Source organism: Mustelus asterias, chromosome 21 (assembly GCF_964213995.1).
Source record: "Mustelus asterias chromosome 21, sMusAst1.hap1.1, whole genome shotgun sequence".
Lineage (NCBI taxonomy): Eukaryota > Metazoa > Chordata > Chondrichthyes > Carcharhiniformes > Triakidae > Mustelus > Mustelus asterias.
Window position 1 is genome coordinate 78,651,936 of NC_135821.1, and position 72,089 is coordinate 78,724,024.

The following is a 72,089-nucleotide window of genomic DNA, read 5'->3' on the forward strand; positions in this document are numbered from 1 at the left end:
CCATACCAGGCAACATCCTGGTAAACCTCCTCTGTACTCTCTCTAAAGCCTCCACGTCCTTCTGGTAGTGTGGCGACCAGAACTGGACGCAGTATTCCAAATGCGGCCGAACCAACCTTCTATACATCTGCAACATCAGACCCCAACTTTTATACTCTATGCCCTGTCCTATAAAGGCAAGCATGCCATATGCCTTCTTCACCACCTTCTCCACCTGTGACGTCACCTTCAAGGATCTGTGGACTTGCACACCCAGGTCCCTCTGCGTATCTACACCCTTTATGGTTCTGCCATTTATCGTATAGCTCCTCCCTTCATTATTTCTACCAAAATGCATCACTTCGCATTTATCAGGATTGAACTCCATCTGCCATTTCTTTGCCCAAATTTCCAGCCTATCTATATCCTTCTGTAGCTTCTGACAATGCTCCTCTAACTGCAAGTCCTGCCAATTTTGTGTCGTCTGCAAACTTACTGATCACCCCAGTTACACCTTCTTCCAGATCGTTTATATAAATCACAAACAGCAGAGGTCCCAATACAGAGCCCTGCGCAACACCACTAGTCACAGGCCTCCAGCTGGAAAAAGACCCTTCCACTACCACCCTCTGTCTTCTGTGACCAAGCCAGTTCTCCACCCATCTAGCCACCTCCCCCTTTATCCCATGAGATCCAACCTTTTTCACCAGCCTACCATGAGGGACTTTGTCAAACGCTTTACTAAAGTCCATATAGACGACATCCACGGCCCTTCCCTCGTCAACCATTCTGGTCACTTCTTCAAAAAACTCCACCAGGTTAGTGAGGCATGACCTCCCTCTCACAAAACCATGCTGACCATCGTTAATGAGTTTATTCCTTTCTAAATGCGCATACATCCTATCTCTAAGAATCTTCTCCAATAACTTCCCCACCACGGACGTCAAGCTCACCGGCCTATAATTACCCGGGTTATCCTTCCTACCCTTCTTAAATAACGGGACCACATTAGCTATCCTCCAATCCTCTGGGACCTCCCCTGCATCCAGTGACGAGACAAAGATTTGCGTCAGAGGCCCAGCGATTTCATCTCTCGTCTCCCTGAGCAGCCTTGGATAGATTCCATCAGGCCCTGGGGATTTGTCAGTCTTTATATTCTCTAACAAACCTAACACTTCCTCCCTTGTAATGGAGATTTTCTCCAACGGTTCAAACACTCCCCTCCGAGACACTCCCAGTCAACACATCCCTCTCCTTTGTGAATACCGACGCAAAGTATTCATTTAGGATCTCCCCTACTTCTTTGGGCTCCAAGCATAATTCCCCACTTTTGTCCCTGAGAGGTCCGATTTTTTCCCTGACAACCCTTTTGTTCCTAACATATGAATAAAATGCCTTGGGATTCTCCTTAATCCTGTCTGCCAAGGACATTTCGTGACCCCTTTTTGCCCTTCTACTTCCCCGTTTGAGTTCTTTCCTACTTTCTTTGTACTCCTCCAGAGCTCCCTCCGTTTTTAGCTGCCTGGACCTAACATACGCCTCTCTTTTCTTTTTGACCAGTCCCTCAATTTCCCTGGTTATCCACGGTTCTCGAATCCTACCCTTCCTATCCTTTTTTACAGGCACATGCCTGTCCTGCAGCCCTAACAACTGTTCCTTAAAAGACTCCCACATGCCAGATGTGGATTTACCCTCAAACAGCCTCTCCCAATCAAGGGCTGCCAATTTCTGTCTAATCCCACTAAAGTTAGCCTTCCCCCAATCCAACACCTTATCCTGTATGGCATGGCTTCATGTTTCTCTCTAGAGATGCCTCCTGACCTGCTGAGTATTTCCAGTATTGTCCATTTCTATTAACTTTTATTCTTTATTGGGTTGATAATTGAGAAGTAACATTAGTGCCTTGCAATGGCCATCACCAACAAGAGACAATCTAACTGCCTGTTGTGTGTGTCTATCTGCATTGTAATAGAAAGGTTCTCAGCAGAACAAGAGTTAAGGTGAGACTGGAGAATAGAGTCACTCACAGTATGATGCATAGAGTCACATGGTAATAAACACACAAACAGTTTGTAAACAACACCATAAGTAAGCAGCCTTCCTGTATGGCAGTAACCAGAGAAATTGCCATTAGTTAAAAGATGCCGGTTCTCATCATTGAGACACTACTGTGCACCATAACACAACATGGTTGGCAACAGTGGCATCTTCTAAAGGATATCACATTGTTGGTGATGACCAATGGCAATAATACCATGGTGATCAGTTGTGGTGATCAACAGATATGAAAGATGACACCTTATGCAGGAACCCGGAACAGAATCCCAAGGAATGAAAACTGAAGTCTAATCAGAGAGATGTGCACCTAAGAAGAAACCTTGGAGAAAAAGTTGAAGATGTTTCACTACAGACTTGGAAGTGAGGAATCCACCAGAGTGGATTTTCACTACAAAATTTGCAAGAACCTGATGGTGCACAAAAATACAAATAAAGCTGTACTTACATTGTAGAATAGATGGCAGTTCCACAGGCTCAGTATAATCACATAATTGTTACAGTGCAGCAGGAAGCCATTCAGCCCATTGTGTCTGCATCAGTTCTCCAAATTAGCATCATGACCTAGTGCCATTAGGCAAATGGAATGTTGGCATTTATTTCAAAAGAACTGGAGAGATTAAATATTTTTAATAAAAAAAAGGGAAAGAGAGATATAGGGAACAGATGGGGAGGTGGATTTGAGACCAGGGAGAGATCAGCCATGATCTAATTGAATGGCGGAGGAGGCTCGAAGGGCTGAACTTGCCTAGGGTGTTGGTGAGAGCACATCTGGAGTATTGTGTCCAGTTTTGGTCTCCTTATTTGAGGAAGGATGTGGTGGCATTGGAGGCAGTTCAGAAGAGGTTCACCAGATTGATTCCGGGGATGAAGGTGTTGATGTATGAGGAGGGATAAAAACGGTTTGGGCTTGTACTCGCTGGAGTTCAGAAGAATGAGGGGGGATCTGATTGAGGTATATAAAATTTAAAAAGGGATTGATAAAGTAAATGTAGAAAAATATTTCTCTTAAGGAGCAATCTAGAACAAGAGGTCACAGGTATAGGTTGCAAGGTGGTGGATTTAAAACTGAGATGAGGACGAACTACTTCTCGCAGAAGGGGTTAAATAATGGAACTCAGTGTCCCATAGTGCAGTCGAGTCTGAATCATTGAATAGTTTCAAGCGGGAGATAGACATATTTTTAATAAAAAAAGGGAAAGATATGGGGAACAGATGGGGAGTTGGATTTGAGACCAGGGAGAGATCAGCCATGATCTGATTGAATGGCAGAGGAGGCTCGAAGGGCTGAACTTGCCTACTTCTGCTCCTAATTCCTATGTTCCTAATCTGTGCCCTGTAATTCTCAATTCTTTTACGAGCAGGAATGTTTTTTTCCCTATCTCCTCTGTCCGGGCTCCTCGTGATTTGGAAAACTTCTGTCAAATCTCCTCTTCGCCTTTACCTCTCCAAGGAGAACCGTTCCAACTTCTCCAATCTATCCTCATGACTGAAGTTCCTCATCTCTGGAACCAATCTTGTAAACCTTCATTGACTTTTAAAAAACATATGCACAGAAGCATTACTTTTTAAAATGCATTTATGGGATCTGGGCATTGTTGACTAGGCCAGCAGTAAAATAGAGAAGCCGGTACACAATCACAAGTTTTTAAAAAAACTATTTAAAAAGGCAGATGGAATAATGGGAACATTTTGCAGAGTAAAGGAAAAGCTACAGAGAAAAAAGGAGAAAGTTGCCTGAACAAAAAAACAAAAGACAGACAGTGCAGAGGAGAAAAGTGAGGAGAAATGTTTTCTCTCAGAGAGTTGCATGACTTTGGAATTCTCTGTCTTAGAATGAGGTGGGGGTGATTGAATATTTTTAAAGTGGATTCTTGTTAGGCAAGAAAATCAATGGTTATCGGGCTAGATGGGAATGTAAGAACTTGACAGAAACAGATCAGCCAAGATCTCATCGAATGATGGAGCAGGCTTGAGGGACCAAATGGCCTACTTCTGATCCTACATCATATGTTCGTGATTGTTATCCCAATACAAAGTTCCTGGTACTTTTGCTTTAATTTTATTCTCTCTGACCATAAATATCTTAATTGTCTTACAACCAGTTTCTCCAAGGACTATGTGACCATTTACTAGTATTTTCTTACCCTCCAGGTCATGTTAATCATTACATGTTATGCTGTTTGGCAAGTAGATGAGCAAGTCTGGGCCTCACTCCTTATTGCACTGTCACTCCATGCATATTAGTTACTTCACACCTTTCCCTATCTGTTGGGTGATTCCCTAAAGTTTCCTTCACCCAGCATGCTTTGTGGTAATCTTCTCAAAAGATCAAAGGGTATCTCTGTCTCAGGATCTTTGCTTATCTCCCCCTTTATGGTCCCAATTCTCAGGCAGTGACCAGATTATCAAATTCAGTTCTGTTAAAAAGTTCATAGGAAAAGACACAAATATCTCTGAGAAAGTTATCACCTTATTCTTCATGAGCCCTGGAGAACCTACAGTTCAATAAAATGTTTTCATAATAGCTTCAAAATAGAAATTAAACAATTCCACTTGATTCCAGGCATTAATGGAGTTTACTTACTTGTTCTTTCCCTTAAGCAACATTTTATATTCTCAACTGTACCTAAGGTTTTTCACTTTAACATTATCCCAAATTCAAATAGCAATGTTGTTGACAGATTTTGTTGCTATTCAGTTACTTTCTTCCAAAACAAACTTTACATATTTTTGAGAAAGACTGCTTTTCCATTAGTTTTTCTTTTGAAAGTTGGAATTTTGTTTATTCCCTTAAATGTTTATTTGAATACTTGAAATAGCAACTCTTGTTGAGTCATTTTATCAATTCCAATTTCAGAAACAATTCATAGAATCATAGAAACCCTACAGTACTGAAAGAGGCCATTCGGCCCATCGAGTCTGCACCGACCACAATCCCACCCAGGCCCCACCCCCATATTCCTACATATTTTACCCGCTAATCCCTCTAATCTACACATCCCACGACACTAAGGGGCAATTTTAGCATGGCCAATCAACCTAATTATGGCTTGTTGCCTTTAAATGGTAATTTTGAAGTCTGGCTATCATTGGTCAGTGCATTTGCATCAGATCCCCCGTTCTCAAGTACTTTGTCTCAAAAGATAAGAAATGGTGAAATCTGTGTTGTCAAAGTCGCTTTGTGGAACACTTCACTCAGTCCACAAGCATGATCCCAACCTTGCTGTTGCTTGCCATTTTAACGCAGCATCTTGCTCTCATGCCCACATGTCCGTCCTTGGCCTGCTGCAATACTCCCAAAGCATTATAATTAATACTTGTCCTCCCAAAGCAATATAATTTATACCTGTGCTCCCAGAGAATTGTAATTAATACCTGTGCTCCCAGAATATTATAATTAATACTGTACCCCAAGAATATTAATACCCGAAAGAATAGAAAGCATTCTTTCTGGTTGTATCACAGCTTGGTATGGCTCCTGCTCTGCCCAAGACCGCAAGGAACTACAAAAGACCCAATCCATCACGCAAGCCAGCCTCCCATCCATTGGCTCTGGCTACACTTCCCGCTGCCTCGCCAAAGCAGCCAGCATAATCAAGGACTCTACACACCCCGGACATTCTCTCTTCCACTTTCTTCGGTCAGGAAAAAGATACAAAAGATGAGGTCACATACCAACCGACTCAAAAACAACTTCTTCCCTGCTGCTGTCAGACTTTTCAATGGACCTACCTCGCATTAAGTTGATCTTTCTCTACACCCTAGCTATGACTGTAACACTACATTCTGCACTCTCTCATTTCCTTCTCTATGAACGGTATGTTTTGTCTGTATAGCGCTCAAGAAACAATACTTTTCACTGTATGTTAATACATGTGACAATAATAAATCAAATCAAAAGAATTATAATTTATACCTGTCCTAGAGCATTCTCACCTGTGCTCCCAGAGAATTACTAAAGAGAATTAAAAAGAGTATTAATACTTGTGCTCCCAGTGTATTGATACCTTTGCTCCCAGAGTATTGATACCTGTGCTCCCAGAGTATTGATACCTGTGCTCTAATACCTGTGCTCCCAGAGTATTGATACCTGTGCTCCCAGAATATTGATACCTGTGCTCTAATACCTGTGCTCCCAGAGTATTGATACCTGTGCTCCCAGAGTATTGATACCTGTGCTCTAATACCTGTGCTCCCAGAGTATTGATACCTGTGCTCTAATACCTGTGCTCCCAGTGTATTGATACCTGTGCTCCCAGAGTATTGATACCTGTGCTCCCAGAGTATTGATACCTGTGCTCCCAGTGTATTGATACCTGTGCTCTAATACCTGTGCTCCCAGAGTATTGATACCTGTGCTCCCAGAGTATTGATACCTGTGCTCCCAGAGTATTGATACCTGTGCTCTAATACCTGTGCTCCCAGAGTATTGATACCTGTGCTCCCAGAATATTGATACCTGTGCTCTAATACCTGTGCTCCCAGAGTATTGATACCTGTGCTCCCAGAGTATTGATACCTGTGCTCTAATACCTGTGCTCCCAGAGTATTGATACCTGTGCTCTAATACCTGTGCTCCCAGTGTATTGATACCTGTGCTCCCAGAGTATTGATACCTGTGCTCCCAGAGTATTGATACCCGTGCTCCCAGAGTATTGATACCTGTGCTCTAATACCTGTGCTCCCAGAGTATTGATACCTGTGCTCCCAGAGTATTGATACCTGTGCTCTAATACCTGTGCTCCCAGAGTATTGATACCTGGGTCGCATTGAGCTTCAGTTCTGCCCGCCAGCTCTAGGGGGCAGTGGTTCTCCGGGTGCCGGGTGAAGTTGCGGCGGCCTCGGGAGCTGCGACCCCGGGTCCCGGGGCTGTTTTGTGGGGGCGCTGGGCGGTGGGAGCAGCCCCTCTGCCGCCTGACGCTGTGATTTTGCCTCATTTTGCTGTTTGAGCTGCGAGCTGGTGCCGATGCGCTGCGGACCGGCTCCCTGTTAAACGGGAAAGGCACGGATCTCTGCACGGTTCCATGGTGTAATGGTTAGCACTCTGGACTCTGAATCCAGCGATCCGAGTTCAAATCTCGGTGGAACCTTAGTTTTTTGGAAATTGTCATTCTCGCTCTGTTGCTGCAATAAACTTTTCAAAGCAAAGTATAAATCACACACTGCAACTTGGCTTCATCTAATTCAGCTCAGCATTAAACATTAGATGTATTGTAAGAGGTTCTTGGTAAGGTCTACACAGAAAAAGCTGACAATTTGATCCCAGTGCCATAGAACCATAGAAAAGTTCCTGCACAGGACCATTCGGTCCATCTTGTCCATGCCAGCCCGAGGACAGCCAGGTTCCCTTTCTAATCCCACCTTCCTGCACCCAGCCCATAGCCCCTGTAGTTTACAGCACTTAAGGTGCCAAAATGGATGATAACCAGAGCATAGGAATTCAAGAGGTCTCACAACACCAAGTTAAAGTCCAACAGGTTTATTTGGTATCACGAGCTTTTGGAGCGCTGCTCAAAGGAGCGCTACTCTTTCTCAGTGCTCCGAAAGCTTGTGATACCAAATAAACCTGTTGGACTTTAACCTGGTGTTGTGAGACTTCTTATTGTGCTTACCCCAGTCCAACGCCAGCATCTTCACATCATGGCAGAGAATATTAGAATCATGCAGTGCGGAAGAGGCCCTTTGGCCCATCGAGTCTGCACTGACACCCGAGAAATAGCTGACCTCAAACCCAATCCCAACTGTCAGCACTTGGCCCATAGCCCTGAATGCTATGATGTGCCAAGTGCTCATCCAGATACTTTTTAAAGAATGCGAGGCATCCCATCTCCACCACCCTCCCAGGCAGCGCATTCCAGATCGTCACCACCCTCCGGGTAAAAAAGTTTTTCCTCACATTCCCTCTAAATCTCCTGCCCCTCACCTTAAACCTGTGCCCCCCGTGACTGACCCTTCAACTAAGGGGAACAGCTGCTCCCTATCCACCTTGTCCATGTCCCTCATAATCTTGTACACCTCGTTCAGGTCGTTCCCTCAGTCTTCCCTGCTCCAACGAAAACAACCCAAGTCTATCCAACCTTTCTTCTTAACGTAAATGCTCCATCCCAGGCAGCATCCTGGTGAATCTGCTTTCCATCCCCTCCAGATTGGTAAAAAATCAAAAGCAACATGAGGAGAAACTTTATGATGTAGTGAGTGGTTGTGAACTGGAACATACGGCCTGAAAGGGTGGTGAAGGCAGGTTCAAATCGGGGCTTTCAAAAAGGAATTGAAATGTGTCAGGAGGAGTAGAATTTGCAGGGCGCTAGGAAAGGGCGGGGGAGTGGGACCGGCTGAATTGCTCTTGCAGAGAGCCAGTACAGATATAACGGGCATGCTTGCCTTCATCGGTCAGGGCATTGAGTTTAAAAATTGGCAAGTCATGTTGCAGCTTTATAGAGCCTTAGTTAGGCCGCACTTGGAATATAGTGTTCAATTCTGGTTGCCACATTACCAGAAGGATGTGGAGGCTTTGGAGAGGGTACAGAAAAGATTTACCAGAATGTTGCCTGGCATTGAGGGCATTAGCTATGAGGAGAGGTTGGAGAAACTTGGTTTGTTCTCACTGGAACGACGGAGGTTGAGGGGCGACCTGATAGAAGTCTATAAGATTATGAGGGGCATGGACAGAGTGAATACTCAGAAGCTTTTTCCAAGGGTGAAAGAGTCAAATACTAGGGAGCATAGGTTTAAGGTGCGAGGGGCAATGTTTAAAGAAGATGTACGAGGCAAGTTTTTTACACAGAGAGTGGTGGATGTCTGTAACTCGCTGCCGGGAGAGGTAGTGGAAGCGGATACGGTAGTGACTTTTAAGGTGTCTTGACAAATACAGGATTAGGATCGGAATAGAGGGATATGGTCACCAGAAAGATAGGGAGTTTTAGTTCAGACGGGCAGCATGGTCGGCGCAGGCTTGGAGGGCTGAAGGGCCTGTTCGTGTGCTGTAGTTTTCTTTGTTCTTTAGAGTGAGGTGACCAGAACTGCACACAGTACCCCTGCTGTGGCCTAATCAACACTCTGTACAACTCCAACATTACCTCCTTGCTCTTATACTCTACCACAACTGATGAAAGCAAGTGTCCCATATGCCTTCTTAACTACCATATTCATGTGCTCTGCCAACTTCAGGGTTCTGTGAATAATTGCCCCAAGATCCATCAATCCTCTGAGCTACTCAGTGTCCTGCCATTCATTAAATACTCCCTCGTCTTGTTTCTTCTTCTAAAGTGCATCACCTCACACGTATCAGGACCAAGACTCCTCCCATCTTATTAGTAACTCCTTTGGATTAATGCATCAGGCCCTTGACAACGACCACGTATTTATGCAGCATCTTCAACCTAATGAAACATTAGGAAATAAAATGCAGCACTGTGCCTTGTGGTGATATGAGGGCAGATGGTGAAAAGCTTGGTCAAAGGGGCAGGTTTGATGGAAGCTTCTCAAAGGAGGAAAGAAAGAGTTTTAAGGAGGGAATTCCGGAGCTTGGGGCTTCAAAAGCTGAAGGTACAGCCATCAATGTTGGAACAATTAAAATCATGGCTTCTCAAGAGAATTAGAGGAGCACAGCTCTCTCAAGTCGACTGGTACACCAACCCCCTCAGCCTGTTACCTTTGTACAATTTCCAATTCCATACCCTCACAGTTCGAAAGGCTGTCCTGTCTGCACCATATCACTGGGTTGATTATCCATCCTTTGTTCTGGCTTGACCAATTCAATATACCACATGCTGCATGAAATCGAATTCTTACTTCTATTTCAGGATTATACTCAAAAATAGTTCCAGACCCCACTTCTCAACAATAAGCCCCTCCTCTATCATTACTACCAGGAGGTGGAGATGCCGGCGTTGGACTGGGGTGGGCACAGTAAGAAGCCTCACTACACCAGGTAAAAGTCCAACAGGTTTATTTGGAATCACGAACTTTTGGAGCGCTGCTCCTTCATCAGGTGACTCACCTGATGAAGGGGTAGCACTCTGAAAGCTCGTGATCCCAAATAAACCTGTTGGACTTTAACCTGGTGTTGTGAGACTTCTTACTATTACTACCAGGAAATCATAGAAATCATAGAAATCATAGAAACCCTACAGTGCAGAAGGAGGCCATTCGGCCCATCGAGTCTGCACCGACCACAATCCCACCCAAGCCCTACCCCCACATATTTACCCGCTAATCCCTCTAACCTAGACATCCCAGGACTCTAAGGGGCAATTTTTTTTTAGTTCAAGGTTTTCGTTTCTAAGCATGATATTACCCATTCATCGGTCTCAGCCTTCTCCCTTTCCAATTTTGATTCCATATAACTTCATCCCAACTCTGACCGGGTTCCCCCCTCCCAGTTTTAAAATTCTTGTTCTAGTATTTAAATCCTGCACTGGCTTGCACCTCACACTTCGCAGCCTGCTCAAGCCCTACAAACCTCCAAGAACTCTTCACTCCACCGACTCTGCCCTCCCCATCATGCCTTCAGCCATCCAGGCTCCCAGCCCCTGGGAATTCCAATCCCGAACCTCTCCATCTCAAACAGAAAGTGCTGGGAAATCTCATCAGGTCTGACAGCATCTGTGGAGGGAGAATAGAGCCAATGTTTCAAATCAATCCTGACTCGAAACATTGACTCTATTCTCTCTCCACAGATACTGTCAGACCTGCTGAGATTTTCCAGCATTTTCTGTTTTCGTTTCAGATTCCAGCATCCAGGCGGCATGGTGGCACAGTGGTTAGCGCTGCTGCCTCACAGTGCCAGGGACCTGGGTTCAATTCCTGGCTTGGGTCACTGTCTGTGCGGAGTTTGCACGTTCTCCCCGTGTCTGTGTGGATTTCTTCTGTGTGCTCTGGTTTCCTTCCACAGTCCAAAGATATGCAGGTCAGGTGAAGTGGCTATGCTAAATTGCCCCTTAGTGTCCCCAAGATGTGTGGATTAGGGGGAAGAGTGGGATAAATATGTGGGGTTGGGAGATGGGGCCTGGCTGACATGCTTTGTTGCAGAGTCAGTGCAGACTTGATGGGCTGAATGGCCTTGTTCTGCACCGTAGGGATTCTACGATCCGCAGTATTTTGCCTTTATCACTCCATCTCTATCCCATCCTCTACAATCCACCTTAAAACTTATGTTTTAACCACATTTCGGGTCATTTACCCTAATATCTTTGACTTGGTGTCAACTTTTATCTCATTATGTTCTTGTGAAGCACCTTGGGATATTTTCCTATGTTGAAGACTCGATATAAATTCCAAGTTGTATAGATGCTGATGTGGGCAAAGATTGCAAGCCAGTTTGTAAAAATACAGCTATTACGATTTAAATGTTTCTGCAGTACATTTAACATGTTTCCCCGAAGAAAAGCCAATAAAATCATAAATGCTGTTGGAACTTCAGTTACTTTGATAGACAGAGAGCTGGGTTTGTTCTCTTTAGAGAAGTGATTTGATCAACATTCAAACGTTCAAAATCAGCAGGGATTTGGAAAGAGCCCCTATTGAGACGCTGCTCCCATTTGAAGACAGGTTGAGAATCAGAAGATAATGATTTGAGGTGATTAGTTATTTTGCCAATAGTAAAATGAGGAAAAGCTTAATGTTCTGATCTGGAATGCAAACTCTGCTGCAGATTCAGACCCGGGGGGAGACAGCTTGCTACATTACAGGGAAAAGGAGGGAAAGTGGGATGAGCAGCGTTGTTCTTGCAGAGATCCAGCACAGATTCAATGGGCTGTAAGGCCTCCTTTGCTGTGACTATTTTATAATAACTCCTCAGCCAATCTTCTGCAATCAAGCTCTTGCTGACAAGTCAGGCACATATTCTTGGATTGCTACTGCCATCTCTAGGCAGTTAAGGGAATTACTTTACATTCACAGACAAATCACCCCCATTTTACTGATGTCACAAACTCTGGAGTTTGTCTCCATACTGAAGGAAACATGTTATCATTGAATAATGAAACACTGCGAAGTCTGAAGACATTGGGCCGAATTTTATTCCCAACTGGGAGTGGGAACAGAAATGGGAGGATGAGGAATTTTGTGCGGCAGGACAGCTTGCTGATCCCCCAGATTGTGGGGGAAGGCAGCATTCCTACCTGTCCACAAGTGGAAAGTCGCCAATGGAGCAGTTTAAAAACGTATTGAGGCCGATTACAAACATGCAAATTGGGAGTAGGTTGTCAAATGTTGATTGGGGTTTTCCCCTTGGCCTCCAGGTCCCTGCAGGTGGTGGGGGATGGTTTGGCTGCACGGTGCTGACTTTCTAACAGCAGACCAAGGGAACAGTGCAGGCTTAGAGGCTCTGTCTGTCTGCCTGGGCTGCCTGATGGTGTGGTTCTCTCCCTCTCCCACCTATAACTGTGGGTTATCCGCAAAGTTCTTCTTTTAATTTGAAAGAGTTTGAGGCACCTCCATTTTGGAATGCCGTCCCCTTCACTTGGCATCCCATTGCCGCTTTCAATCAAGCAATTGGCCCTCCAGTATCAAGCCCAAACATCTTCATTAATTGAATAATGAGCCTCCCGTTTGATCATTGATCAGCTAATTCAGGGTAAATCACCATTAACCGTTCCCTACATTGCGGGCTTCCGACCCCCACCTCCATTTCAGCCTGAAGCAATCATAGAATCCCTACAGTTCAGAAGGAGGCCATTTGGCCCATCAAGTCTGCACACCCACCACAATCCAACCCACGTCCTATCCCCTTAACCCCATGTATTTACTCTGCTAGTCCTCTTGACACTATGGGGCAATTTAGCATGGCTAATCAACCTAACCCGCACATCTGTGGGAGGAAACCGGAGCACTCGGAGGAAACCCATGCAGACACAGGGAGAATGTGCAAACTCCACACAGTCGGTCACCCGAGGCTGGAATTGAACCTGGGTCCCTGGCGCTGTGAGGCAGCAGTGCTAACCACTGTGCCACCCGAAGCCTCCAGGAACGTCCTGCTAATGTCTTCAGCCACTGTCACAAGCTCCACGTCGTAGCTCCAACTCCATCTCACTCGCGAGCAACTGTCTGCTGCAGAACAAGATTGTTTTCTTTAGGTCTTGTAGTTATATCATGCCTCAGGATATCACAGAGTGCTTATAGGCAATGGATTACTCTGAAATGGAGTCATTGACGCAGGTAAATGTGACAAACAATTTGTACGAAGCAAAATGAATGAACAAGACCATTATAAACACATTTTAATAACTTTATTGTACATTTTAAATCAAAACTTTAAAAAAAATTCCAACACCTCAAATAATTAATCAGCACAAAGGCAGAGGCCAAAACTTTGCAGGTTTATGAAGTAATCAAAAAATGGAGTTATATTGTAAATCAGTGGTGTCAAAGAGCTTTTGTAAATAATTCTGAGAACTTTGTTTTAAAGAAATAAACTCAATTTTAATTATGGATTAATAAAAGGATTAAGAAATCTGTCCCACCATCCTCAATGGTTTATTTATTGATACAAATCGATTCTTGTGCATTACTACTGGGAAGGTTTTAACACTGTGATTTTTCCAAACCTATATTTAATATTAAATGCTTCTAAAAGTTTGATAGTGATTAATTTTTTAAAATCACAAATCATTAGCACTAAATATAAATTCTATGCTGACACCACATTGCTGTTATTGAAAAGTCATTCCTATTGCACTGCCAGTGAAATGATTTGGGACTCACTGGAGAGTAACATTCAAATCTCTCAGTCAGATGTTTTTCATTTCATTAAAGTTTCACATCTAATAAGAACACACTCTGTGCATCTTCACCAACAATAGCTGCAACTCAGTCAATCTTCAAGCACGACTGTCAAACACGCTATCGACGATGCCAGTCCTGTCAGCTGAAGGAAATGAAACATTTTCATTCATTTCAAAAAAGTGAAAATTATGTTTAAAAAAATATTAAAACCAGATGGTAAATTCAGAGCTGCCACACTTGTTGTTGATCGATCTGTCGCATGAGAAGCCAACATTTCCAGGAGATGGAACATGCCCCTTCGCTACAGTACACCCATTTATAACCTGCCAAATCACCCATTCTGATTACATTTCACCAAAAAGGAAGTAAACTGCAGAAAATCCAGACTTCCTATTTGCCTTCAGGAATAGCAAGTTCTTTCAAAAAACCTAACGCTGTGCGTATTAATCATAAATAGAAGGGACAGTTCTCCTGATCATGGCACTTATCTTATTTACATACTCTGTGACAGTTCAATAAAAAGATAAAGATTCACTCTCTGCTGTACATCTTTTGAAATATACAGAAAACCATTCAAAACATTTAAATAAAGTTCAAATATCAATTATGACAAAAATTTGAGGTTTTTCATCCTCGTGAATCTGCATTGCTGAGTAGGTGATAGCTTTGACTTCAGTGCCCTGTAAAAGAGAAATGGCTGGGTCAATTTCGCTTGTAATTCCTTGACAAGAGGAATTGTGTCAAGTTAAAATTGAAATGTTCTAGTCTTACCTGCGGATGTTTGGCCAAATCAAACTCTTCTCCCCACCTTTTAGAAAATAGAAAGCACCTTTGGTCAGGTTTCAGGTGAGCCACGAGGCATCAACTTACTCACAAACAACCATCTTATTACCAGCCTCCCATTAGGAAGCATATTTTGAGATGACTTGATTGCTAAAACACTAGTTCAATGGACAAATTTAAATGAATTTCAATTGGCTTAATTTCTAAAACATTATGAATTCCACTGCCCAAAAGGACATACGAGTTAGAATCTAAGCACATGTGCTAATAGTCTGTATGTAATGTTAAATCAATTTTTAATGCTTACACCTATATTAAAACAGAAACAAAAAACACCAATTCGCAAACCACCCATTAGATTTCTTATCCTTTTCTTACAAAATGGTTTCACTGGTGATGCTCAAAGATTAAACAAATGCAAGGAAAATGGCAAAACATTAACTTGCAATACCAAACAGAATAGCCACTGAATAGAGCAAGATCACGCAAACAAACCAGACAACATTTAAATCATTGTGAAAAGGGTTCTCATCCCATCAACATTTTCCAGCAGTGATTGAGATTGCAGTTATGCCCGAAATAATAAATCTGCACCCGTTGCTATACCAATGGGGATAGTTTTTTTAAAAGTGTTTAAAATGGCTCAACTTGGAACATAAACAGTACTAACAATCGGCTGAAACTCCAAATGCTATCTTATCCCAACTTCTTGGCATTTTCCGCAGTCTATATGTCTGCTTCTACATTGTCTCACTGCAGGAACAAGACAGTTCAGTACAGTTCAGTCTTAGACTTCTGTCACAAAGCTGGCCAGTCAGGAACGGAGTTCTTCCATGCAAGGAACAGCATTTGGCTGACACTTTTCCCACTAACCATGGAATCCCTAGAGTGCAGAAGGAGGCAATCGGCCCATCAACCTACACAGACAACAATCCCATTAGGCCCTATCCCTGTAACTCCACGTATTTACCCTGTTAAACCTCCTAAGGGGCAATTTAGCACGGCCAATCAACTTAACCTACACATCTTTGGACTGTGGGAGGAAACTGGAGCGCCCGAAGGAAACCCACGCAGACATGGGGAGAACGTGCAAACTTGACACAGACAGTGACCCAAGGCCAAAACTGAACCCGGGACCCTGGCACTGTGAGGCAGCAGTGCTAACCACTGTGCCACCATGCTGCCCAAAATGAGGCTGCAACAGGGACTTGTCACTTAATAAATCTTAGGTAGATTTACGCTTCCTGCCAGTAAGTAAAAACTTTTAACTGTTAAAATTGTAAGATATAATTTAAATCTGGGACAGGGGAATATAAATGGGGTATTCCAGCGAAGGTGTACAAGGTTTGAGTAACCAGTTGGGCTCAGATATTGCCAATTTCACAAACCTGCCAGCAGCTAAGATTAATGGTCAATATATCGAATTGTTCAAGTTCTACACTGTACGTACCCAATTGACCGAATCTTAAAATTAACTCGATCCAAATAAATCACTTTCATCTCCTAAAAGAGAAAACCAAGAAAGTTAGAATTGCAACTTTAAAATTATTAACAGGAATCAGAACTTCCTAGTAAACTGTAGTAAATTTTACATTTTACAATCATAGATCCCTACAATATGGCCAATCGAGTCTGCACTGACTCTCCGACAGAGCATCCTACCCAGGCCTGGGTTTACCCTGTAACCCCATGTATTTATCCCGCTAATCCCACTAATCTACACCAGAGACACTAAGGGACACTAAGGGCAATTTAGCATGGCCAATCCACCTAACCTACACATTTTTGGACTGTGGGAGGAAACCAGAGCATCTGGAGGAAACCCACGGGTGCAAACTTTGTAGCAACATTTACAAAGCAAACCCCAGCTATTTTGCGGCTGGTTGGATTATCTGATCAGCCAAAATGCTCCCTACTTTTAAAAATAAATTTAGAATTATGAGAGCACTTCTGATGGTTAAGTTGATCAAAGCAGTAGCTAGGTCACGAGGTTCCAATTCCCAGCTGCAACCTATATCGAGTTACCTAATTACAAAGGCAGTACAAGCCAAGTTGGTCAAGTCCTAAAGGACATCACTGCTGGAACTGGGTCTGCGGCAGCAAGTGACGGAAACACGAAGGAAAAACATACTTGACCTCATCCTCACCAACCTGCCAGCCATAGATGCATCTGTCCATGACAGAATGAGTAGGAGTGACCACCACACAGTTCTTGTGGAGACAAAGCCCTGTCTTCACATTGAGGATACCCTCCATCATGTTGTGTGGCACTACCACCATGCTTAATGGGACAGATTTTGAACAGATCCAGGAACTCAAGACTGAGCATCCATGAAGTACTGTGGGCCATCAGCAGCAGCAGAATTGTACTCAACCACAATCTGTAACCTCATGGCCCAACATATTCCCCACTCTACCATTACCGCCAACTGGCTGAATGAAGAGTGCAGAAGGGCATGCCAGGATCAACACCAGCCATACCTAAAAATCATCAACCTGATAAAGCTACAACACAGGACCACTAGTGTCTCAACAGCGAAAGCAAAATACAATAGACAGCCAATGAATCAGGTCTAAGTTCTGCAGTCCTGCCACATCCAGCCACGAATGGTGGTGGACAATTAAACAACTCACTGCAGGAGAAGGCTCTATAAATAACCCCATTCTCAATGATGGAGGAGGCAGCAAAAGATAAGACTAGAGCATTTGCAACAATCTTCAGCCAAAAGTGTTGGGTGGATCCATCTCGAGGTCCCCAGCATCACAGATGTCAGACTTCAGCTAATCCGATTCGCTCCACATATCAAGAAACAGCTGATGGCACTGGATACTGCAAATACTATGAACCCTGACAATAATTCAGCAACAGTACTGAAGACTTGTGCTCCAGAACTTGTCATGCCCTTAGCCAGGCTGCTCCAGTACATCTACAACATCAGCACCTACCTGGCAAGGTGGAAAATTGCCCAGGTATGTCCTGAACAAAAAGCAGGACAAATTCAACCAGACTAATGACTGTCCCATCAATCTATTTTTGATCATCCGTAAAAGGATGGAGGGGGTCATCAATAGTGCTATCAAGTGGCATTGCCTCAGTAACAACCTGCTCAGTATTGCTCAGATTGGGTTCTGCCAGGGTCACTCAGCTCCTGACCTCATTAAAGCTTTGGTTCAAACATGGACAAAAGAGCTGAACTCTAGACATGAGGTTTGAGTGACTGCCCTTGACCGAGTATGGCATCAATGGGCAATAGCAAAACTGGAATCAAGGGGAAAACACTGCTGGTTGGGGTCATATCTGGCACAAAGGAAGATGATTGTGGTTGTTGGAGTCAATCATCTCAGGTCTAGGACATCACTGCAGGAGTTCCTCAGGGGAGTGTCCTGGGCCCAACCATCTTCAGCTGCTTCATCAATGACCTTCCTTCCAATATAAGGTCAGAAGTGGGGATGTTCGCCGGTGATCGCACAATGTTCAACACCATTCATGACTCCTCAAATACTGAAGCAGTCCCAGTTAAATGCAGCAAGATCTGGACAGTATCCAGGCTAAGGCTAACAAATGGCAAATAACATTTGCAACACAAGCACCAGGCAATGACCATCTCTAACGAGAGAATCTAACCATCCCCCATGACATTCAATGGCATTACCATCGCCAAATCTTCCACTATCAACATCCTGCGGTTACCACTGACGAGAAACTGAACTGCACTCGTCTTATAAATACCGTTGCTAATAAGTGCAGGTCAAAGGCTAGAAATCCTGGTGAGTAACTTACCTCCTGACTCTGCAAAGCCTGTTCACCATCTACACGATGCAGTGCATGAACTCACCAAGACTTCTTAAACAGCATCTTCCAAACCCATGGCTGCAATCATCTAGAAAGATAAGGTTAGCAGGCACTTGGGAATACCATCTCTGCAAATTCCCCTCCAAGCCACTCACCACCCTGACTTGGAAATATATCGCCGTTCCTTCAATGTCACTGTGTTAAAATCTTGGAACTCTCTCTGTAGCTCTGTGGGTGTACCAACACCACATGGACTGCAGCAGTTCAAGGAGGCAGCTCATCATCACCGTCACACTCTACTTATTTTAATTATCTAAGTCTTTACTAGGGTTTCTTGCAGTACCCATTGCCTATGTCTCATTTTTTTTAATTCATGGGACATGGGCATTGCTGGCTGGCCAGCATTTATTACCCATTCCTAGTTTCCCTTGGAGGGCTTGCTTGCCTTCATCGGCCAGGGCATTGAATACAAGAGTTGAGAAAACATGTTGCAGCTATATAACACCTTGCTTAGGCCGCATTTGGAGTATTGCGTGCAGTTCTGGTCACCACACTACCAGAAGGACGTGGAAGCTTTGGAGAGAGTGCAAAGAAGCTTCACCAGGATGTTGCCTGGTCTCGAGGGTGTTGGCTATGAGGAGAGGTTGAATAAACTAGGATTGTTTTCACTGGAAAGACGGAGGCTGAGGGGAGACCTGATAGAGGTCTACAAAATTATGAGAGGCACAGACAGGGTGGATAGTCAGAGGCCTTTTCCTAGGGTGGAAGTGTCAATTACAAGGGGGCACAGGTTTAAGGTGAGAGGGGGAAAGTTTAAGGGAGATGTGCAGGGGAAGTCTTTCTTGCAGAGAGTGGTGAGTGCCTGGAACGCGCTGCCAGGGTACAATTTTGTCTTTTAAAAAGCATTTAGGCAGTTACATGGGTAAGATGGGGAGAGAGGTATATGGGTCAAATGCGGACAATTGGGACTAGCTTCAGGGTTTAAAAAAAAGGGCGGCATGAACAAGTTGGGCCAAAGGGCCTGTTTCCATGCTGTAAACCTCTATGACTCTACTTTTCTTTGTTCTTTGAAAGTCAATCACATTGCTGTGACTCTGGAGTCACATGTAGGCCAGACCAAGTTAGGACAGCAGATTTCCTTCCCTAAAGGACACTAGTGACTGTCCCCTGAACAGCAGCTGAGTTTCTGGAATATTGGTCTAGCGATAATACCACTAGGCTATCGTAAATGTAAGAAGTTAAGGGGTCGTTTCAACCTAACCAATTGATGGGATGGGTCATCTATTTCACACCTTGCCTGATTTTACTCTCCATCAAAATCAAAACTGAACAGTGTAAAACTGAATGAATAACCCAATCTGGCCAAATTTCCCACTGGGTTTGGAAGGTTAAAATTAGTCTTGATCATTAACTGCAGGCTCTGATCCTTCAAAGAACAAAGAACAATACAGCACAGGAACAGGCCCTTCGGCCCTCCAAGCCCGCGCCGCTCCCCGGTCCAGGATTGAATCCTGAATCCAGGATCCCCGCCCAATTTTCCAGCCTATCTACATACCAATATCCTATCCACCGAGCTGTCCCTCACAGCTACGATGCTTTGTTCATTACAACCTATTAACTCACCCCCACCCCCCTATTCCAGACCATGTGATCCCCAGGGAGAGGCGAAAACCCAGAGTGAAAAACCCCAGGGCCAATATGGGGAAAAAAAAAATCTGGGAAATTCCTCTCCGACCCCCTGAGGCGATCGAAACGAGTCCAGGAGATCACAATGGCCCTGATCGGAAAATGCTTCCCAACCCTAGTCATTTCCACTTCCATGAACACCATATGAATTCCCTGCCCCCGAAACAGGTTCCCAACTATCCACAGTCTCGCTCTGTACTGGCACCAGCAAGATGATCATAGAATGAAGCCTTGAAACGAGAAACAAGGAACAATTAGCCCGCGCCGCTCCCTGGTCCAAACTAGACCACTCTTTTGTATCCCTCCATTCCCACTCCGGTCATATAGCTGTCTAGATAAGTCTTAAACGTTCCCAGTGTGTCCGCCTCCACCACCTTGCCCGGCAACACATTCCAGGCCCCCACTGGTATCCACATGTGTACCACATGACCTCGAGATGGATCCACCCAACACTTTTGGCTGAAGATTGTTGCAAATGCTCTAGTCTTATCTTTTGCTGCCTCCTCCATCATTGAGAATGGGGTTATTTATAGAGCCTTCTCCTTGGTATCCACATGTGTACTTTCCATTTATTTACACACCCTCTTCAATAGCTGAACTATTGGCAAGTCCAGTTTCCTTGGAAAGCATTTTATATTGGTAATCCTCGTCTTCATCAGGTCCTTCGGAACACAATCCCAGGTAACTTTTATAAACATTAGCTGTGTATAACATATTGGCCAAGCCTACTGGCACCATAACATGTAAAACCCAAGCTCAAAGTGAGATGAAATAATTCCAGACGCCTCTACTGGAGCGCTTTCAGGCAGCTTTAAAACAAGTAGAATGTATAAATTTGCAGAACTGCATTTCTTTCCCAGCGCCCATCACAGACACAGCTCAAATTTTCTCAATCATTCCTACTCGCTGTACAAACAGCGCTTAATGTGATAAATTCTAATGTCAATTCACCCCTCTCTTATTTCCATCTTAAAACAATTTACTGACCCTTGGAATGAAGAACATTTCTGCGCTGAATTGATAGAGCCATTCATTCATGAAATTATAAAGCAGAGACAACATGTCATGCCCTAGAAGAAAATAGACAAAAACAAAAATATGAAATTTAGGTTCAAATTACTATTTGGTATTATATTTCACATTGTACAAACACGTCGTCCAGAACCATGGACAAAGTACTAGAGGATATACTCAACTCTGGTGACCAGCTAGAGTTGGTCGCTTGAAAAGGTCAATGATGCTTCACCTCGAGGCAGGCAAAACAAAATGTAGATAATGGAAATCAGAGTTTCTGTACACAGCTCACACCTGACACATTAACTTGTCTGTTCACTCCACATCACAGATGCTGATTTGACCTGTTGCATGCTTTCAGTATATCTCATTTTTGTTGCAGGTACAAACTCACTCAAAGACTGATATTCAGTTATCAGTTTATAGTGAATATCTGACAGAAAAAAAAACAAATGCCTATTCATTCAAATTGTGTTCTGAGTAACACCATTACTCATGGTTATAGATGTTAATTTGGGTTTATTTATTAAAGTTCCTTGTTGACTACCATTGGGTCTCTACACACCAGATACTTGTGGCAATAAAATCTCAAAAAAATATTGTGTCAGAGCTTTGAAGACATTGCAACGCAAATCAACACCCTCACAATGCTCGAGTTATATAACATACTGAACAGTTTTTGAAATTCAAGTCCCGGGGGTGTTTGAGAGGGGAAGTTTAAGAGATCTGCAAAACCATTAGACTTCCGTTCATTTACCATCAACATCTTTATTTTTTCAGCATGTGTTGACAGATTAGATTAGAATTTCTGCCACCAGGTATGGATAAACATTTGCTGCAGCTGGAGCCTCCATTTTCTTTGGTTAATTGGCACTAGATTGTGAATCCCATTCTTTGCGTGATGTGAACTGCCAGTTGCCAATCTGCAACACTGGCCTTATTCCAGTTAGTGGTGACTCAAACCTGGGTGGAATTATCAGTGAAACCTTAGGGGGAAGTCGTTCCAAGGCTGATTCGAGAATTCATCTCCGGGGGTACAGCTAAACTTACACCTGCTGGAAAACAGGCCTAGATTCTGTTCCAGGAGTTAAGAAGGCTCTTCTGCTTGCAACTGAACACCTCTACCAAATACCCCGCAATTCCAAGAGTAAATTTTAATTGGAATCTCCCCATCAGAGGGGTAGGGTGGCATTTCAACTTCTGCAACTTCAGTGAGATGACTAACTCTGTTGTGCCACTACAGATGCAAGTATCCATCCAGAATATTCCAAATGACTATGTTTAGAACAGGGTACAATGGTGCAGGACCCATCCTACCAAACAATAGTCTTCACAAATGGTCTATTCGAGGCTGGGTCATGGTCAACACCTGCAGGGAGTTCCTCAACGAACTTTAACATTTCTGATGTAAATTCAATGGTTAACAGCCACACCAGTGTTTGCCCTACCCACCCTGATCGCAACTCAAGTAAATGTCAAACTGGTTGCATCATTCTAACCAGGTAGGGATTTGGTTAACAACACACCATGGCAGATTGTGGGAATTAAAGAAAAGTCCCTTGTTGATCTCAGAGCAAACACAATAAAAATATTTATCATTTGGCTTATTATGCCAAATGTTTGCACGGAAAGCTTGGTGTGACTCAATGCATGAGCTCATCCATCAGCTTTTTTCTATTCATTTGTGGGACATGGGCATCGCCGGCTGGCCAGCATTTATTGCCCATCCTTAGCTGCCCTTGAACTCAGTGTCTCGCTTGGCCATTTAAGAGGGCAGTTGAGAGTCAACCACATTGCTGTGGCTCTGGAGTCAGATGTTGGCCAGACCAGGTAAGGACGGCAAATTTCCTTCCCTGAAGGACATTAGTGAACCAGATGGATTTTTCCGACAATCGACAATGGTTTCGTGGTCATCAGTAGATTCTTAATTCCAGATATGTTTTATTGACTTCAAATTCCTCCATCTGCCGTGGCAGGATTCAAACCCAGGTCCCCAGAACATTAGCTGAGTTTCTGGCTTAATAGTTTAGTGATAATACCACTGGGCCATTGCCTCCCCAGTTGCCCAATCATTTTTCTAAGCAATAGAACATCATTATCTTCTCTAGCATTACCAGTTTTCAAACAAATATAATCACTTGCTATCAGATGAAGTAAATACTAGTGGCTAGCCATTACCGGTGCTAAGACATTATTAATAGACAGAACCACACAGGTAGCACACTGGGTGTCCATCAAATAACAAGGATGTTTATGATACCGGACCAGATTTTTCCAATTCCCATCTCTTTCATTCCTGCTAAATGTATCTGTCACTTGTTGGACCCATAAACAGTTGAGCAGAAACCAGGGACTCAAACATACTAGTATGAACCTGGCCCCAGTTTTGTGGATTCATAGAATCCTTCAGTGCAGAAGGAGGCCGCTCGGCCCATTGAGTCCGTGCACTCTCTGATAGAGCATTTTACCCAAGCCCCCACATATTTACCCCACAAATCATCCTAACTTACACATCTTGTGGCACTAAAGGGCAAGTTAGAACAAAGAACAAAGAACAGTACAGCACAGGAAACAGGCCCTTCGGCCCTCCAAGCCTGTGCCGCTCCTTGGTCCAACTAGACCAATCGTTTGTATCCCTCCATTCCCAGGCTGCTCATGTGACTATCCAGGTAAGTCTTAAACGATGTCAGCGTGCCTGCCTCCACCACCCTACTTGGCAGCGCATTCCAGGCCCCCACCACCCTCTGTGTAAAAAACGTCCCTCTGATGTCTGAGTTATACTTCGCCCCTCTCAGCTTGAGCCCGTGACCCCTCGTGATCGTCACCTCCGACCTGGGAAAAAGCTTCCCACTGTTCACCCTATCTATACCCTTCATAATCTTGTATACCTCTATTAGATCTCCCCTCATTCTCCGTCTTTCCAAGGAGAACAACCCCAGTCTACCCAATCTCTCCTCATAGCTAAGACCCTCTATACCAGGCAACATCCTGGTAAACCTTCTCTGCACTCTCTCCAATGCCTCCACGTCCTTCTGGTAGTGCGGCGACCAGAACTGGACGCAGTACTCCAAATGTGGCCTAACCAGCGTTCTATACAGCTGCATCATCAGACTCCAGCTTTTATACTCTATACCCCGTCCTATAAAGGCAAGCATACCATATGCCTTCTTCACCACCTTCTCCACCTGTGTTGCCACCTTCAAGGATTTGTGGACTTGCACACCTAGGTCCCTCTGTGTTTCTATACTCCTGATGACTCTGCCATTTATTGTATAACTCCTCCCTACATTATTTCTTCCAAAATGCATCACTTCGCATTTATCCGGATTAAACTCCATCTGCCACCTCTCCACCCAATTCTCCAGCCTATCTATATCCTGCTGTATTGCCCGACAATGCTCTTCGCTATCCGCAATTCCAGCCATCTTCGTGTCATTAGCTTGGCAAATCATTCCAACCTGCACATCTTTTGACTATGGGAAGAAACCAGAGCACCTGGAGGGAACCCACGCAGACACAGGGAGAACATGCAAACTCCACATAGTCAGCCATGGCCAGAATTGAAGCTGGATAAGCAGAATGTGACCATTAGATAGAGTCATAGAGGTTTACAGCATGGACACAGGCCCTTCGGCCCAACTTGTCTATGCCGCCCTTTTGTTTTAAACTGCTAAGCTAGTCCCAATTGCCCGCATTTGGCCCATATCCCTCTATACCCATCTTATGCATGTAACTGTCTAAACGCTTTTTAAAAGGCAAAATTGTACCTGCCTTTACAACTACCTCTGGCAGCTTGTTCCAGACACTCACCACCCTGTGTGAACAAATTGCCCCTCTGGACACTTTTGTATCTCACCCCTCTCACCTTAAATCTATGCCCTCTAGTTTTAGACTCCCCTACCTTTGGGAAAAGATATTGACTATCTAGCTGATCTGTGCCCCTCATTATTTTATAGACCTCTATAAGATCACCCCTCAGCCTCCTGCACTCCAGAGAAAAGAGTCCCCTTCTATCAAACCTCTCCTTATAACTTAAACTATCAAGTCCTGGCAGCATCCTAGTAAATCTCTTCTGCACTCTTCCTAGTTTAATATCTTTTCTATAATAGGGTGACCAGAACTGTACACAGTATTCCAAGTGCGACCGTACCAACGTCTTCTACAACTTCAACAAGACTCCTGTATTCAATGTTCTGACCAATGAAACCAAGCATGCCGAATGCCTTCTTCACCACTCTGCCCACTTGTGACCCCACTTTCAAGGAGCTATGTACCCCGAGATCACAGTCTGCCTTTCCTCTTAAAAGAATTGTGCCTATTAACTTAATTCCTTTTTAATCAAATATTAAAAACAAAATTGCATTTTTAGCCCAAATTATTGATCGTGCAAGTTCTTTCCAAACTGGAAAGTGCACCGATGTGCTACCATCCACATTTTCTCCCCTCTCCTAAACCTCACTGGCAGACAACCGGACAAGCACACCTTCCTCAAGGTTCATGCTCAACCCTGGGAACTGTGGGAACAGGGCTTGTAGTTGAGATAATGGATGCCCTGTAACCTCCCATCTTTATTCTCCAGAAATTTGATACAAAACAGTACACTGTGAAACCAAAGCAGAGAACCAAGTGCCCTCCAACTCCAGTGTGCTTCGCGAAAGGATAATACATTATCGACAAATTTTATTTACTGAAAATGTATCTAGACATTTAATTGGTCATAACAGTACATTACTATATCACCATGGTTACCTTCAGCCTCTACTTCAATCGTTGTTATGGGTTGCACAGTTTCAATATCAGTCATGTAACCGAACATGGCCATAACAACCTGTTCAAATGCCTCTTCTAACGTATCACCCCATGAATGTAACCTGAAAAAAGGAGAATTTCAGGGTCTCGGAACTGAACAGTAATTGCTTCATAAAAACCAGGCAGATCACCAGTCCTGTTACGCACTGACCATGAACTGTGAGGCTAGTAGCTGTCAATCTTTTTTCAGCTACAAATCACAAACGGTCAGCCAGAAAGCATTTAGATGAAAAATCCATATCATAGACTGGTGATGACAATATACCGCAGAATAAGTAACAAACGTCCATTTTCAGTACATCTTTTAGTTTTGAAGAGTGGCCTGCACTCAAAATGCTGGTTGATATTTTAAGAGCTGCAGAAGCTGTGATGTATTTCTAACATTTGCTGCATTTAGATCAGCTGATTTATCACAGAAGTTAAGACTCGAATTTAAACCAGATCATCTGCAGATTTCTCCCAACACCTTTACGTGAAAACAAGTAACAATCTTTTGCAAAGAATACAAAAACCATATTCCCAGAGTTGTGTCACAATCTGCAACAAGCACCAAGCTATGTATAGGTACGATTAAAATGCAGTGCAAACTAATTTTGTCCACTATGCTTATGTGATGCATTCAAATTCATTTAAAATTGCTCCCACCAGTACCCACACCAGTGAGGTCTGAAAACACTCCAGTGTTGATGTTGTTCAAGGCACTTTCTGCAGACACAGTTCAGGTTTGTGAGGTCACAATCTAACTGTGATGCTTCATACTTTTCAGATTGCAAATGAAAAAGCGCACAACATTTTACATGTCTGATTTTAAATGAAAATCCCAGTGACAATACTGGATCAACTTTGTCCCTTCACTAGGATAATCCTCCAGCAAGATTACATGGTCCAGTAAAGTGGCTAAATTTCAGGGACCCATTGCCATTATTGCAGAGAAATTAATATTTTTCCTGGGAAGGGAATACCGATTTTATATTTTGTTTAAAACAACTTTTGGAATTCCTAGTTCCATAAGGTTCATCATTAGGACTGACAGAATTAAATGTATGTTGATTAAGCAGTAGTAATTTTGACAAGACAGTCTTGCTTGTGAAGTGACGCAATCTAGAAAATATAGATGAATTAAAGCCAATTGAAGATTTTATTGAAACGCAAGGTCTGAAGAGATTCTTCATCAGGAAGGTGATGCAACATCACTGCAATATTGTGTAGTAATCACTGTGGAATCCCGGAGTTGCAATGAATGCCAACATGAATCATACAAATCAGATATTACAGGTTACTTCCTGAATATCAAAGAGTTATATCCCAGATCTGCAATCATTTTTCATTCTAAACAGTTTGTTTAAAAGTAGTTTTTTAAAGAACTTACTGTACATCTGCAGTGTGATCCAAGTCTAAGGAGAAGAAAAATGATTAATATATCTTCAAGATCTGTTATACAATGTACAGAAGTTCATCTGATTCACTAAAGAAAAGGTTGTATTGTGGTCTATAGTCATCCAAATTATCCACAATACCAGAAGCAATATTGTAATTTTGCTCACTTGTTGCCATGAATTATATTCATTCAGGTACTATGACCCAAGGTCCCAAGTAGAGGTGTCGAGGCCAAAGTGCAGTCTTCCTAATCTTAACTAGTTAAGAGCAGGTAACTCAAACTGACTAAGAATCAAATCAGTAACCTGATGAAAAGTCATCAACCTGAAACATTAATTCTTTCACTCTCTCCACAGATGCTGCCTGATCAGCAGAGCATTGCCAGTGTTTTCTGTAACCTTCCTGGCCTGTACATGTCAGTTAAAACAGCGAGCAATCCATTTAGCCAATAAATCTTTGGGTAACATTTGGGCCATAAAATTTAAATTAATTCTCAGGGCAAACAAAATTATTAAACACAATTTATGGGGTTCTACAATAGACAGTTCAAATATGGAGCCCATTCCTTATCAACATCTTGAAGGTTACCTATGACCAGAAACTGAACTGTTCTAGCCATGTAAATACTGTGGCTACAAGAGCAGGTAAGAAGCTCGGAATCCTGTGAGGAGTAACACCTCATGCCTCCCCAAAGCCTGTCCACCATCAACAAGGCACAAGTCAAGAGTATGATAGAATATTCTTCACTTGCCTGGATGAGTGCAGCTCCAACTACTCAAGAAGCTTGACATCATCCAGGACAAAGCAGCCTGCTTCATTGGCACCCCATCTACAAACATTCACTTTCTTCACCACCAACAGACAGTGGCAGCCGTGTGTACCATCTACTAGATGTACTGCAGGAACTCAACAAGGTTCCTTCGGCAGCACCTTCCAAACACACGACCAGTATCATCTAGGAAGACAAGGTCAGCAGACACATGGGAGCACCACCTTCTGGAAGTTCTCTTCTAAATCCCAAACCATCTTGACTTGAAAATAGATCACTGTTCGTTCACTGTCACTGGGTCAAAATCCTGGAATGCCCTCCCTAACAGCACTGTGGGTATACCTGCACCACATGGACTATTGCTGCTCAAGAAAGCAGCTCACCCGCCACTTCCTCATTCTCAAGGCAATTAGGGATGGGCAATAAATGTTGGATGTGATGGCAACACCCATATCCCAAAAGAAAAACAAATAAAAATCAATTTGGTGGGGTCAGGCGGTGAGATAATTTATTGACAGGTCAAAAGAGCTCAATTTCTAGAGACATAATTTTTAAAAAGTGTCATGACTAGAGTCAAATGAGACTAGCTGCTGGCTCGTGTCAGTAACTAGTTGCTGGTCAGTGTAGAGTTTCGGCATTTACACATTATCCTCCAACTGAGGTATCTTACAGCATTAATAAAGACATGTTATTGTGAGCTCAATTATTGAGTCTAAAAACAGAAGATTGCAATCATTGGGTCAACACATGCAAACTCCTTCCTTAGTTATAAATCCCCCTGTTACTGTATCATAGAAATCATAGAAACCCTACAGCACAGAAAGAGGCCATTCAGCCCATCGCATCTGCACCGACCACAATCCCACCCAGGCCCTACCCCCATATCCCTACATATTTTACCCACTAATCCCTCTAATCTACGCATCCCAGGACACTAAGGGGCAATGGCCAATCAACCTAACCCGCACATCTTTGGACTGTGGGAGGAAACCGGAGCACCCGGAGGAAACCCACGCAGACACGAGGAGAATGTGCAAACTCCACACAGATAGTGACCCGAGCCGGGAATCGAACCCAGGTCCCTGGAGCTATTAAACAGCAGTGCTAACCCACTGTGCTACCGTGCCGCCCATGCCGTATCCAGGATACCTAACACACACACACCTTTAATAGTGTGGTGGAGGCAGGTTCAATCGAGGCATTCAAGAGGGCGCTGGATGATTATTTGAACAATAATAATGTGCAGGGAACAGGCAGGGGAATGGCACAAAGTCATGATGCTTATTTGGAGAGCCAGTGCCAACATGATGGGCCAAATGGCCTCCTCTGTACTATTCTGGGAGACGATCCCCCTCCCCCCCGGTTAATCCGCACAGACGGCAGTCCGGGGCGCCGGCAGAGGGTCACCTACATTCATACTTCTTGCTGACGGGCGGGTATTTGGCTTTCACCGCTTTCTGAGCCGCATTCAAATCATATTCCCGATCGTCCATCACTGAGCCCGCAGTGCGCCTGCGCGGGACCGCAGGACCCGCCCCCGCTCCGGCCGCTGATTGGCTGAGCGGACTGTCAATTATCCCGCCGGCCGGCGGTGATTGGTTACGTTACCGCCCCCTCACGGGATTGCGTCACTTCCGCAGTACCGGTTTAAAATGGGGGCGGATGAGTTTCTTCAGGGAGTGTGTGTCCTTCAGGTCAGTGACCAGCGGCTCAGGGCTGGCGGCTCCATTTACACAGGAAAGAGGGTGTCTGTTCTCCCCGTGTCTGCGTGGGTTTCCTCCCACAGTCTGAAAGACATGCTGGTTCGGTGGATTGGCCATGCTAAATTGTCCCTTAGTAACAGGGGGCCTAGTAGGGTAAATGCATGGGGGCGATGGGGCCTGGGGCTTAGGTGGGATTGTGGTCGGGTACAGACTTGATGGGCCGAAAGGCCTCCTTCTGCACTGTAGGGATTTTATGAAATTACAATTTTTACCAACTGAAAGTCTGTCTGAAATCGATTGTTAAACATTGGAAATGTAGTGTGTAAATGTTGGTTTAGAATCTACAGTGTGGGAGGAGGCCATTTGGCTCATTGCGTCTGCACCAGCAATAATCCCACCCAGTTCCTATTCCTGTAACCCCATGTATTTACCCTCCAGATACTGACAGAATATCTTACTGAAGCCCTTTCTTCCCCCCCATCCCCTTAATCCCACACATTTCCCATGGTTAATCCATCCAGCATACATTCCTTTGGACACTAAGGGGCAATTTAGCATGGTCAGTCCACCTAATCTGTACATTTTTGGACTGTGGGAGGAAACCCATGCAGACAAGAGGAGAATGTGCAAACTCCACACAGTCACCTGAGGCCAGAATCAAACATGGGTCCCTGATGCTGTGAGGCAGTAGTGCTAACCACTGCCAATGTTGTAAGGTGGTTACCATGGTAATTACTGAACATTCTTCAGTGATTGGAAATTAAAATCCTGGCACTTTGTGAATTTTATTTTTCAGTTATAGCCTGTTACAGCTGAATGATTGAAGCTGAAGAAATCTTTTTTTTTTCTCGAGGGTTGTGACTTTGTGAAATTTTCTCCTCGGATGGGATAGCTTGATCTTGGTTTCAGATAAAGCTCGGCACAACATCGTGGGCCGAAGGGCCTGTTCTGTGCTGTACTGTTCTATGGAAGCAGGGTCACTAAATATTTTTAGGGCTGATTACCAAGGTGTTGAGTGAGGCCACAAGCAGACCAGCCATAATTACTGAATGGTGGAGCAGCTTGAGGGACTGAATGGCCTACTCCTGCTGTTAGTTTGTATCTCACTCATGCTCTCTAACTTGTTTTGCTTTGGTATCTGAGCACAGGTGGAGTTCAAGCAGCTCCTATCATTTGGAATGCCCTTGGGTAAAACATTCTACAATGGTGTTAGTGTTAATGGTCAAGGAAATAGGTGCAAGATTTAACCCTTCAAACCTGCTCTGTCATTCAAAAAGATCATGGTTGTTCATCTGTCTCAGATGTTGATCTTTTGTAAATATATCGAATGGATAAATCCACAGCTCTTGTGGTAATAAATCCCAAATAACGCTCTGAATTACACACTTTGTTCTGTTCTAAATTACCAACTCTTTGTTCAGAGACTGCAATCGCTATACTCCCAGCACCACCCTGTCAAACCCTTGAAGAATTTTGTTATTTTTATAGGCTTAGTTTATTCAATGTCTCCTCGTATGACAATTCCCCCTCCCCAAGAATCAGTCTAGTGAACTCTTCAATGCACCCCCTCTAAAGCAAGTATTTCCTTTCTTGGGATATTTTCTATTAAAAACGCTCTGTAATTGCAGCCTGTTCCAGCTGACCAAAACTATATACAGTATTCCAGGCATGATCACTAATGCCCTATACAATTGCTTGCTGTACCTGCATGCTAACTTTGTGATTTTGATTACAAGGATACAGAGGTTCCTTCAGTCTAAATACCAACATTTCTCAGTCTCTCTCACCATTGGAAAAAGTGCTACTTTTCTATTTTTTCAACTAAATTGAGATAGCCACATTCTTTGATCTTCAGTGTTCTTGCCCATTCACTTAACCTGTTTCTAAAACAAAATAAAACATCAAGTTGCAAACCATTTCAAGGAGAAATTTAAGCCATAGATTGAAAATCAGGCTTAGACTCTGTCAACATTGAGGTCTGGATCAATGAGGTATTTCTTTCGATACCAATCAAGTAAACGAACTCAAATTAACTTAGGGACAAAGTAAAAGGGGCGGCTCCCCAAAAGGAAGGGGGGAACAGCCCGAACCAAAAACAAAGTCGAAAGGAAACTTAAAACGTCAAACCAAAAGGTGATTATCGGGGTCGGTAATACACCCCAGCCCCTGCGGTCGCGGAAGGCGTCAACCGCGCCCGTGGACACCGCATGCTCCCTCTCCAGAAACACCTGGCCGCGAATGTAGCTGCGGTAGAGGGGCAGACAGTCGGGATGGACGGCCCCGTCGATCGCCCGCTGCCTGGACCTATTGATGGCGTGTCTCGCCAGGCCCAGGAGCAGGTTCACGAGGAGGTCGGCATCCCGACCCGCCCCTCTCCGCACCAGGTGCCCGTAGATCAGGAGCGTGGGACTGAAGTGCAAACAAAACATCAGTAAAAGGTGTTTGAGGAAACCAAAATGGGTGTGCAGCCTAAAACACAGAACGTAGACATGGTCCACGGACTCCACGAGGCCACAGAAAGGGCAGTCTCGGGAGCCCGTGTACCGGAAAAACCTACGGTTGCACGGCACTGCTGCATGCAGCACCCTCCACCCCAGGTCCCCGAGATAATTGGGGGAGATCCCTCCGTAGAGGGACCTCCACTGGGGACCTCCACCGCCCGGCGGCAACAAGGCCCGCCAAGGTGTATCCGGGCGACGGGAATGCCCTCCGTGCCCTTTTCCACCGCGCGGAGGCGTTTCCTGTACGGGCTGCAATACCCCCATCCCAGCAGAGAGTGGTGAGGTCACCCCTTTGCCCCAAGCCCACCCAACCCCCAGGACCCTTGAGGGACCATCCACGGCAGCCTGGCAGCAGCAGCAGAGGGGGAATGGCCACTGGGGCTACTTCCCCTCGAGGCCCAAAGTGTCAGGTTAGGGGGGGTCAGTGCCTGTGGGCAGTGCATTGTTGGTACTGCCAAGATGCATGGCCTGAAGGGAATTAAGAAGGGTGTCTGAGGGGGGGGAGGAACTGAGGGGGTTTGGGGGGGGTCTGAGGAGGGGAGGAACTGAGTGGGGGATCGTATAAATCTCATACTTGTGTGGTGTGGGGGTGGAGAATTCCTCTCATTGCTGAGAAGTTGATGGTGCTTCTTCGACCCTTGGGGTCCCAACACGCCAGCTCCTCGCTTGTGAGGACTGTATGGAAGCCCGCCCGGATCTCGCTGGGGAGGCGGATGAAAAGCGGGTGCTGATTTGATTTGGTTTATTATTGTCACATGTATTAACATATAGTGAAAAGTATTGTTTCTTGTGCGCTATACAGATGAAGTATACTGTTCATAGAGAAGGAAAGGAGAGAGTGCAGAATGTAGTGTTACAGTCATAGCTAGGGTCTAGAGAAAGATCAACTTAGTGCGAGGGAGGTCCATTCAAAAATCTGATGGCAGCAGGGAAGAAGCTGTTCTTAAGGCGGTTGGTACGTGACATTGGACATTTGTATCTTTTTCCTGACAGAAGGAGGTGGAACAGAGAATGTTTGGGGTCCTTGATTATGCTGGCTGCTTTTCCGAGGCAGCGGGAAGTGGGGCTTCAAGCCCGCTTATTATACTTAAAATATTGAATTTGAATATGCATCGGGCGATCAGGGTTGGGTGGGTTAGTTGGGAGCTTCACAGTGGGTTTGGCACCTGACACAAAACCCGTTTTTTGTGCTGTGCCCGATTCTCCGGAGCATCGCGATTTGGAGCTAGCAGGCCCGGAGTATCATAGAACATAGAACATAGAAAGCCACAGCACAAACAGGCCCTTCGGCCCACAAGTTGCGCCGATCACATCCCCACCTCTAGGCCTATCTATAGCCCTCAATCCCATTAAATCCCATGTACTCATCCAGAAGTCTCTTAAAAGACCCCAACGAGTTTGCCTCCACCACCACCGACGTCAGCCGATTCCACTCACCCACCACCCTCTGAGTGAAAAACTTACCCCTGACATCTCCTCTGTACCTACCCCCCAGCACCTTAAACCTGTGTCCTCTCGTAGCAACCATTTCAGCCCTTGGAAATAGCCTCTGGGAGTCTACCCTATCCAGACCTCTCAACATCTTGTAAACCTCTATCAGGTCACCTCTCATCCTTCGTCTCTCCAGGGAGAAGAGACCAAGCTCCCTCAACCTATCCTCATAAGGCATGCCCCCCAATCCAGGCAACATCCTTGTAAATCTCCTCTGCACCCTTTCAATGGCTTCAACATCTTTCCTGTAATGAGGTGACCAGAACTGCGCGCAGTACTCCAAGTGGGGTCTAACCAGGGTCCTATAAAGCTGCAGCATTATCTCCCGACTCCTAAACTCAATCCCTCGATTAATGAAGGCCAGTACGCCGTACGCCTTCTTGACCGCATCCTCCACTTGCGAGGCCGATTTAAGAGTCCTATGGACCCGGACCCCAAGGTCCTTCTGATCCTCTACACTGCTAAGAATGGTACCCTTCATATTATACTGCTGCTTCATCCCATTGGATCTGCCAAAATGGATCACTACACACTTATCCGGGTTGAAGTCCATCTGCCACTTCTCCGCCCAGTCTTGCATTCTATCTATGTCTCGCTGCAACTTCTGACATCCCTCCAAACTATCCACAACACCACCTACCTTGGTGTCGTCAGCAAACTTACCAACCCATCCCTCCACTTCCTCATCCAGGTCATTTATGAAAATGACAAACAGCAAGGGTCCCAGAACAGATCCCTGGGGCACTCCACTGGTCACTGACCTCCATGCAGAGAAAGACCCCTCCACAGCCACTCTCTGCCTTCTGCAGGCAAGCCAGTTCTGGATCCACAAGGCAACAGCCCCTTGGATCCCATGCCCTCTCACTTTCTCAAGAAGTCTTGCATGGGGGACCTTATCGAACGCCTTGCTGAAGTCCATATAGACCACATCCACCGCTCTTCCTTCGTCAATGTGTTTGGTCACATTTTCAAAGAACTCAACCAGGCTCGTAAGGCACGACCTGCCCTTGACAAAGCCGTGCTGACTACTTTTGATCATACTAAACTTCTCTAGATGATCATAAATCCTGTCTCTCAGGATCCTCTCCATCAACTTACCAACCACTGAGGTTAGACTCACCGGTCGGTAATTTCCCGGGCTGTCCCTGTTCCCTTTCTTGAATATAGGGACCACATCTGCAATCCTCCAATCCTCCGGAACCTCTCCCGTCTCCATCGACGATGCAAAGATCATCGCCAAAGGCTCCGCAATCTCCTCCCTCGCCTCCCACAGTAACCTGGGGTACATCCCATCCGGTCCCGGCGACTTACCAACCTTGATGCCATTCAATAGTTCCAACACATCCTCTTTCTTTATGTCCACATGCTCGATCCTTTCTGTCCACCGCAAACCAGCAGTACAACCACCCAGATCCCTTTCCACCGTGAATACCGAGGTAAAGTATTCATTAAGCAGCTCCGCCATTTCTAACGGTTCCGCACAAACTTTTCCCCCTTCACCTTTTAAGGGTCCTATGCCTTCACATCTCATCCTTTTACTCTTGACATATTTGTAGAAAGCCTTGGGATTCTCCTTAATCTTACCCGCCAAGGCCTTCTCATGACCCCTTCTCGCTCTCCTAATTTCCTTCTTAAGCTCCTTCCTACATCCCGTATACTCCTCTAAATCCTTAACACCTCCTAGCTCTCTGAACCTTCTGTACGCCTCTCTTTTCTTATTCACCAGGTTCATCACAACCTTCGTGCACCACGGTTCCCGTACCCTACCAACACCCCCCTGTCTCATCGGAACGTTGTCATGCAGAGCTCCAGACAAACATTCCTTGAAAATCCTCCACTTTCCTTCGGTACTTTTCCCCAAGAATGCCTCCTTCCAATTTACCCGTCTAATTTCCTCCCTGATGACACTGTATTTCCCTTTACTCCAGAGAAACACTTTCCTAGCCTGCCTGATCCTATCTCTTTCCAATGCTATCGTGAAGGAGATAGAATTATGATCGCTATCCCCAAGATGCTCACCCACTGAGAGATCCTCCACCTGTCCAGGTTCATTAGCCAGCACCAGATCAAGTACAGCCTCTCCTCTAGTAGGCTTATCCACATACTGTGTCAGGAAACTCTCCTGGACACACCTAACAAACTCCTCTCCATCCAAACCCCTAGCCCTAGGGATATTCCAATCTATGTTTGGGAAATTAAAATCTCCCATCACGACAACTCTGTTATTCCTACATCTCTCCAGGATCTGTTTCCCCATCTGCTCCTCAACATCTCTGTTACTATTGGGCGGCCTATAGAAAACACCCAGCAACGTTACCGACCCCTTCCTGTTCCTCACCTCCACCCACAGAGACTCCGTAGTCAATCCCTCCACGGCGTCCACCTTCTCTACAGCCGTGACACTATCCCTGATCAACAGTGCCACTCCCCCCCCCTCTCTTGCCTCCCTCCCTGTCCTTCCTGAAACATCTAAAACCCGGCACCTGAAGCACCCAGTCCTGTCCCTGAGACATCCAAGTCTCCGTAATGGCCACCACATCACAATTCGAAGCAGCAATCCACGCTCTAAGCTCATCCACTTTATTCACTACACTCCTGGCATTAAAATAGACACATCTCAGACCTTCAGCCTGAGCACTTCCCTTCTCCATCACTCGTCTAACCTCCCTCTTACCCTGTTTACATTCCTTATCTATTTGCGAGCTAACCTCCTCGCTCTCAGTCCCCTCATTTCGATTCCCTCCCCCCAACCTTTCTAGTTTAAAGTCTCTCCAGTAGCCTTAGCCAACCTTCCCGCCAGGATATTGGTCCCCCTGGGATTCAAGTGCCACCCGTCTTTTTTAAACAGGTCACACCTGCCCCTAAAGAGGTCCCAATGATCCAAGTACCCAAATCCTTGTCCCTTGCTCCAGTCCCTCAGCCACGCATTCATTCTCCACCGATTCCTGTTCTCACTCTCCCGCGGCACAGGCAGCAATCCCGAGATTACTACCTTTGCATTCCTCTTTCTCAGCTGTCTACCTAACTCCCTATATTCTCTTTTCATGACCCCTTCCCTCTTCCTACCTATGTCAGCAGTACCTATATGCATCACGACCTTCGGCTCCTCTCCCTCTCCCTTCAGGATTTCTGGGACTCGACCAGAGACATCCCGGACCCCTGCACCAGGGAGGCAAACCACCATCCGAGAGTCCCGTCTGTGTCCGCAAAAACGCCTATCTGACCCCCTCACCGTAGAGTCCCCAATTAGCACTACCCTCCTTTCCTTACCCTTTTGCACTACTGGGCCAGGCTCAGCTCCAGAGACACTGCCACCGCTGCTTCCCCCAGGTGGGCTGTCCACCCCATTAGTACTCAGACAGGAGTACTTATTATTAAGGGGCACATCCACCGGGGTGCTCACCATCAACTGAGCTTTCTCCTTCCTCACTGTTACCCAGTTACCCTCCTCCCGTGGTCCCGGTGTGACCACCTGCCGATAGCTCCTGTCAATGACCTCCTCACTATCCCTAACCCGGCGAAGGTCCTCGAGCTGCAATTCCAGTTCCCTAACATGTTCCCTTAGGAACCGCAGCTCAACACACCCAGCACAGATATGGTCGTCCGGGAGGCTAGGAGCCTCCAGGACCTCTCACATCCTACATTGGGAACAACATACTGGCCTCACACTCATAATTGCCCCTTTAAACACACAGGGAAAAAAAAGTGAATGAAAATTTTAAACTTACCTTTCCTCCTCCTGTTTTCTCCAAAGCCCTGCTCTCACTGGGTCTTTTTTTTAGGTTAGAGGAGGAGGGAGGGTGGGATACTCTACAAGTGTAGAGTATCGGGATTCCTCTCTGTTCCAATTTATTGGGGAAAAAAAATCTCTCTCTCCCAGACCTCCCTGCGCGACCACTTCCGGGTTTAGATATTTTTAAAGAAAAAACCCGCGAAAAAGTAAGTTAAAAATAACAGCGCTTACCCGCAGCACTCCTCTCGCGAATCTCTCCCTCTCTGCTGCACTTCCAAGACGCAATGAGGCCGATTCACTGAGGTGAGTAACTTTTTTTAAAAAAAAAATCTCTCTCTCCCAGACCTCCCTGCGCGACCACTTCCGGGTTTAGATATTTTTAAAGAAAAAACCCGCGAAAAAGTAAGTTAAAAATAACAGCGCTTACCCGCAGCACTCCTCTCGCGAATCTCTCCCTCTCTGCTGCACTTCCAAGACGCAATGAGGCCGATTCACTGAGGTGAGTAACTTTTTTTTAAAAAAAATCTCTCTCTCCCAGACCTCCCTGCGCGACCACTTATCCTCCCCAACTTATCCACTTTTCATTTCTATCCCATTAAAAACAAACACAGAAGTGTTTTGTTTGCTTTACTTTATGGCCTTAATGATCGTGTTATGTTTAACAATGAAATGCGATTCTGCATTCACTCTAGGTTAAAGTTAAAGTTCATTTATTTATTAGTCACAAGTAAGGCTTACATTAACATTGCAATGAAGTTACTGTGAAATTCCCCTAGTCTCCACACCTGGCGCTGGTGCGGGTCAATGTGCCTAACCAGCATGTCTTTCAGGCTGTGGGAGGAAACTGGAGCACCTGGAGGAAACCCACGCAGACATGGGGAGAACATGCAAACTCCACACAGACAGTGACCCAAGCCAGGAATCAAACCCGGGTCCCTGGCACTGTGAGGCAGCAGTGCTAACCACTGTGCCGCCTACATTTCTATCCCCTTAATAAAACCTGAATTGATGTAGCACCTTTCATGTCCTCGGGACGTTCCAAAATGCTTTCCAAGCTCTTTTGCTGGAAAATTTAAGTACAGTAGATGACTAATAGTAATTTTACATTAGTCTTGCTTTGAATTGGGCTGGTGAATGGCAGTTAGTGCCCAGTACAAGTGTCAAGTATTGTAGATACTCAATGATGGGGATGGGTAACTGGGGATTTTGTTTATTTTAGCAATATTCCTTGACATATAATCCTCTCCGCTACAAATTTTTAAAGCATATCTCCACCCCCCATTCTTTTAGGCTTATGTTCGAGGTTATTTGGTGAGAAAAAAGTTCCAACGTTTGCGCCAAGATTATGAAAGTATTGTAAAAGAAATCGAGGAAGGTGTGGACTTGTTGGAATGGGATGGCAAGCAACTACTGAGGCCCAAATTTAAGAACCAGGTATGTTTCACCGGACAACAGTGTGTGTTTATTTTTGAAGCATCTTGTTTGTCGCACTGTCTGATACAAATTTTAAGACACAAAACCACTCTTGCATTGTCCAGGAAAAATTCTCCAGAAATATAAATACTGGAGCCTTTTCACAGAGTAATTCAGAATTCTGATCCTCACTCTGAATAGCAATTAACCATTAAATTTACTGAGTGTGTACTCAATATCAAATAGTCTTTGTGATATTAAATGGGCATGATGTAGAGGTGCCGGTGTTGGACTGGGGTGGGCACAGTAAGAAGTCTCACAACACCAGGTTAAAGTCCAACAGATTTATTTGGTAGCACAAGCTTTCGGAGTGTCGCTTCTTCTTCAGGAGTTGTGTTCACAAGCACGACATATATAGACACAAACTCAATTTACAAGATAATGGCTGGAATGCGAGTCTTTACAGGTAATCAAGTCTTAAAGGTACAGACAATGTGAGTGGAGAGAGGGTTAAGCACCTGTGAAATAGCAGGAAGTAGTTAGTATATATTTTTTTATTCATTCATGGGACATGGGTGAGCTTGGCTGGACAGCATTTATTGCCCATCCCTAGTTGCCCGAGGACAGTTGAGAGTCAACCACATTGCTGTGGCTCTGGAGTCACATGTAGGCCAGACCAGGTAAGGATGACAGATTTCCTTCCCTAAAGGATCTTAGTGAACCAGATGGGATTTTCTGACAATCGTCAATGGTTTCATGGTCATCAGCGAATTCTTAATTTCAGATTTTTGAAAAAATTCAAATTCCACCATCTGCTGTGGCAGGATTCGAACCCAGGTGCCCAGAACATTAGCTGAGTTTCTGGATTAATAGTCCAGCAATAATACCACTAGGCCACTGCCGCTCCGATGAGTTACTGTACTGTACTACTGTGATGCCATTGGTTTACACACCTTCGCTCAGTTCGCAAACATGACCCCAGCCTTCCTGTTGCCATTTTAATTTAACACCTTGCTCCCATGCCCACATGTCTGTCCTTGGCCTGCTGCAGTGTTCCAATGAAGCTCAACAGAAGAGGGGCAGTATCTCATCTTCTGATTAGACACATTACAGCCCTCAGGACTCAACATTGAGTTCAACAACTTTAGACTGTGATCTTCTCCTCCATCTTAAACCGTTTTTAATAAAAATCCATTCATGTATTGTCTCAATGCAAAAATCCTCCCACTCCCACGCCAGGCCATCTGTTCCTTGTTCTTAAGGTTGCTACGTCTTGTTGCAATCTCTCACAGCACACTTTAATATACAACACATTTCCCCCTCTCTTTAATTCTGATGAAGAGTCAAATGGACTCGAAACATTGGGGCGAATTTTCCTATTCCGCCTGCCATTAAAAATCGGAGCGGGAAAGGGGCGGAGCATGAAAAGGTCCATTGACCTCGGGCAGGATTTTCCGGTTTCGGGGCGAGCGCGGCTGGAAAATCCTGCCGACTAACTCTGTTTTCTCTCACTACAGATACTGCCAGACCTGTTGAATTTTTCCAGCATTCCTTTGTTCTTATTTTCAAAACACCTTTTGTGTCCTGGAGATGTCCTAAGACTTAGTCAGTTAATTATTTTTGAAATATAATCAATTTTATAGACATAAGAGTACATCAAAAGTTAACGTGAAATAATGGACTATTGTCTTGTGTGTGTTAGTGTCCCTCTTTCTCTCACTCTGTGTTAGTGAGGGATTGTTGCACTGGCTGGTGATGTCCTTCCCATCAGAACTTGTACCGAGACACTGTCTGCCCTATTGGGTAGATGTAAAAGATTCCTTAGCATCTTTTAAACATGAGTAAGTGATTTCACCTAGTATTCTGGATAACATTCATTAATCATCACACTCTCTCCAGTTATTTATCTCTTTGATGTTTGTTAGACTGGCTGTGTACAAGTTGGCTCTGGTGTGCCTTGCATGACAATGATGGCTGCACTCAAAAAATACCTCATTGGCTGTGATTTGCTTTGGGACTTCCTTGTGAATGGAGCTCTAATACATTTTCTTTCCTCCTCTCCTCTTAATGACTTTCTGACCTAACTAAAAAGAATTGAGTGCACCCACCGTTATCCGCTGTAATCTTCTCCAGTCACCTATTTGACTGTTGTAAGAACTGTTTTTGTTTCTTTCATAAGAATATAAGAAATAGGAGCAGGAGTAGGCCATCTAGCCCCTCGAGCCTGCCCATTCAATAAGATCATGGCTGATCTGATAGTGGTTTAGTTCCACTTACCCGCCCGCTCCCCATAACTCTTAATTCCCTTATTGATCAGAAATCTATCCACCTGTGACTTAAACATATTTAACGAGGTAGCCAATATCAACCCCTATCCCTGTTCTCCTGAGAACAGTTTTCCTTTAAGTCAGTAGAAATATTTTTGTTTGAATCTGATTTATCCTTGCCAATGACCAAAGAACAAAGAACAATACAGCACAGGAACAGGCCCTTCGGCCCTCCAAGCCCGTGCCGCTCCCTGGTCCAAACTAGACCATTCTTTTGTATCCCTCCATTCCCACTCCGTTCATATGGCTGTCTAGATAAGTCTTAAACGTTCCCAGTGTGTCCGCCTCCACCACCTTGCCTGGCAGCGCATTCCGGGCCCCCACCACCCTCTGTGTAAAATATGTCCTTCTGATATCAGTGTTAAACCTCCCCCCCTTCACCTTGAACCTATGACCCCTCGTGAACGTCACCACCGACCTGGGGAAAAGCTTCCCACCGTTCACCCTATCTATGTCTTTCATAATTTTATACACCTCTATTAAGTCTCCCCTCATCCTCCGTCTTTCCAGGGAGAACACTCCCAGTTTACCCAATCTCTCCTCATAACTAAGCCCCTCCATACCAGGCAACATCCTGGTAAACCTCCTCTGTACTCTCTCCAAAGCCTCCACGTCCTTCTGGTAGTGTGGCGACCAGAACTGGACGCAGTATTCCAAATGCGGCCAAACCAACGTTCTATACATCTGCAACATCAGACCAGTTAGTCATTTTGGCTTTCTTTTGCTATGTGTCTCTGTTTCAACTCCAGGAGCAATTGAAATTGCACATTTTTGGCACAGGGTTATTTTGGAGGTATTCTGATTTTCAATTTTGGGGGCGGGGAGGGGGGGGTAGCCCAGTCAGCCTCATTCAAGTCCTTGTCGTAGGCTAAAATTCTCCAGTCTCGCACACCCTGCTAGCGAGAACAGAGAATTTGCCAAATCTCCATTTATAGTAGCGGGACTGGAGAATCCCAGCCACAGACGAGGTTAGAGAACTCCGATCATAATTGCTAAGCAATGACTGGTCCCTCTTGTAATCTAAGTTTAAAGTTTATTTTATTAGTCACAAGTAGGCTTACATTAACACGGCAATGAAGTTACTGTGAAATTCCCCTAGTCGCTACAATCCGGCACCTGTTCGGGTCAATGTGCCTAACCAGCACGTCTCTCAAACTGTGGGAGGAAACCCACGCAGGCACGGGGAGAACGTGCAAACTCCACACAGACAGTGACCCAAGCTGGGACTCAAACCCGGTTCCCTGGCGCTGTGAGGCAGCAGGGCAAACCACTGTGCCACCGTGCCACTGATTGCATATTGAGGTTATCCTCCTTCTGTCATGATGCTATTTCTATTAAAACTAATGTTCACTTTCTCTAAACATCTTAATCTATTTCGTGCATAACCGTATAAGCCTACCATGTCAGAATCTTGTAGCTGGATTCATGCCTGTAGTTCTCCATTTTACCTATTGGCTACTTGTCCTTTACATTTTCCAGTTGTTGCTTCTCTTGCTTCTGCTGATCTACCATTTTTGATTCATGTCAAAAAATGTCCCAAATCTGCGCCTCCAACTTTTTGCCCTTTTCTCTCTTGCTGCCATCTCTTTTAAGAATTTAATTTGCTCTTCTCCAACCTTGATCACTTTAAATCTCCCATTGCTCTATTTATTCTCTTTCCTGCCAAAATAAGGTTTGTAACTTTATAGTTTTTCACTCATTGTTATTTTAGATTTTTTTTTACAAGCATCGAAACAATGGTCTTATGTGTTTAGGTGTTGTTTTAACATTCTTGAATTCAAGACCAAGGGTTGACTTGGTATGCTTCCCAAAGCCATTGCTGACAGCATGCAATTCCCATGATGCTGCAGTGTGTGTAGTATCAAGACTGCTTCATTGTGCATCAGTAGGTTTTCAGTTCAAGAACTTGGTTTGTCTTTTGTCTAACTCTATCAGTAATTGAGATTGTTTTTCAAAATTTATTCAAAGCCAACTGGAGCATGAATATTAGAGCCGTTTTGTGGGGTAGATTTTCCTGTCACACTAATTGACTAATCACTAAACATTTTTGTTTACTTAGCAGCCTGATGGGTAAATTGCTAAGGATTATTCTAGCATTTCTTGCTTTACACAGAATTTGATACCATGATTGTTCCTAATTTATGTAGCTGTGTATGTATGTAGCTGCCACATGCTGTCTCCTCAGATAGTGAAGCAGTAGGTGCCCGCATGCAGCAAGATCTGGACAGCATTCAGGCTTGGGCTAATGTGGTACAAATGTTACTTCAAGAATTAGCAGCCACCTTGCTTTCTTTTCTACAAGGGCTTCAATCAAGAATTTGCTTTGACGAGATTTGTTTTCTTTGACAGGATGCAAAAGTGAAAGGCGTGAATGGTGTGAGTAAAAAGAAAACATCTGAAACACTTTGTCATGAAGGCGAAGGAAATGGAATTTGTCCATTATTTGTGAACGATGAACCAGAAAAAGATGGTGCAAGGCAGACATTCTCCACCACAGGAAATATTCGTACATTATCTGAGCAGCTGGAAGTTCCTGGCACTCCACTTGTAGTTCCTGCTTCACCTGAGCCGGCACCAAATAAGATTGAAGGTGTTATTCAACTTCTAGAAATGGAAAAAACATCCCCCGGAAGTGATGATGAGAGGAAAGATTCTGATACCACAATGGACTTTACTGATGTGACATCAGTCTGGAATAGTACATCATTGGAGATTTCATCCAATGTCATCAGTACAGGTAAAGTGCAAGATCCAGTGAGTGATGTGCTAAAGCAAAAGCTCTGTATGGAGTTTGCACATTCTCCCCGTGTCTGCGTGGGTTTCCTCACGGGTGCTCCAGTCGGCCCCCCCCCTCAGTCCAAAGATGTGCAGGTTAGGTTATTGGCCTGGCTAAGTTGCCCCTTAGTGTTCAAAAAATGTGTAGGTTAGGTGGATTAGCCATGGTAAATGTGTGAGGTTATGGGGATAGGGCAGAGTGGAGGGCCTGGGTGGGAAGCTCTCTCGGACAGTCGGTGCCGATACAATGGGCCAGATGGCCTCTTTCTGCACTGTAGGAATTCTATGGCTAACCTTGAAGGAAATCCCTTTGTTTTTATAATGCCTAATAGTTAGAAATGTTTTGAAATGTTAAGTCGTGCAGATACTTAGAATACTCTTTGTTTTGATTGTACATTTAAAATCTCTATAATTATTTACCGAAACATTAGATACTGTGGTGGGTGACGATAGGATTTTGTAAAAAAAAATCAATAAAATGTTTCTCTTCTACCTGCACTCACATTTTGAATGTGTTCCTATTTGGATCTGATTAAATTGTGCTCCCAGAAAATCATTTTCTGTCATGTTGTCTCACAGATTCAATTGCACTTGTTTTGGCTTGCAAACAGATTTTAGTAAATAGTGGATACATTTTCTTAAAATGTGGGTAAACTTACAAAACTGCTCCTCTGACCCACTTACTTTTTAATCCCCATTAAAAATTGTTGGTTTGTGAATTGCAATTAAATATAAGAATTAGTCAATGAAAAATCTCATGATCAGGAATGTTGTTTTTTGAATTCTGCAGAGCGTTTGTGTAAATTACAGAAGAAAGAGATGCCAGCAACACTACAAGGGCTACAGAAGTATAGAAGTAGCCTCGCAATGGAACTCTTGTGGCTGCAACAGGCCATTGCCAGTCGTAAAAATGTAAGTAAGAAGTTGCTGTGTGAAGGACTGCATCTAATCCAAAAGCTGCGTATAGTCTGTCCTCGTGCTATAACCTTATAAACAACTGATTGTGTGCATGTGTGTGATGTTACCTGCTCATAGTGGTGGTCTTATTTTATTTTAACAGTATTTGATGCTGAAACAACGATTGGGTACTCCAGAATGATGGTGCGGTTTCAGAATTACCAGCACTGCATAAACCGTGAGAAGCAGATCTGAACAATCCATGGAACAGTTCTTCATGAAGTTAGTCGGCAATGAACTAGATGCAAGAGGAATGATATTACATGGATCAGTTCTGTGTGTGTGCATGGGGTGAATGCAATGAAATGGAACCTACTAGAAACCATTTCTGGAAAGCATTAGATGAAAAGAATATTAATAACATTAAACTTAATGCATTCCTTGAAGCAGTACTTCAACTTGTATGTTCCAGGGTATGATTCTGTAATGGTTCTGTTAAACATTGAGCCCTGTTTTGTTCTCTGCAAAAAATAATAATCCTTTCAAATTTAGCGTGATAGGTTATTTACTTGTGACTGGTTTCCTGGCCAGTGGTCTAGAACAACTTTCACGAACCTTGGAGTCCAGCCAAGATGCTGCCAACCAGTTCCATCACTCAGCAATTTGTCTGGATGTGTTTAACTGCACTGGCCTGCCGTAGAAAGGAAATACCTGCTGCTCGCTTGAGTTACCTTTCCTCTGTTATCCCAGGGGCTTTATCTTGCCCAAACAGGATGTGGTGCTTTGGGATTAATGCTACAAATAAATAATTTGGGTGGGTATGGGAGCACATTTCAGACTTAATATGCAATGGAAGACAAGTGCCCACAATTTATTTCACAATAAATTCACTCTGATAACAAAGTACATGGAACAGAATAGAAGTGAAATACTGTGGATGCTGGAAATTGGAAAGAAAAATGCTGGAAAAACCTCAGCAGGTGTGGCAGTGTCTGTGGAGAAAGAAACAGAGTTACTGCTTCAACTCTGTATAATTCTTCAGAGCATGGAACAGAAGTCAGGTACTTCCCTCGGCTAGTAGCTAAGCGAAACATTGATTTGTGCTCAAGTCTCTTTTTGTAAAGAAGAAAAGCGAGCATGAGCTTTTCCTTGACTTGTTTAAACAATGACCATGAATTAAAACATGCACTTTTGTGATGTCATGTCACTTTTGATATTGAGAAGTATTTTTGAATTGTGCACTTACAATGCATCAGGAAAATTCACAGTATAAATATATATTTGCAATAAATTTAAATTATCTCTTCACATTGCTGTCCTTGGTTATTTTTTAAATATACCAAAAACTTCTATCTTCTGACTCAAGAATCATAAGAACAAGGAACGGGAGTAGGCCATTCAGCCCCTTGAGCCTGCTCTGCCATTCAATACGATCATGGCTGATCTCATCTCAGCCTCAGCTCCACTTTCCTGCCCAATCGCCATAGCCCTTCAAACCCATTACTAATTAAAAATCTGACCATCTCTTCCTTAAATTTACTCAAGATTCCGACATTAACCGCATTCTGGGATAGTGAATATTACAGACTTATGTCCCTTTGAGAGAAGTAACTTCTCCTCATCTCTGTTTTAAATCTACTACCCCTTATCCTAAAACTATGACCTCTCGTGGTAGATTGCCCCAGAAGAGGAAACATCCTCTCCACGTCTACTTTGTCAATCCCCCTTATCATCTTGTACACCTCAATTAGATCGCCTCTCATTCTTCTAAACTCCAGAGAGTATCAGCCTAACCTTCCCAATCTTTCTTCATAAGACAAACTCCTCATCTCTGGAATCAATCTAGTGAACCTCCTCTGAACCACCTCCAATGCAACCACATCCCTTCTCAAGTAAGGGGACCAAAACTGTGCACAATATTTTAAGTGCGATCTAACTAATGTTTAGCAACATTTCACTACCTTTATATTCTATTCCTTTCGCAATGAATGCCACCATTCCATTTGCTTTCCTTATTACCTGCTCTACCTTCATACTAGTTTTCTGTGACTCATGCACAAGAACACTCCAGTCCCTCTGTACTGAAGCTCTCTGAAGTTTCTCTCCATTTAGATAATAAGTTGCTTTTGTATTTTTCGTACCGAAATGGATCACCTCACACTTATCCACGTTAAACTCCATCTGCCAAATTTTACCCCTTCATTTAACCTATCCACATCCATTTGTAAATTTCTTTCATTATCGCAATTTACTAACCCGTCTATTTTAATGTCATCTGCAAATTTGGCCATCGTATCTACTACCCCTGTATCCAAGTCAGAAACATAGATTGTAAATAGTTGGGGCCCAAGGACTGAACCCTGTGGCAAGCTACTAGTTACATCTTGCCAACCCAAAAAAGACCCATTTATCCTGACTTTCTGTTGGTTAGCCAATCCCATATCCAAGCTATTAGCCAATCTTGTATCCAAGCTAATGCCATGTGAACTAACCTTGTGTATTAACCTTTTGTGTGGCACCTTACCAAATGCCTTCTGGAAGTCCAGATATATGACATCTACAGGATCACCATTATCCACCTTGCTTGTTACATCTTGGAAAACCCGAGCAAATTAGTCAAACATGAGTTACCTTCATAAAACCATGCTGACTCTGATGGATTGCATTTTGACTTTCTGAATGTCCTGTTTTTATTTCCTTTACAATGGATTCTAACAATTTCCCAATGACAAATGTCAAACTAATTAGCCTATAGTTTCCTACATTCTGCCTCCCTCCCTTTTTGAATAAGGGCATTATATTCACATTTTTCCAATCTACTGGAACCATTCCATATCCAAGGAATTTTGGAATATTGTAACCAATGGATCCACTATCTCCAGTGCCACTTCCATTAAGACCCTAGGCCATCAGGACCTTAGGACTTCAATCCCAATAGTTTGCTCAGTACTTTTTCCCGAGTGATGATAAGTTTTTCCCTTTCTATAACCTCTGCATTTTCTGTTACTATTGGTCTGGTACTCATGTCCACCATGAAAACTGAGGCAAAAATTGATTTAGTGTCTCAGCCATTTCTGCATTCCGATTATTAATTCTCTAACTATTCCCTTCCTCTTTATGTATTTACAGAAGCTTTTGCTGTCTGTTTTTGTATTTTAATTTACGGTTGCTCTTTTTATTATTTTTTAGTGACCCTTTGATCTTTAAAAGTTTCCCAATCTTCCAATGTGCCACTGGCCTTTACAATACAGTATGCTTTAGTTTTTGTCTTTATGTTACCTTTAACTTCCTTGCATAGCCATGGAAGTCTTTCCCCCTCTTATCACATTCCTCCTCTCTGGAATATATTTTAGTTGGGAGGACTTGAATAGTTCCTTAAATATCTGCCACTATCAGTAAGGATAGGCAACAACACCTCCTCCACGATCATCCTCAACACCGGTGCCCCACAAGGCTGTGTTGTCAGCCCCCTACTATACTCCTTATACACCTATGACTGCGGCCAAATTCCCCTCCAATTCGATTTTCAAGTTTGCTGATGACACTACCGTAGTGGGTCGGATCTCAAACAATGACGAGACAGTGTACATGAATGAGATAGAGAATCTGGTGAACTGGTGCGGCAACAATAATCTCTCCCTCAATGTCAACAAAATGAAGGAGATTGTCATCGACTTCAGGAAGCGTAAAGGAGAACATGCCCCTGTCTACATCAATGGGTACAAAGTAGAAATAGTCGAGAGCTTCAAGTTTTTAGGTGTCCGGATCACCAACAACCTGTACTGGTCCCCCCACGCCGACACTATAGTTAAGAAAGCCCCACCAACGCCAGCTACGACTCTCACCAACGTTTACAGATGCACCATAGAAAGCATTCTTTCTGATTGTGTCACAGCTTGGTATGGCTCCTGCTCTGCCCAAGACCGCAAGAAACTGCAAAAGGTCGTGAATGTAGCCCAATCGATCATGCAAACCAGCCTTCCATCCATTGACACTGTCTACACTTCCCACTGCCGTGGCAAAGCAGCCAGCATAATTAAGGACCCCACGCACCCCGGACATTCTCTCTTCCACCTTCTTCCGTCGGGAAAAAGATACAAAAATCTGCGGTCACGTACCAACCGACTCAAGAACAGTTTCTGCCCTGCTGCCATTAGACCTTTGAGTGGACCTACCTTGCATTAAGTTGATCTTTCTCTACTCCCCAGCTATGACTGTAACTCAACATTCTGCACTCTCTCCTTCTCTATGAACAGTATGCTTTGTATAGCGTGCAAGAAACAATACTTTTCACTGTAAGAATACATGTGACAATAATAAATCAAATCAAACTATTTTTCAACTGTCCTACCTTGTAGTCTTCCTGCCCAATCCACTAGGGCCAAATCTGTCCTCATGCCAATGTAATTTCCTTTGTTTAAATCCAAAACTCTCGTCTGGGATTCCAGTTTCTCGCCCTAAAACTGAAATTCTAGCTTGCTATGATCACTCTTCTCTCGAGGATCCTTAACTATGAGATCATCTATTTGCCCAACCTCATTACATAATATCAAATCTAGAATAGCCTGCTCCCTGGTTGGTTCCACAACAAACTTAATGTATTAGTGATTGTTTTTTGGAGCAATGAACCCTCCCTCAAGGCTTCTTTTGAAAATTTGAATATTCCAGTCAATATGCATGTTAAAATCATCCATGATTATTGCCTTTCTTACAAGCCTTATCTTTTTCTTGGTTTATACTGTGTGCCACTGCAGAACTACTGTTTGGGGACCTATAGATTACTCCCACCAGGGACTTCTTTCCCTTGCTGTTTCTTATTTCTATCCAGACTGATTCTACCTCTAGGACTCCAGTGCCTGTCATTTCTCATTTACAGCACTGACCTCTTCCTTACTCCACCATTTCCTTTTCCTTCCTGCCTATCCTTCTGAAATACTGAGTACCCTTGAACACTCAATTTCCAAACCTGGTATCACTGAAACCACCTCTCCGTAATCACCATCAAATCATTCCCATTTGTTTCAATTTGCGCTGTTAATTGATTAATCTTATTTCGAATCCTTTGTGCATTAAGATACAAAGTCTTGTTTTATTAGGCAATTTCTTTCCTTTTGTGTAAGTCCTTGCTGCAATATGACTTCCGTATTATCTGTCACTGCCTTTTGTTTTCTGTTGACACTCGAACTCATCACTAACCTGTACTCCTACGTTTTTTACCTTGACTTCCTAATTTTCCGTGTAACTGAACTCTCCTCCCCATTATTTATTTTAAAGCCCTCTCTAATTCCCTCGTTGTACAGTGCGCAAGAACACTGGTCCCAGCACGGCTCAGATGTAGGTCGTCCCAACGGTACAGCCCCCACTTTCCCCAATACTGATGCCAGTGTTCCACGAACCTAAACCCATTCTCCCACACCAGTCACATATTCACCTCCCTAATTTTACATACCATGTGGCAATTTGCATGCAGCTCAGGTAACAATCTAGAGATTATAACCTTGGGAGTTCTGTTCCTTACTTTAGAGCCTAACTCCTCAAACTGCGTACACAGAAACTCCTTCCTCATTCTACCTTTGTCATTGGTATCCATATGGACCACGACCATGGGATCCTTCCCCTTCCACCGCAAGTTCCTCTCCAGTCCAGAGCAGATGTCCCGAACCCTGACATCGGGCAGACAACACAGCCTTCGAGACTCTTGATCCTGGCCACAGAGAACCTGATTATAATATCCCCAACTGGGACTACATTTGCCTTTTCTCTCCCCCACTTGGACAGCTCCCTGAACCACGGTACAATGGTCAGTTTGCTCATCCTCCCTACAGCCCCTGTTTTCGTCAACACAGGGAGCAAGAATCTTGAATCTGTTGGATAAGTAAGGGCTTACAAACTGCCCTAAATTAATCCTCTGCGAATCCTACAGTTTTTGAAAACAAAATAAAAATGAAATATAAACCTGGATCACAGCATTTTGTTGGATTGTAGGTTTGGGTCTATTTCATAGACTACAAACTTTGTTTGCAGTTGGTAATCCAGCTGCTCCATGTTCAATTAAAATTCCAGCGATTGCAACTCCAGCAGCTCTATAAAAATATTTAGCCTCCCACCATCACATCTGTGCCAGCACAGGCCACAAAACTGTTTGATTTGACTTGATTTGATTTATTATTGTCACATGTATTAACATACAGTGAAAAGTATTGTTTCGTGCGTGCTATACAGACAAAGCATACCATTCATAGAGAAGGAAAGGAGAGAGTGCAGAATGTCGTGTTACAGTCATAGCTAGGGTGTAGAGACAGATCAACTTAGTGTGAGGTAAGTCCAATCAAAAGTCTGACAGCAGCAGGGAAGAAGCTGTTCTTGAGTCAGTTGGTACGTGACCTCAGACTTTTGTATCTTTTTCCTGATGGAAGAAGGTGGAGGAGAGAATGTCCGAGGTGCGTAGGGTTCTTAATTATGCTGGCTGCTTTTCCGAGGCAGTGGGAAGTGTAGACAGTCAATGGATGAGAGGCTGGTTTGCATGATGGATTGGGCTACATTCACGACCTTTTGTAGTTTTTTGCCATCTTGGACAGAGCAGGAGCCATACCAAGCTGTGTTACAACCAGAAAGAATGCTTTCTATGGTGCATCTGTAAAAGTTGGTGAGAGTCGTAGCTGACATGCCAAATTTCCTTAGTCTTCTGAGAAAGTAGAGGCATTGACGGGCTTTCTTAACTATAGTGTCGGCATGGGGGGACCAGGACAGATTGTTGGTGATCTGGACACCTAAAATCTTGAAGCTGTTGGCCATTTCTATTTCGCCCCCATTGATGTTGACAGGAGCCATGTTCTCCACTACGCTTCCTGAAGTCGATGACAATCTCCTTTGTTTTGTTGACATTGAGGGAGAGATTATTGTGTAAACACTGCAGTTGATTGCGGGATGCACTTGGCATTTCAATCACACAACAGTATTGGCCCAGTCCAGTATGGGAACTGCTGGATAAGACCACACGAAACCTTGTCAAACTTTATATTTCCCTGCAATTTATCACTGATCATTGATCTTTTTAGATTTGGCAAATAGCACAGGGGAAGAAGAAATCTGATGCAAAGTACTTCACTGAAATTAGTTTATCAAGTACAGCAGTAACCAGTAACCCAGAACAACGTCAAGCATGTATTGTGACTTTTTAAAACCTGCAATGGGGTTGTACCTCATCTTCCCAATAACAATACTGAATTTTGAATTCACCTTAGTTTTGTTCGAGACTGTGATAAAGTAGCTGCAACTATTAATCTTCCCGAGATTAAGATCAATAATTCCTTTTATTGTCTAAAATTGATTGCAGTTAGGTGTGGCAAACCAACCTCCTGATTTAGTGGATGATTTGTGATGGAACCCTGTTCCATACTGACAGGGAAGGTTCAGCTTCAGTTCCTGCTCAATAACACAAGCTAGGAGGAAATCAGGATGCTACAGCTGATTCAGTATCCCCATGTTTGTGGATTCAGTGTGTGGTGGATGAGGTTTTTAATAAAGTCTTGAGGTTAAGGCAGCAGGAGAAGGCATTCCTGATCGCTGCCCAGTGAACAGTGTGTGAAGATGGTGGCTCTTGTTATCCATGTAAAACGGCAAAGGGAGCTCAACATTTTGGATGAATTTCAGTTTTGACAAGGTGCAAGATGTCTATTCTGAGATATGAATACTCTTATCCACTCGTTGACCAGTTAAATTGAATATTCGCCATTCAGTTATAGCGGAATTAGTCAATGTCCTGCTCTTTTCCCATCACCACTCATCCCATGAGAAATCCTTCTGGTGTCTGAGCAATAAGGAAGTTGACCACCAGAGGGCAGCTAAACTACCTTGTTTGGGTATGTGAGCTTAGTGTTCGTTAACAAGGTCAATCTCATTGAGTATTTGTGAAAATTCAACCCAGCAATTAAAATAAAACTCATGGGTGGACAAAGGAATTCATTAAGGTCCAATGTCTGTTGCTGGAAATTTCCATGGGCATGTTCTGATTTGCCTCCTGTAATTTTGGGAAAAGCTCAGTTGTAAGGCTAGAGCGTTTCTGACACAGTAAACAACCAGAACCCTGAAGAAATTCCTGACCGATGTTAAAGTGAGGATTTACAATACTTGCATTGTGCTTCCTTGCCTTTGATCCCGCTCGCCCCTGCTGCTCAGAGTTTTTATTGGAATAAGAAGGACAGTCTGGTCAGTGGCTATTTCTACAACCAGCCTCTAATATGGATACAAAGGTGGTCTCAACTTCGTCCATCGGCTTTAATCTTCTATTTGCCGTGAGGCTTCTCCGGTCATTATTTCTTCAGCCCTGATCCCCACAGAAAACCTTCACCCTCTCCCAGTTTGTCCCTCTGCTGTGGCCCCTATATTTTCTTCCCCCAAGTTCCAGGAGTACAGACCGAGCTGGAGCACAACTCACTTCACCAGCAGTCAGTTGATCTGACTGGCCCACGTCACAGAGTGCTTTCTGGACCTCACTCTGCTCGACCGAAACTGCCCATTAATGCCACAGCATCCTGCAACGGAAAGTCAGATCATAACGTTAATGCTCAAAACGGTAAGCAAATTTATTTGCAAGGATTATAATTGCTTGCAGCGAACAATCAGTAATGCAATGCTGAACTTGTGTTTAAAATTGTCCTGGAAATATGTTCAATTTGTGAGTGTTTTAAGGAGTATTTGAAGGATGAAATGTGGGTAGTTCTGGTGATGCTGCTGCCAGGTACAAACAGGAGAACAAGGAACTGGAGAGAGGGGGAAGCAGAATCACATTTGTCTTTCCAATTGTAGGGTTCAGTGTGCCAGATCAAAGTCCTTCCTTTCCCAGCAGGCGCACAATAATCAATGCTGCCATTCAGATAGATGGAGTGCGAACAGCAGGCTTCCGGCCTTCCTTTTGAAGTAGAGGCAGGTGTCTTTAAAGAATCACCAAATTATTCCTCAACTGCCTGTTAATCAGACTGTTAATTTTTTTCTGCCACTCAAGTACACAAAGTGAGCAGCAGAGGCAAGGGTCCATCTTCTCCCAGGCTAGTAAATTTGTAAACCCTGTCATTTCAAAATCCTATGGTATAAACCTAACAGACTTTATACGGTTAATTTTTGAACACACAGACAGACACAGTCCCACCAAACTGCCTTTGAAGCTGGAAGGTTCCTCCACAAAGTATTCACAAGCTGTCTTTCTCTGCCAAACATTAAAGGATCTCGTTAAGTATGCAATACTAACAGAAGTCCACACATCTTTTGCATATGTTGGTCTAGGCAAAGTTTAAAATGCAGAAAATTAACAGCTTTTACATGATTGAGCTTTGATTCTGTTTACCGCCATAGGTGACACAGGAAATGTGAGTTATACGTGTTCCAGAGATGTGGCGCTGCTTTACTTTAGTGTTTCACTTGGGAAATGCTTATGGCCCAGGTTCAAAGCACGGGAAAAATAGAGTGTGAGCTTTCTAGCACTTTATTACACTGCGATTGATGAGGTTTAATGATGTGACTGCACTGTGTAAGCTAACAACAGTCATTGAAACAAGAGGAACGATCCCAGCCCCCACTCCCCAATCTCTTATTCATGGGTGTGTCATCCATTTTGATGGATACTCAGAAGAAAAGGGCCTGATGGTCTGCAATGCTCCTCCTTTGATTGCCAGCAAATTGGATCCAAAGGGGAAAAAACACATTGGTTCAGGGATTTTCACAGTAACTTCAAGGGTAACTTGAAGGGGAAGTCGTATCTCACTAACTTGATTGAGCTTTTCGAGGAAGTGACGAAGATGATTGAGGGTAGGGCAGTGGATGTTGTCTACATGGACTTCAGTAAAGCCTTTGACAAGGTCCCTCATGGCAGACTGGTGCAGAAGATGAAGTCACGTGGGATCAGAGGTGAGCTCGCAAGATGGATACAGAACTGGTTTGGACAAAGAATGATGTGGAGAAGCCGGCGTTGGACTGGGGTAAGCACAGTAAGAAGTCTCACAACACCAGGTTAAAGTCCAACAGGTTTATTTGGTAGCAAATACCATAAGCTTTCGGAGCGCTGCCCCTTCGTCAGATCACCATGCAGACGCTACGACAACGGATGAATGAACACCGCTCGACAATCACCAGGCAAGACTGTTCTCTTCCTGTGGGGGAGCACTTCAGCAGTCACAGGCATTCAGCCTTGGATCTTCAGGTAAGCGTTCTCCAAGGCGGCCTTCACGACACACGACAGCGCAGAGTCGCGGAGCAGAAACTGATAACCAAGTTCCGCACACATGAGGACGGCCTAAACCGGGATGTTGGATTTATGTCACATTATCAGTAACCCCCACAGCTTTCCCCCTGATCTTGCAGAATCTTACTAGCTGTTCTGTCTGGGGACAATACACATCTCTTTAACCTGTGTTTAATATTCCCTCCACCCACATTATCTGTACCTTTAAGACCTGACTGGCTGTAGAGATTTGCATTCTAATTAGTATTCTGTAACTTGATTTCTGTGTCTGTGCACTGTTGGAGAACAGATATCCACCCCATCTGACGAAGGAGCAGTGCTCCGAAAGCTTATGGTATTTGCTACCAAATAAATCTGTTGGACTTTAACCTGGTGTTGTGAGACTTCTTATTGGACAAAGAAGACAGAGGGTAGCAGTGGAAGGGTGTGTTTCTGAATGGAGGGCTGTGACAAGTGGCGTTGGTCGGTACAGGCTTTAAGGGCCTGTTCCTGTGCAGTAATTTTCTTTGTTCGTTGTTCATTGCAGTGTTAATGTAAGCCTACTTGTGGCACTAATAAATAAACTTAAGTTAAAAACTTAAAAACATAATTATTTGTTAGGGAACTCACGGATTCCATTTTTGGACAGAAACCAGAAGACGCTAACGGTGATAGTCATTGCCTTGGACTTTGCAGGTGCTCTGGTCTGCGGGGGGCCAGGTGAGCAGCCATGCTAGTTAAATAATCTTTACCTGGATTCAAATCTGGTCAAAACCTCGGGTCCACGCCCTGAACACAATTTTGATGTTTCTTATTCCTTTCCACTTAGTGCACTAACTGTTCCCTCACTAGAAAGACTTATTCTGCTCCAAAGGTCACTCCTTTACTGCAGTAGAAAGAGAATTAACCCTCTTTAGAACATTCATATAGTCATATTCTTAAACCGTAAGGTGAGTAAATTGCCCCTTTAAAATCTACTATAATCTATGTTGATGGAGATGTTCAAAACCATGAGGCAGGGGCTGGACAGAGTAGACAGGGAGAAACTGTTCCTGCTTGGAAAAGGATCAAGAATAAGAGGGCACAGATTTAAAGTGATTTGCAGACGAAGCAAATGTGATGTGAGAAAAAACTTTTTCACCCAGCGAGTGGTTTGGGTCTGGAGTGCGCTGCCTGGAAGTGTGGTGGAGGCAGGTTCAATGGAGGCATTCAGGGCATTAGAGGATAATTTGAATACAAACAATGTGCAGGGGTGCAGGGAAGAGGCAGAGGAACCACACTAAGTCATGATGCTCATTTGAAGAGCCGGTGCAGACACGGTGGGCCAAATGGTCTCCTCCTGCACCATGACAATCCTGCGATTCTTTGATTTGCAATGACAGACCCAGTCTTGGCATCATTAAAAAGTCCTCCTTACTAACAATTGGGGGCACGGTAGCACAGTGGTTAGCACTGCTGTTTCACAGCTCCAGGGACCTGGGTTCGACTCCCGGCTTGGGTCACTGTCTGTGTGGAGTTTGCACATTCTCCTCGTGTCTGCGTGGGTTTCCTCCGGGTGCTCCGGTTTCCTCCCACAGTCCAAAGATGTGCGGGTTAGGTTGATTGGCCATGCTAAAATTGCCCCTTAGTGTCCTGAGATGCATAGGTTAGAGGGATTAGTGGGTAAAATATGTAGGGATATGGGGGTAGGACCTGGGTGGGATTGTGGTTGGTGCAGACTCGATGGGCCGAATGGCCTCTTTCTGTACTGTAGGGTTTCTATGATTTCTATGATGAACATCTGGGGGCCTGTGTCAAAAGTGGAAGAGCTATAAACAGATGAGTCAAGCAACAGCCTGACATAGTCATATTCACGGACTCCATACCTCACAGACAATGTCCAAGACACCACCATCCTTGTTCCTGGGTATGTACTGTCCCACCAGCAGGACAATTTCAGCAGAGGTGGCAGGTAGCACAATGGTATACAGGCGGGAGGGAGTTGCACTGAGAGTTATCAAAATCTACTCTGGGCCCCACGATGTCTCATAGCATGAGATCAAACATGGACCAGGAAACTTCCTCCCTAACGGCATTGTGGGTCAACCCACAGCACATGGACTGCAGCGATTCAAGAAGGCAGCTCACCACCACCTTCTCAAGGGCAACTAGGGATGAGCAATAAATGCTGGCCAGCCAGCGACGCCCATGCCCAATGATTGAATTTTTAAAAAACCCTGCTGATGACCCGTCTACCGCCAAACACCACATCCCATTCCTAATCAACTGATGAATCAGTACTCCTCTATTCTGAGCGGCACTTGGAGGAAGCAGTGAAGATAGTGAATGGACGCTGAGTGGGGAACTTCAACATCCATCACAAAGAATGGCTCAGTAGTATCCAACTGGCCGAGTCCTAAAGGACATCGCTGCTAAACTGGGACTGCCGTAAGTGGTGAGGGAACCAAAAGAGGGAAAAATATACTTGACCTCATTCTCACCAACCTGCTAGTGCAGAATCACCTGTCCTTGACGGTATTGGTAGCAGTGACCACTGCACAGACCTTGCGGAATTGAAGTCCTGTCTTCATACTGAGGATACCCTCCATTGTGTTGTGTGGCATTGCCGGTCTGCTAAATAAGATAGATTTTGAACAGATTGAGGAAGTCAAAACTAGGCATCCATAAGGCACTGTGGGCCATCTGCAACAACAGAATCGTACTTGAACACAATCTGTAGCCTCTTGGCCCAATGTATCCCCCACTCAACCATTACCACCAAGCCAGGTGATTAACCCCCATTCAATAGAGAGTGCAGCACTTGCATACCTCAAGATAAGATGTCACCCTGGTGAAGCTACAACACAAAACCAACAGCGAAAGCAACATACAGTAGAGCTTAGCGATCCCACAATTAATGGATCAGATCTAAGCTCTGCCATCCTGCCACATCCAGTCTTGAACGGTGGTGGACAATTAAACAACTCACTGGAGGAGGAGGCTCCACAAATTCCCCATCCTCAATGATGGAGGAGCCCAGCAGGTCCCGGCAAAAGATAAGGCTGAAGCATTCGCAACAATCTTCAGCCAGAAGTAGCGAGTGGATGATCCATCTCAGCTTTCTCCAGAGGTCCCCAGCATTTCAGATGGCAGTATTTAGCCAATTCTATTCACTCCGTGTGATATCAAGAAATGGCTGGATACTGCAAAGGCAGTGGTCCCTGGCAATGTTCCAGCAATAATAATGAAGACTTGTGATCCAGAGTTGTTCCAGTACAGCTACAACACTGGCATTTACCCGGCAATGTGGAAAATTGCCCAGGTACGTCCTGTCCACAAAAAGTAGGACAAATCCAACCTGGAAAATTACTACCTCATCAGCTATTCTCAATTATCGGTAAAGTGATGGAAAGTGATTTGATTTGATTTATTATTGTCACATGTATTAGTATACAGTGAAAAGTATTGTTTCTTGCGCGCTATACAGACAAAGCATACCGTTCATAGAGAAGGAAAGGAGAGGATGCAGAATGCCGTGTTACAGTCATAGCTAGGGTGTAGAGAAAGATCAACTTAATATGAGGTCGGTCCCTTCAAAAGTCTGTCGGCAGCAGGGAAGAAGCTGTTCTTGAGCCAGATGGTAAGTGTCTTCAGACTTTTATATATTTTTCCTAACGGGAGAAGGTGGAAGAGGGAATGTCCGGGCTGCGCGGGGTCCTTGATTATGCTGGTTGCTTTTCCGAGGCAGTGGGAAGTATAACAGTGTCAATGGATGGGAGACTGGTTTGAGTGATGGACTGGGCTTCATTCACGACCCTTTGTAGTTTCTTGCAGTCTTGGTCAGAGTAGGAGCCATGCCAAGCTGTGATGCAACCAGAAAGAATGCTTTCTATGGTGCATCTGTAAAAGTTGGTGAGACTTGTAGCAGACATGCCAAATTTTCTTAGCCTCCTGAGAAAGTAGAGGTGTTGGTGGGCTTTCTTAACTAATAACGTTGGCATGGGAGGATCAGGACAGGTTGTTGGTGATCTGGACACCTGGAAACTTGAAGCTCTTGACCCTTTCTACTTCGTCCCCATTGATGTAGACAGGGGCATGTTCTCCTTTACGCTTCCTAACGTCGATGACTTTCTCCTTCGTTTTGTTGACATTGAGGGACCAGTTCACCAAATTTTCTATATCTTTCCTGTACTCCGTCTCCTCATTGTTTGTTTGAGATCGGACCCAATAGGGTGGTGTGATCAGCAAACTTGAAAATTGAGTTGGAGGGGAAATTGGCCACATGCTGATCGGTGTATAAGGAGTATAATAAGAGGTTGAGGACACAGCCTTTTGGGGCACTGGTGTTGAGGATGATCGTGGAGGAGGTGTTGTTGCCTATCCTTACTGATTGTGGTCGGTGAGTTAGGAAGTTCAGGATCCAGTCACAGAGGGAAGAGCCGAGGCCCAGGCCACGGAGTTTGGAGATGGATTTTGTAGGAATAATGTTGTTGAAGGCTGAGCTGTAGTCAATAAATAGGAGTCTGACACAGGTGTTTTTGTTATCTAAGTGTTCCAGGGTTGAGTGTAAGGCCAGGAAGACGGCATCTGCTGTGGACCTGTTGTGGCGGTAGATGAACCGTAGTGGATCCAGGCAGTCCGGGAGGCTGGAATTGATATGTGCCATGACTAACCTTTCGAAGCACTTCATAATGATGGATGTCAGAGCCACCGGACGATAGTCATTAAGGCACGCTGCTTGGTTTCTCTTTGGTACCGGGATGATGGTCATTTTCTTGAAGCAGAAAGGGACCTCAGATTGGTGTAAAGAGCCGTTAAAGATGTCTATGAATACCCCCGCCAGCTGGTCCACGCAAGATCTGAGTGCTCATCCAGGTACCCCATCCGGGCCAGTCGTTTTCTGTGGGTTTGACTTTCGAGAAAGCTGCTCTGACATCTGCGACGGTGACCTCGGACACAGGTTCATCCAGGGCTTCCGGGGAGGAGGGCATGCTCTCACTGGCCTCTTGCTCAAAACAGGCATAGAATGCATGTTGCCAATATTGCTATCAAGCGGCACTTGCTCAACAATAACCTGCTCACTGATGCCCAGTTTGGGTTTCACCAGGGCCACTCAGCTCCTGACCTTAAGAGGTGAGGTGAGAGTGACGGCTCTTGACATCAAGGCAGCTATAACTGAGTCTGGCATCAGGAGGAAAACGCTCTGCTGGCTGGAGTCATACCTGGCACAGAGGAAGATGGTTGTGGTGGTTGGAGGTCAATCATCTCACCTCCAAGAGTCCCTCAGGGGAGTGTCCTCGGCCCAACCATCTTCAGCTGCTTCATCAATGACCTTCCCTCTGCCATAAGGTCAGAAGTAGGGATGTTCGCTGATGATTGCACAATGTTCAGCACCATCCGCGACTCCTCAGATACCGAAGCAGTCCATGTCCAAATGCAGCAAGATCTGGACAATATCCAGGCTTGGGCTGACAAGTGACAAGTAACATTCGCGCCACATAAGTGCCAGACAATGACCATCTCCAACAAGAGAGCATCTAACCACCTCCCTTTGCCATTCAATGACATTACGATCGCTGAATCCACCACCAACAATATCAGGGAAGGGGGGGTGGGTTACCATTGACCAGAACCTGAACTGGACTAGCCATATAAATACTGTGGCTACAAGAACAGGTCGGAGACTGGGAATTCTGCAGCAAGTAACTCACCACCTGACTCCCCAAAGCCTATCCACCATCTACGAATCAAAGTGTGATTGTGCACCACTTGCCTGGATGACTACATCTCCAATAACACTCAATAAGCTCAACATCATCCAGGACAAAGCAGCCCCTTTGGCACCCTATCCACCACCATCAATATCCACTCCCTCCACCAGCAACACACACAAGTGCAGTAGTTTGTATCATCTACAAGATGCACTATAGCAACTCACCAAGGCTCCTTCAACAGCATCTTCCAAACCTGTGATCTCTACGGCCTCAAAGGACAAGGGCAGCAGACACATGGGAACACCACCACCTGCAAGTTCCCCTCCAAGTCACTCACCACCTGCCTTGGAAATATATGTCTGTTCCTTCACTGTCACCAGGTCAAAATCCTGGAATTCCCTTCCTAACAGCACTGTGGGTCTACCCACACCTCAGGGACTGTAGCGATTCAAGAAGACAGCTCACCACCACCTTCTCGAGGGCAATTAGGTATGGGCAATAAATGCTGGTCTAGCCAGTGACACTGACATCCAGTAAATGAATAAATAAAAAGCCGACTTGGTCAAGGAGGACAGAAAATTCATTGGAAACTTCAGGGGGAGAGACAAGGATAATTGAGGAAAAAGTGAAATTGGTGACTAAGGATTCATATTAATGTTAACATGGTGTCAATTCCCTGTTGAAATTCATTGTCCTTGTCAGATTAACTTCATATTAAATGATACTTTTATCATCTCCTGCCAATAGACTGAACATTAAGACCATTTATTTGATTCAATGACAGTTAAGCATGAATAGTATCGTTGTTTTTCATCCTCATCCCCTATTTTTTTTATCATTTACATGTTGCATTTGAAAGTCTGTCATTTATTTATGTTATAATAAAGAACTTTGGCTTTGCCTAATTTAATCCAAAGCTACATTCTGCTTCAGTTTCCACCTTGTAATCATTTTTCCTTCAATTAAAGAAATTGTATATTTTGGCATCTGTCCATCTTGGGAGGAGATGGGCTGTACCCAGGGTTCCTGTCACTTCTGGATTAGACATGGTCTGTTGTGGCTGTAGAAGTTGATTTGCAATCCCTTCCTCAGCTGGCACAGATGAATGGTGCTGGCTGGAGGTTGAATGATATTTTTTGCTTTCCAGCAGATTCTCTTTTCCTCCATCTGCTCCTTTATCTTGCGCCTTGCTTTTTCCATGTCCTTCCTGACTGCTTGTCTCCAGGAATCAGCAGCAAGGACTTCCCATGAATCTACTCTGATCCTGGTCAACTTGGAGACTTGCTGCAGACATCCCTGTATCGCCAGCGCGGGTGACCTGTCAGTCTTGTGCCAATAGCAAGCTCGCCATAGAGCACATCTTTGAAGATGCAGCAACCGTCCATTCACTCACATGACTCAGCCAATAATGTAGCTGTTGACTCGAGGGCAAACATGCGGGGGATCCCTGCACACTGATGTACTTTTATATTTGGCACCCTGTCCTGCCAGGAGATGTCCAATATTTGTCTCAGCCGCTTTTGTTAGCTTACATACGTTGTGCATGCTTCACGCTGATAAAGGAGGTTATTGAGAACACAAGCTTGATGCACACGGAGCTTTGTACTTTACATTCATCTGCCGTTGGTCCACACTTGACTTCTCAACTTTGACCTTCAGCATGGGATGCCAGTGTGGGGTGTCATCAGCAAACACCAACTATCCAAGTAGGACATTATGCACTTCAGACTTGGCGCTGTCTTGCCAGGTTCAGCAGCTTGGAACTGTCTCTGGCACGCAGACAGACTCTCTCATTTGAGTGGCCAAAAATGTACAAAACAGCATGAAGAAAAATATGTTAGAGTGAGTTGGTGCCAGGGTGCAACCGTGCTTTACTCTGCTGCTGATTCTGAAATTCTCCAATGATATTTCAATGTAACTGACGATCTTTCTGAAATTTACAGGATGGGAGGGGAGACTGGGGATCATTGGCGGCGGGAATTGGGTGGTGGGGAGGGTAATCAAGTCGGGTTGGGGAGAGTCGAAGGGTCAGGGGAATCAGATGGTTGGGCTGATCAGGTTGGGGAGTTGGGGTAGTATCATAGAATCCCTACTGTGCAGAAGGGGGCCATTCGGCCCATCGAGTCTGCACCCAATCTCCAACAGAGCATCCCACCCAGGCTCACCCTCTGCCCCATCCTAGCAACCCCACACACCTATCCCGCTAATCTCCCTAACCTACACCATCTTGGGAATCTAAGGGGCAATTTAGCATGGCCAATCCATCTAACTCGCACATCTTTGGACTGTGGGAGGAAACTGGAGCACCCGGAGGAAATCCATGCAGACACTGGGAGAATGTGCAAACTCCACAGAGACAGTCCTCCCAGGCTGGATTTGAACCCGGGTCCCTGGCGCTGTGAGGCAGCAGTGCTAATCCCAGTTGGTAGTTGGTTGGTGTGGCTAGTCAGGCTGGCTTGGAGGGGTGCTGGGGTCGGGGAGAGTTGGAGTGTCTCTGGAAGCTCTGAATGCATTGAATCCACTGAATGCTCGACCAACTGCCTGGTTTCATTCCCTAAAATTGGATCAAGTACCACCCCTTCTCTTGTAGGACTTTCTATGTGCTGGGTCAAAAAATTCTCTTGGATGCACTTTAAGAATTCTGCCCTCCCTAAGCCTTTCTAATTCTGACTATCTCAATTCATATTGGGGAAGTTGAAATTCCCGACCATTATTACATTATTGTTTTTACATTTCTCTGAGATTTGCCCGCATATCTGCTCTTCTATCTCTCCCTGACTGTTTGGGGGTCTGTAGTAGACTCTCAGCCACACAATTGTCCCCATATTATTTTAAGTTCCATCCATATGAGTTCAGTTGAGGAGCCTGCTCAAGATATCATTCCTCCTCGCTGCAGTAACAGATTCCTTGATCAATACTGTGACACCACCTCCTGTTTTACACCCCACCCCACCTGTCTTGCCTGAAGATTCTATATCCTGGAATGCTGAGTTGCCAGTCCTGCCTCTTCCTCCAGCCGCTTCTCTACATCTGCCACAGCTGAGACCAGGTAACATTGAGAGAACCTATTTCTAATTTGCATAATTACAACAAAGCTCTGGCAAAAATGAAATGAGCTTGAAGCTTGTCTGGTGGTCGCTTCACTTCTAATAAAATGAGTTAAGTAATTTTCACATCTTGTTATATTAGTCCTTGTGGTGAACCATAGATGGTTACCACTATGGGTACTTGTACATATGTTACTCTTGTTACTGTTGGGGTTAGGGTTGGGATGTTCCACCTGTTATCATTGTTCTGTGGTACACTCCGTTAGGCTCCGCCTCCTTACAGGAGTATAAAGGTCACTGCTACTTCCTAGTAGCCCTTAGTCTGGGATAGTATTGTTAAGTAGTGTGCTCCAATCTTGTTGTGAATAAAAGCCTTTATTCCTGGGTACGTCCTAGCCTCCCGTGTGAATCAATCGCGCATCAGTCCTAAAATGTTCTTACAGATTTTTTCATGTCTTACATTATAAATGTTGCTGGGCCCATCCAGCTACCTGAAGCAGATATCACTCCCTGACCCCAGCTTTACTCCTGCCCTTCCCCAGTAGACACAGTAAGAAGTCTAACAACGCCAGGTTAAAGTCCAACAGGTTTATTTGGTAGCAAAAGCCACTAGCTTTCGGAACAGGCTGTCCCTTCATCAGGTGGGTGGGAGTTCTGATCACAAACAGGGCACAAAGACACAAACTCAATTTTTCAAATCAGTCTTTGTGCCCTGTTTGTGATCAGAACTCCCACCCGACGAAGGGACAGCCTATTCCGAAGGCTAGTGGCTTTTGCTACCAAATAAACCTGTTGGACTTTAACCTGGTGTTGTTAGACTTCTTACTGTGTTTACCCCAGTCCAACGGCGGTATCTCCACATCATGACTTCCCCAGTAGAGTCATGTGGTAGAATTCTCGGAGCCCTTGCCGGCGGGTTCAATGTCAGCTCCGGTGGAGAGTATGGTACGAGGCTGGTGCCCACTATGGCAGGTCAGGAAAACCTGCCAGAGGCTGGTGAGAACATCATTTGCAACCTGTTAATCCTGAGTTCCAACACCAGATCCCCCGCGAAGTCAGTGGGAAAACACATCAACGTGAAACACATTTGGAACAATGTGGCGCGTAGGTGTCAGGAATCACCTGAATAAAGTCTGGGGCTGCCCCTGGGACACCTTCCACGTTCCTGCCTCCGCCATGGGACGTGGTCACAAAATGGGAGAATTCCGCACACGCATTTATATCCTGAGCCATTTACATGGTCAGGGCAACCCTGAGAGTAAATGCAACATGGCAAGGCCTATCTGCAACAAAAACAGAACATTCAAGGACAGCTAAAGACCCCTGTGTTTGGATAAAGATCTTATAAAAGATTTCCAATATTAATCCTTATCAGTCTTTGGTCTCATAGGATCCCACCAGACACTCGTGTTGGGAATCTAATGGTGAATGGCTACATCCTTATGTTTCTCTCAGTGTGGTTGCACTGAAGTGTCTTGAGAACGTTCCTGCATAAAATCAGGCAGACAGCTGGCAACTCACTGCACTGTTCTGCTTTATTGGAATTGCGCCTTTTGCAAATGCAGATCCAGCTCCAAATCTCTCCACAGCTATTGCACACCCCCCAACACCCTTCTAGGCAAAGGTCAGGAAAATTAGCCCTCGGCTATCTTGCAGCTTTTAGTAAAACATCTCCGAACTGATGAGACAAAGCACAGATGGAATTTTGGATGCTGTTACTCCTTTGGGAGGCTCATGTTCAAATCCAGCATAGAGAAAGGAGATGGATGCCCTGTTCTTTTCGACAGTTGAGTTGATTATTGAATTAAATTAAGATAGTTTAAGTGCAAAGTTTAAACTTGTTATCTAGTAAGAGTGAAAAGACATTTAAAAGCCTACATAATGGAATTGTCAGATCACGCAGAGAAAAATTGCTATTTTATTTCTCAATTTCTTCCTATTCCCACATATACTATTTTGGGAAATTTGAGATATAAAAGGAAAATGTAAGCAACAGTTTACATTACAAATCATCAGTGACTGACTTGCCGAGTGCTGAACGATGGCATATAGGAGAGCAAAGAACATTTTTAATAACTGATTATCTATAAATAGTGTGGGGGAGGACAGAGTAACTCAATAAACCTCAATCTGTTTCCTAATGTGTACCTGTATTGGCTGAACAAAATGGAGAAGATGCTCGCCATATTTCCCAACAAAGGATTCAATGAATTATCAAATGTGGCGTAAATTGTACCCTGTGCTGTACCCCAGAATTCAGTCTTCAAGGTAGATAATTATTCAGTGTACACTTTGCTTCACTCTGATCTCTCAATGCTCACATTTAGAACTCATGTCTTCAACTACAGCTGACTGAAAGAGGAACGCACACTCTTTCACAAAGGTTTCTATCTTAATAAATACCTCTCGGAGGTGATGGAGATGTCCTGTGAACATTTAAACCACAATAGAATCATTTAGTTCCTCTGAGATCACAGAAGACCTCTTGCTGTTAGACTTTTGACACAAAAGTGTTCCTGGGTCACTCTAAAGACTGTTCTGAGCAAGAATTTTCAATCATAATCTGAGCCGACATCTGTTGTGAGGCGGGTTTGAAGGCTAAAGTTTATTGGCTTCTTGTGACTATTTTAATTTTTGTAGAATCTGGATGGAAATAGGCTGCAGCTTGGGGAAATACATGTTAATATTATCATAGCACAAGTCAACTCCAGTTTAAACTGATTTTAATGCAGGTATACATATGTGGATGTTAGAAACAAGTCCCCTTGTGTGTGTAGAGCATTTTTGAGCTAAATTACTTACATTTGGACTGTCGTGTGCTTCAAAAAATCATTAAAAATGAACAATTTTAGGTTTGTTTTCTGAGTATAAAATAGAAAAGCATTAGCAAAGGTAAATGGATTTTATGTTGCATTATTAGCTTTTTATATATCTATTATAAAATGGTTCATGTTAGAGTAAAGAAACATCAGATTCATTTGAAAACAAGTATTTTTGTGCATGAAAATATATTAACCAGGGTATTTCTGATAAAAATGCAGCACAGTTGCAAATCGTCCAGTGCAAATGAAGAAAACGTGGTCAGTTGCCTTGAGCCGATTCAAATGTTTCCAGCAAACTTGTCATTAGGGAAAGGTGTCTGATTTGGTGGAGTAATTCCTCCAACAAAGCACTAATTAAAATAAGAATTTGTTCCAAAATTCAACGAAAGTACTTTTTTGCCCATGAGATTAGGTGTTAGAATGTAATCGGTGACAACTTTGATTGGGTGTAATGTGACCAATTGGAACAAGATGCAAGAGTCAGCTGACCCAGTAAAACATGGAACCAATTACAGAGTGATGTAATTGTCAGCTGACCAGCTGATTCATTACAAATAAGGAACTGTGTAGAATTGTGGGAAGCTTGGAGTGGCCCAGGGCGAGGCCCCAAGTTTGGAGTAATGAAGTTTCTTTCTTAAACCCTTTCTTTGATTTATAAGTTGGAGTAAGTTTTGTTGTATTTTCATTAGCTCCATTTTGAAGAGTTCCTTCTGAAGAAACATTAGGCTGCTATTTTAGTTTTCTCTTATTTATTATTTGTATTTCTCTGGTGTTCCCTTAATGAGGTACAAATGAAATCGTACAGGACATAGGGAGACCATTCAGCCCATTATGTCCATGCCAGTTCACGTCCCACATCCCTGCTCCACTGGCCTTGCAACTTCAAATATTTATCCAATTTCCTTTTGAAAGTTGTTATTGACGCTGCTTCGTACCTATCTTCCAGGCAGTGTGTTCACAACTCACTTTGGGAAAGTCCTCAAGTCCAGCTGATTCTTTTTACCAATTATATGAACCTAAATCTGCATTCTCTGTTTACCAACCTTCCTGTCAGTGGAAATAGTCCCTCCCTGTGTCCTCTATTGCAATTCTCAGAATTGTAAACACCTCTATTAAATCTCCTCTTATCCTTCTCTGCTCTAAGAACAATCCCAGCTATCTAGGGTGTAGCAATCTGGCATTAGTTCTGATCAAGCTTGTTGAGATGTTAGAATTTCTTCATGAAAGACCGAAAGGTATATGGAACCACAATTTTATCATTGCCCATACTGTGACCAGGAAGGAAACCTGCACCAGCCTAAAGGGGCTGTCAGTCTCTCTCCACTGCGTACAACAAAGGACATGTCAGTCGCTTCAAGATGTGGCATTCCCCACCATAGAATTCATGAACAAGTATAACACTTTTTTACCCTTAATAATCTTCCAAGAATTACAACTGTCAAGTTTTAAAAGAGATAGAAAAAGAATCTTAAATTGTAGATTTTGGAGGTGCACATTCAAAATATGGGTCACACATAAATAAGGAATTATTTTTCATGAGTTTCCTGCTTATTACACAGAATTTGGACATGTTTGAATAGTGACGACTGTTTAAAAGCAATTATTTATAAATTGAACATCAATTTTTAAATATAAAAAGACAATTCAGATGAGAAAGGATCCAAAGGTCATTTAATTTCATTAGAATGGCAACCTTCACAACATGTAATTTTTCTTAAAGTACTTTTCATGTCAACACATTACATTATTTTTTCATTTTCTGTACAAGGAAATACCTTCTGGCATCTGTCCTAACTTTTCAACATGGTAAAGGATCAGCTTGGCTCAATTGCCTCTCAATCAGGGGCCGAGGAGTTCAAGCCTCCCCCAGAATTTGCGAAAAGAATTCATTTCAATGAATCTCCGAGACAGATGGAATGACAAAGCCTCACACGAGACATTAAACTGAGGCCCCATCTGTTGGTTCAGTTGGGTATTAAAAATCCCATGACGCTATTCAAGTAATAACATGGAGATCTGTGAGTGTCCTGGCCAACATTCTCCCTCAGTCGAGACCACCATAAATAAATTAGTTATGCAATCAACTCATTGCTGTTTCTGGGAGCTTGCTATGTGCAAACTGGCTCCTGCTGATGCCTACAAAATAAAGACGTGGAGATTTTTGAAGGGGATAAGGTGCTTTGTATGACTTTTCTTTGCCGTTGATGAAAATAAGCAAATTTTGAATAACCTTTTCAAAAAGTTGATTATAAAATAAGTCATGGAAGGTTATCCACACATTGTGACCAGTTCAGCTCACAGGAGCTTAGTTTGGAGCCATCTTATTCACTCTCACCTTTGAAGTTGCTCTTTTTTTCCTCTACTCATCAATCAATATTGATGATTCAATTACAAAAAAGCTCTAGACTTGTCCAGTGGTTCATTTGTAAAGGTCACCATGTTTATGAATAACTTTATGCAAACTTCTTAACACATTCACATAAATTACAGTGAAAAACATCACTGACACTTGTATGCAAAGTCTTCATAAAAAATATTATGTATGATTCTTTAGGGTGACCATATTTTGCCCAGTCCACAAGACAAGAGTGGTGTATTGAAAAGGTTATGTGTATACATATATTCATGAGACAGGGTGAACTTTCCAAAATTATCAGGCCACTCCAAGACCAAACGTCCAGCTCAAAACCAGATAAATGGTCAACTGAATGCTTATTTTTTCCTAGCAGAATAGACACCAAACTTTCTTCCTTTAAGACACTACCTCTTTAAGGTTGAAATCTTTTCATTAGATACAATTTTTTTCCCCCTGGCGTCTCTCTCTATGACAAGGATGTAAAAATTGTGTTTATCCCCTGTCACATACTAATGAAAATAGAATTGAATATCATCAGAGTCTTAATAATATGACAAATGTTTTGCTTCAGTTTAATACTTACATGTTTATAGACATATACGGTAAAGAGGGGAAAGATGACGCAAGGGGGGGATTTCACCCGTCTTGCCCACCACAGGAATTGTAGTGGGGGGGGGGGGGGGGGGGCGGGTGCAGACCATGCAAAGGGCCATTGACCTCTGGCAGAATTCTCCGGTTTTGAGGCGAGCGTGGCTGGAAGATCCTGCCCAAGGAGTTTATTCTATTGCCGCAATTTTGTGCCGGAGTTCACCATGGGCTCAAACAGCGACCTGGGCACAAAATCTCACAAGAGTCAGAAAATGGGAACCTCGTGGGAGAGATCTTGTTCTCCAGTTCTCCCCACCCCTTGCCAGTGATGTAACAAGTTTGATACTCAGGAAGGTTGGGAATCTCATTTCAATAAATTTAAATATGATGAGTGGGCTTTGTCGCCATAACGTTCCCTCCCACCCCCGCCCCACACTTGGAATTCCCCCCCTTATTGATGTGATATCACATTGGCGAGGTTTACAACTGGTAATGGCAACCTCAACAAGTATAGTATAGGGGTCATCGCCGGGCAGTACTCTGGCAATGTGCCTGGTTCCCTGGCTGGAGCAGAGCCACGAGTCCCTCTGGGGAGCTCCATTCAGGAGGTTCCTCTTGTCTAATGGGGGTGGGGGGGTGTTGCCCTTGTGTGAGGGGGGAGGGTACCCTATCCATGGGAGAGGGGTGTATATTTTAAATTGCAGATTGGGGCACCCTTTTAAAAAGAATGCACTGATCACGGTGTTACCAGCTCTATTAGGCCGTGCCCTGCCAGCGTGACCGTGTCGACCATGCCAGGAGATTTCTGTGCACAGTGCTGCACAATGTGGCAAGAAGATTCGGCTGTGCAGCCAGCGAGCGGGTTACACGCCGGATTCCTCGCCTCAGCCAACAGTCTCCAAATAACCAAAAATTCGGCAATCTTCTATACCCAAGACTGATGATTGCATGTTGAGTAAATAATTTTAAATTTGTATTAAAAGAACTACAATTTTACAAAGGGTAAGATTTTATTTTGTAACTACCTTTTCATAAAGTAGTAAAGAAATCCTTACTAAAAAATCAGTGAGCAGAACAGATACATGTTCACACAATGCTGCAATGTATGGATTCGTGAGCAAGAATCAGTGGACAGTACTGTCAGAAAGATTCTATGGGAGGACTTTGGTGAACCTCAGCTAAATAAGTTCATCAGGATTTCTCTTGAGATTGTGGAATACATGAGGTCAACATGACCTTTTTTTTGAGGTAACAAAATAATTGTTCTATTTTATGTTCCAAAACACAGACCTATTGTGTGCGCAAAGTAACAGTAATATCAGAATAAAAAGTGCCCTAAAGGAGTATATGTAGATACATGACCGCACCGACAGGAGGGGAGCATTAATAACTCAAGCAATTAGACAATCTCCATTTCAAAATCTTGTAGCCTAACCATTATCAGAGTCATAATAAAGAGAATATTTCCTTCACTACATGCCATAAAAAATGCATAATCTCCATCTTTGTGGCCTTTATAGACAAGCTTTAGACATTTTAAAAATCAACCTTTTAATTGAAATTGTGATTCCTTTTTTTAAAAAAATTAAATGTTTATTTATCAAATGTAAAATGTTCTTTCCAAAAATCCACCCTCATTCTTTATGCACCACAAGACAGATTACTATTTGTCACAGCTGACTGAATAAACATAAAAAGAATGCATTTCCTCATGCAGGTGTCTAGACACTATCACAATAGATGCTTATAGCTTGGCTCACACTCTCTCCATATGTATCCTTCTAATATTAATTCCGTAGAGAGAAGCTCAGGGAGACAGAAAACCACAGGCAACAAACCACTGAAGAACAATTTATCTGAAATCTTATTTAACCCTTTTAGACCTAGCATCATTTTTTTCAGTTGTTTTCCAAAATCTTAGAAATCTCTGCACTGTGTAACATTATGATTTTGGTATTGGAGAGTGTGGTTGAAGTGACCTGATTGGATGACCTTCAGGAGACTGGGTGGCACAGTGAGATAAATGCAACACTAGACCTTCACTTCTGACTCCTCTTCTTTCGTTCTGACGCATCTCTCCCGATCCCAGATTCAAAGCAAGATCTTTGAGCAGCTCCTGCCTGGACAGCACAGGACACTCTTCCACGGCAGAAAAATACTTCATTCATTGTTATTTAAACTAAATTGGGAATATCACTCTGAAAATCCATGGCAATGGGCAGCACGGTGGCACAGTGGTTAGCATTGCTGCCTGACGAAGGAACAGCGCTCCGAAAACTGGTGGATTTTGCTACCAAATAAACCTGTTGGACTTTAACCTGGTGTTGTTAGACTTCTTACTGTGCCTCACAACACCAGGGACCTGGGTTCGATTCCCGGCTTGGGTCACTGTCTGTGTGGAGTCTGTCCACTCTCCCCACGTCTGCTTGGGTTTCCTCTGGGTGCTCCAGTTTCCTCCCACAGTCCGAAAGATGTGGCTGGTTGGGTGCATTGGCCATGCTAAATTCTCCCTCAGTGTACCCGAACAGATGCCAG

General features: G+C 44.0%; 2 protein-coding genes and 1 non-coding gene across 3 annotated transcripts; 2 read left to right on the top strand and 1 right to left on the bottom strand.

The window, feature by feature from the left end:
- The first annotated feature begins 7,055 nt into the window (after nucleotides 1-7,055).
- On the top strand, nucleotides 7,056-7,127 carry trnaq-cug (transfer RNA glutamine (anticodon CUG)). Its single transcript has one exon. It is a non-coding gene; the product is annotated as a tRNA-Gln (tRNA).
- Nucleotides 7,128-13,250: 6,123 nt separating this feature from the next.
- Nucleotides 13,251-29,527, bottom strand: zbtb8os (zinc finger and BTB domain containing 8 opposite strand). The gene is made up of 7 exons (XM_078238310.1): nucleotides 29,404-29,527; nucleotides 27,216-27,240; nucleotides 25,787-25,908; nucleotides 21,011-21,093; nucleotides 15,995-16,047; nucleotides 14,533-14,569; nucleotides 13,251-14,441 (listed from the first exon to the last, which is right to left on the bottom strand). Exons 1-7 carry the CDS (start codon nucleotides 29,483-29,485, stop codon nucleotides 14,355-14,357), a joined length of 489 nt encoding a protein of 162 aa, XP_078094436.1. The 5' UTR covers nucleotides 29,486-29,527; the 3' UTR covers nucleotides 13,251-14,354.
- A 105-nt stretch (nucleotides 29,528-29,632) lies between these two features.
- Nucleotides 29,633-46,139, top strand: iqcc (IQ motif containing C). The gene is made up of 5 exons (XM_078237215.1): nucleotides 29,633-29,686; nucleotides 38,711-38,854; nucleotides 43,510-43,897; nucleotides 44,726-44,847; nucleotides 44,996-46,139. Exons 1-5 carry the CDS (start codon nucleotides 29,645-29,647, stop codon nucleotides 45,032-45,034), a joined length of 735 nt encoding a protein of 244 aa, XP_078093341.1. The 5' UTR covers nucleotides 29,633-29,644; the 3' UTR covers nucleotides 45,035-46,139.
- The last annotated feature ends 25,950 nt before the right edge of the window (nucleotides 46,140-72,089 follow it).

Excerpts from the sequence above, each read along its gene's own strand:
- zbtb8os (XM_078238310.1), bottom strand. The coding sequence starts at position 29,485 with ATGGACGATCGGGAATATGATTTGAATGCGGCTCAGAAAGCGGTGAAA. Across the intron at positions 14,570-15,994 it reads TTTAAGATTCGGTCAATTGG|GTGGGGAGAAGAGTTTGATT; the intron begins GTACGTACAGTG and ends ATTTTCTAAAAG. Across the intron at positions 14,442-14,532 it reads ATTTGGCCAAACATCCGCAG|GGCACTGAAGTCAAAGCTAT; the intron begins GTAAGACTAGAA and ends TCTCTTTTACAG.
- iqcc (XM_078237215.1), top strand. The coding sequence starts at position 29,645 with ATGGGGGCGGATGAGTTTCTTCAGGGAGTGTGTGTCCTTCAG. Across the intron at positions 29,687-38,710 it reads AGGGAGTGTGTGTCCTTCAG|GCTTATGTTCGAGGTTATTT; the intron begins GTCAGTGACCAG and ends CCATTCTTTTAG. Across the intron at positions 43,898-44,725 it reads ATCCAATGTCATCAGTACAG|AGCGTTTGTGTAAATTACAG; the intron begins GTAAAGTGCAAG and ends TGAATTCTGCAG.